The 60948-nt window shown below is 44.7% G+C and overlaps 1 protein-coding gene across 1 annotated transcript; it reads left to right on the top strand.

Moving 5' to 3' along the window:
* Positions 1–292: 292 nt before the first annotated feature.
* LOC309855914 (uncharacterized protein) lies at positions 293–52191 on the top strand (the record flags this gene model as incomplete). Its single annotated transcript, XM_082716523.1, has 7 exons — positions 293–333; positions 809–1265; positions 30881–31058; positions 36426–36453; positions 36569–36629; positions 44280–44339; positions 51999–52191. 6 exons carry the CDS (start codon positions 293–295, stop codon positions 44325–44327), a joined length of 813 nt encoding a protein of 270 aa, XP_082572649.1. The 3' UTR covers positions 44328–44339; positions 51999–52191.
* Between the last annotated feature and the right edge of the window lie 8757 nt (positions 52192–60948).

Here is a 60948-nt window from a genome sequence, read left to right as displayed (position 1 = left end):
TTGAAGCGAAACTGAGTCACCACCTTACCCCAGGAATGAACCGGCAAGGCGGGCTGCTTATTAGAGCAAGGCTCCAGGAAGCCAGATAGCCCTTGTGCTTGCAAGAGCTCAAGGCACAGCCGGCTGTGGAGCACGGAAGTAGCAGCAGCCACAGCAGCCCCGCGGGAATCGTGACCCTCGGGCCAGGCGCCTACCTGGAATTTCCGCAGCGCCTGGTTCAGAACCACCGGGGCGGACAGCTCCCCGCCGCCGCTGGCGCCGACAGCGGAAGGGGACCAAGAGCGCGGGCTTCATGCTCCGTGAGCCGGCTCGGGTGGCGGGAAGACTGGCTGCGTACCCCCCAACCCCCGACACCCACTCGGTTCCTCCCTCCCCCCTGCGGGGCCGCGCGGGGCCTGCGGGAGGCCGTCCCGGGCCACACGTCCCGCAGGCGAGGAAGCCACCGGCCGCCCTCCCCCTTGCCGCCGCCGCCGCTGCTCTCCTCGCCCCGCTCGGCGGAGGGGTGTGGGGCCTGCCCCGCGCGGGCCCCGGCCCGGCCTGCTCCCCATTGGCGGGCGAGCCGGAGGTGCGAGGAGGCGGGGTCCGTCTCTGGCTGCTTGCGCCCGGGAAGGTCGGCCAGGGAGCGCGGGGTGCCGCGGGAGGGCGCGCGGGGACAGCGGGCGCCGAGGAGACGCATCGGCGGCGGTAGCGGCGGCTCCTGGGCCCGGCCGCAGCCCTTGCCTCCCGCCCGCGCGCCCTGCGTCCCGCCGGGGCCTGCAGCCTGCGGCGCCCGAGCTCCCAGGGCGCTTCCTCGGGCGCTGGGCCCGAGGCGACCAAGACGGCGGGGCGGCGGGCACTGTGCTGCGGGCTGCGCTGGTGGGGGGCGGCGGTCCGCGGCGCGGGTCGGGCCCGGCGCGTGCGGCTGGGAGGCGCTGAGGGGGTGGGCGCGCGGGAGGCGGCCGGGGCCATGGCCGAGGTCGGCGGGAGCGCGCGGAGGAGGGCGCCCGAGCTGCTCGAGGCGGCCCGCGCGCGCTAGGAGAGCCTGCACATCTGGGACGACGTGTTGGGCGAGTCCAGCCCGGACAGCGGCGGGAACCCCTTCTACAGCACGTCCGCCACCTCGCGCTCCTCCTCGGCCGCCTCCTCAGACGACGAACACGAGCGCCCCGGCCCCGCGCCGCCTCCCGGCGCCCCCAAAGCGCAGGAGTCCGACGAGGACGAGGCCAGCGCGGGTTGGAGTGCCACGCTGCGGGACCGCCCGCCCCCGCGCTTCGAGGACACTGGCGGTAAGGCGCGGCCCGCGGGGGCGGGGGCGGCCTGGGGAGGCGTGAGCGCCGGCCCGGGAGAACCCCAGACGCTCCGCAGGCCGGCTGCTCGAGGGCGGCTTTTCGTGTCAGCACACAGATGGGGCCCCGGCAGCGGGGATTTGAAGTGCGAGAATCAATCTGGTTGCGTGGTGGTGGTTGGTGGGGGCCGCTCCGACTTCCCCGCAGATGGAGAGGATGAGGCGGAGGCCCAGCCGGCACCCTGCCGCTGGCAAGGACCCAGAGGGGGGCCTTCCCTCCCTTGCTGGGAGTGTCCAACCCAGTCACACCTGTGGGGTTGCTCCTTAGGGGTGCGTTTGAGTTAGGTTCCTAAAGCCTGATGCAGCCTGTGTGTGTGTGTGTGTGTGTGTGTGTGTGTGTGTGTGTGTGTTGCGGGTGGGGGGTGCGTAAATCGTTTTGTGTGGATAGCCCCAGAGCAGCATTACCCAGGTGCCAGGGGTGGGGCAGCCAGCCTTTGGAGGGAGGCCCAGTGCGAGCCGGGATGTCTTCACTGGCTCGTGTTTTCTCCAGTGAATCTGACCAACTTTGTCCATGCCTTTCAGGATCACTTGCTCAGAGCAGAGAAGAGTGAGAGGACCAGTTAGCAGCGTTACGCTGTCTGCTCTCGCTCCAGAAGACACTTGTGTGTTCTGCTTACCGACATGGTCATGGTCAAGCGCCTGATATCTGGAGGTCGCAGACCTGCTGGCAGTTGTGGCTGCTTGAAGTCCTCCTTTACTGCCTTCTTTTTGGGAAGGTAATTCTGACACGTCTCTGCTTAGCCTGCAGAAGCTCTGCAGCCTCTGCCCTCTGGGAGAGGTGGAGACCAGCCAGCAGTCCCACCTGTCCCCTGATGCTTTCTGTTCCTTGCTCGACAGCCTACTGTGGCAGGCCCTTGTTTCTGCACACCATTTTCTTGTGTTGAAGAGTGTGCAACCAGTGTTGTGGAGGACCAGGGAGTGGCCATACTGGACCCAATGCCGCTCTCCCTGTGGCTCTCCATGATTGTTGTTCAACCATAGGAGGGCAGGCCAAAGGGAACCCTGGCTGGTGCCTGGGCTTAGATCTGGACCTTGTGCCACAGCCTGCTGGTAGGCTGATTGGGTTGGCTGGACTCTCTCAGCAGGGAGTGGTCGGCAGACCTTCCACGGACAGGCTGCAGTGTGGACACCCTGAGCTACAGCTGGGCTCGTAGGGTGCAAGTCAACTGTGCTGAGTTTTGGAACGGGTGAATTTAACATATTCTCATTTAGGCTTCAGTTCAGAGTTTCGGAATTTTGAAAGTCACATCACCCTGCATAATCCTTTTAAACCCCATACATTTCCCAGAATGTCATAAGGGTTTCCAGCCCCAGATGGCTGTTTTCCATTCAATTAGCTCTTTAAGAATTGTATGTACCCAGAACTCTGGTTTGGCAGACTTGATGCTGTGAGTGCTGTGATCCAGTTTTTGATCTTGGAACAAGAGAGACATGCCCTCTTGTTTCCCTCCCTTTCTAGGGGAATCGTGTTAGCTTAAGCCTGGTTATGACTAAGAGCCATGAGTGTTGGTCTGAGAAGGATGAGCGCACCTAAATACATTTTCAAGCAATATTATGTTTCTCAGTAACCTATACTTGGGAGAAATTCTGCATCAGAGCAATTTAATCTAGCCACTACGGCACTTAATTGGTCATGAAGTTCAAGATCATTTGTCATTTAGCATCAGGTTCAAATTTTGCTTCCTTTGGATGTGCACTGAGCTCACATCTGGACCTGAGAATCACAGGCAGGCAGGTGCTTTAACCAAAGACATTTAGTGGTTATTGGATGGTATTTATATCCAATTTTGTTTTCCAGTTTTTTGTGGAAGCTTGCTTTTAAAATACAGCCCTAATGAAGAATTTCCTTTTCTTCTTGAAACAGTCTTTCCCTGTGGGAAATTCGGGGTGGTGGTGTAAGGGTGAGGTGGATGGTTTATTAAGCATGAGTTCAGATGGCCTGGAACAATGGGATATGATTAATGGGGCCTGGAAATAGATGCCGGGCAGAGAAAACCCTTGTGCCCCGCGGTAGGGGGGGGGAGAGATGGACGGGTTTGTTAAGAGTGAGAGCTGCACCCTGGCCAGTCTGAGAGCAGAGAGGCTCAGGCTCTGAGGTTTATTAAAGTGTCAAATATAACCCCACTTTCAAGGAAGGCAGCTTGGGCTTGTGTTCCATCTTTGTTCCCTGGTTCACTGACAGACGTCAGCGGGCCAGTGGAGTAGGAAAGGTTGGCAAATAGGACGGTGGCATTTGGATCTGTGATCAACCCTCGAATAGGAAAATCTGTAGCAGAAATGGCTGTTGCTGCTAGAAGCAGATGAGGAAAGCAAAGGACTTAGGGAACAGGTTTCCTGCCTGCCTTCTGCTGCAAAAGCATCTGTGTGTGTGTGTGTGTGTGTAGATAAGTGAATGTGTAATAAGTGAATGTGTATGTGTGCATAGGTGTCTTACACATAAATATGTATTGCTTGTGCTGGCTTGGGCTGGTTGGGGATTTTGGTTTTGGTTTTAAATTAGAGATCACAGGTGCTGTCTGGGAGTCCCGCTGATGCCCTAGAGTCCCTGCACCAGAGAGAGGCATCGGCACTGGGCACCCCTGAGCTTGGATCTGCATCTGGAGTGCAGTAGGGAGGCACCTGGTGCCCAGCCGAGGGGAGGAGGGCAGGGAGGCAGAGGTGTTTCTGTGGTTCAGGTTGAGACTAGTCCGTGAACAGCTCTTCTCGTCTTCCAGTCTTCCCAGATTCTTCCTTCTGTTCTGTCCACGCATTTAGCTTCCTGGATCAGGCGCTCCAGAAGTGCAGCCAGCAGATAGGAGTGGAGGTACCCTCTCCCTCTCCTGCTTCCCTCTCCTCCCTGGGTTCTGGTTGTGCCTGGAGATATGGGCCCCCTTGAGGTGATTTAAATACAAAGACCAGGGGCACCTGGGTGGCTCGGTGGGTTAGGGCCTCTGCCTTTGGCTCGGGTCATGGTCCCAGGGTCCTGGGATCGAGCCCCACATCGGGCTCTCTGCTCAGCGGGGACCCTGCTTCCTCCTCTCTCTCTCTCTCTCTCTCTCGGCCTGCTTCTCTGCCTGCTTGTGATCTCTGTCAAATAAATAAATAAAATCAAGAAAAAATAAATAAATACAAAGACCATGCTTGCCCGGCTGCCTCTTAAACCCTGTCTGAAGGGAGGGTCAGCCTGGAAGCTGGAGATGTGTGCTGGGACCCCAGGGTCCAGAACCTTCTCCTGATCAGACTTACAGCTCTCCCTCTAAAATAACCCCCTCAAGCTGTCAGCCTCACCTGCCCACTGTGTAAATAACTGACACAGCAGGCGGGCTCACTCCTTGGAAGCAGCAAGAAATTCAGGACCCGCTGCTTTCTGGGCTTCTGCCCTTTTTATTTCTCATTCTGAGCAATCTTGTGACTCGTTCCCTCTAAGGAGGCAAAGGAACAGGCAGATTCCCAGATGCTCAGGGGCCCCTCTGTGTTTGGCTTTGTCGGTGGTTCCTTTGCCGTGGCTGGTTGGATTCTGAGCTGTTTGCTTTTTCTTTTAGAGGGACATCCTAAGAGTGTTTTCTCTGTGTACCATGTCAGCAACCCTCGGTAATCATTCAGCAGGGAGGTGTGACCTTGAGAAGCTGAAGACGACCGTAGAGCTTTGGAAATTAACACGGTTAAATGTTTTATCTTAGGGTTTGTTGTTTGTTTACTCGGCTTAAAGTCTTTTTTAACTGAGAAGTAAGAGGAGAAACATCTTAAAGCTAGAGTTAAATGTATACGCTCGTAATGGGTTTGTGAGCTGAGGTACCTGGACCCTCGTCATTGGTGTCCAGAGTGAGCCCTTGCTCCCAGCTTTAGCTGGCATTCGGTGGCTCTGGGAGGAACTGGGCATCTGGGCGAGCGACAGGGTATGCCTTATGCAGTGCTCCCTAATAGTCAGCCACGTACCCCTACCACACAGAATTCAGAGAAGGGAGCTTCCTGGAGGGAGGTGGTGTTCAGGCTGTGGGCATGAGGGTGACCACAACTGGCGGGCCCCAGTCATAGCGTTCCGTTTCATAACCACGCCAAACCTTTGCGAGTACTCTGAGAGAGCCGCAATCACCTCCACTTCGCAGAGAAACATGGTTTTGTCTGAGGCAATGAGATTACCTGGGGAAGTGGTAGCCTTCTCTCGAGAGAGACTTGATTAATCAGGGAAGGTCGTGCCTTTTTAGTTTTTTTTTTTTTTTTCTTTACAGCATCTGAAAACTTTTGCTGTCAGAAATACTTTTGTATTTTTACAGGGAATTGCTTGTAACTTTTTCTCATGGCGTACGCAGTTCAGTGAGGACTAATGCGTGTATGGATTTGGATTTGTGTAACCAATCTGCACAGTCGGATAAGAGACAGGAAATCTGGAATGTTATCTCTTTATTTAATCTGTCTCAGCCACTGTGATGAACATTTATAGAGCGCTTCTGCAGGCAGCAGGGCTCTGAATCCATGGGGAATCTAGGGGTTGTGTGGGGTCTGGTACTCAGTTTTATTTTATTGATTTTATTTTTTTAAAAAGATTTTATTTATTTTATTTGACAGATAGAGATCACAAGTAGGCAGAGAGGCAGGCAGAAAGAGGGACGAGGAAGCAGACTCCCTGCTGAGCAGAGAGCCCGATGCGGGGCTCGATCCCAGGACCCTGGGATCATGACCTGAGCCAAAGGCAGAGGCTTTAACCCACTGAACCACCCAGGCGCCCCTCGTACTCAGTTTTAGAGTTGAAAAATCACCTTTATTTTTAAGAAGTGTGATTGTGTATTTTTTCTTATTAATAACTAATATATGTACATTTTAGGGAAAAATGATAAAATTTTAAGAAATCCCATAACCCCTCATGACCTTAGCTAATCATAGTTAATCATATTGAGTATATTCTTCATATATCTTAGGTGTCACCTTGTTGGGTGACCTGCTCTTTAATTGTAATTAATATATTGTAGTCGTTTTCCATTTACATTTTTAAATGTCGATTTTAATGAGTCCGTGGTATCACACAGTTTCCTCTGGGTCGGTGTTGTTGCTGCCTCCCTCTTGTATTTGTTCTGCTGTGATAAATATTCTTGAAACCTAAGTCTGTGTGCACATCTGTAGCACAATCCTTAGCAGAAAATGACCGAAGCAGAATTGAATCAAGGACCCACTGTAAGGTTTTTGGTGTCTGTGGTGAAATAGGTCTCCAGAAACATATCTACAATGCTCCTGCTGGCTGTGCACCAAAATCCTTAGAAAGTCATGCTCGGAGGACCTGCTCCAGTGTGTGATTCCTGCCCGCTGGGGCTCTTAGAGGACCGTTGCCTTTGGTAAAGCTTGCTGAGGTGTAATACACACACACAGCACGTGAGTCCTAGCATGCGACATGCTGTGTGTAACTACTACCCAGATGAGGATCAGGAATGTTCTGAGCACACCAGAGGTTCCGTCCTGCTCCTTCCCAGTCAGTCACTCCCTGCCCCCTGCTTCTCTTCCATCACCAGCGATCAAGTTTGCCTGTTACCTTGCTCTGGTGGTTTGGTTCCTCAGGACACCTGTGGATTCCTTCTTGTTGTCGCGTATGTGGCATCTTAAATTTCGTTACCGTGTGTTGTCTTCCATCACGTAGGTACTGTAGTCGGTTATCCATTCTCCCGTTAATGGTCTTTTACATGGCGTCCAGTTTGGGGCTTCTGAGGATAAGCTGCTTCAGACATTCTTGTGGTTTTGACGGACAGATACATTTCCCTTGAGCATGTAAACCTAGGAAAAGGTTTGCCAGGTCCTAGATTAGATGCGGGTCTCCCCCTCTGCACTGTCGACCTCGTGGACTGGGTGATGTTTTGCTGAGGCCTGTCTTGTGCATGGCCAGATGTTGGCCGCCTCCATTCGGCCTCTCCCCACCAAATGCCCAGTGCCACCCTTTCCTCCAATTACATCAACCAAACGTTTCTCCAGGCATTGCCATATGTCCCCTGGGGAGCCAAATCACCTGCAGCTGAGAAAAACTGCTTAATTTTTTTTTAATTTATTCAAAATTTATTTTTTGAAAAGATTTTATTTATTTATTTCAGAGGGCGGGGAGAGGCAGAGGGAGAGGGAGAAGCCAACTCCCTGTTGAGTAGGGAGCCCGGCGCAGGGCTGGATTCCAGGACCTTAGGATCATGACCTGAGCCGAAGGCAGATGCTTCACCGACTGAGCCCCCTGGTGCTCTGAGAACCCCTGCTTCAGTACATGCTGCCACACTGTGTTCCAGTTCATCCAGCTGCCAGCGATGTGCAGGACATGCCATGTGTTAATTCAGCAACATATTGAACCCTGCTGGGATAAAATGATAAGTGAGACCTATCTCCTGGGGTCCAACAGGAGAGACAAAGTAAAGACAAGGAGAAAGAGCCTCTGGGAAGCAGTGAGATCAACGTTAACAGGGATTTATATGGAATTCTGGGGAGGGTCACCTGGTCCAGCGGGGTTGGGGAGGAGGTGGTCCCTCTGATGGAGGTGGCCCCCTGAGCTGCTTCTGGAAGCAGAGATAATGATTACTCAGGTGAAGAGGAAGGAACAGGGCATCTCCAACTCAGGCAAAGGCCAGGAGGAGAGAGAAGGTATGCCACTCTGCCCAGGGGTGGACCCACCCTTTTCCTATCTTGAGCATCCCGACCCGAGACCTTATTTACAAAAATGTCCTGAAACGCAACATGATGTCATTGTTACCACAGCACAAGTAACTGTAGCTGGGATCCAAGGTCCCATGTTCAGGTGCAGGTACAGATTTTTCCAGCATTTCCTGGCGCCCATGGGGAGGGGAATGTGGTCGGCTCGGTGAGATCTACGAACTTAGGATGGAATCTCTGGAGAAGCCCTGAGCTCTGCCCTCGAAAGAAAGAAGAGGGAAAGGGAAAAACAACTTATGTTGGCGGAAAGAGGCACGGTGTTGTCTCGGGGTGGGAGGGATGTCATACTAAAAGGATAACAGGCTCCGAAAACACCCTATACTGTGACGATGATGTTCCTCCCTGACTGGCACGTGGTGCAGAGAGCCCCTCTCCCCTTTTTGAGTTTCAGAAAAAACTTATTACAAAAGTAGGAACCCCGGGCCATAGTTAGCTGTGTGTTTAATAAGCCACTTTACTAAAAAGTTTCGAACTGCAAATCTTTACACTCTCACTGCGACAGACTCACTCCTTGGCCAGGATATTGGAAACTTCATCTGCTTCCATTTCCAGCTTCTAGGCTCGTGGACACCCCCACCCCATCCCCATTTCTTCTGTGGAAGAGGAGCAATCTTTTACAAATATAGGCTAATCTGATGATTCCCCGCTTAAACCTTCATGTAGCTTTCGGCTGAAACCAAAGGGAATTCCAAAGTCCTTCGCAAGGCCTCCAATGCCGACAGCTGCTCCGCAGCCTTCCTTTCCAGTGTCCCCTTAGTCCCCTGTCCTGCCGTCTGCACATAATCTATTCATTTCCGCCTTCATACCTATGGGGCCCATACCTGGAATGTTCTTCATGGCAGGCTCTGCTTGTTAGTTTGGTCTTGATTCAGATGTCACTGCCTTACCCCATCCCTCTTTGCTGCCACATTTGCTAATATGTTTCCCTTGTGGGATGAGATGCTGGATGTCTTGGTCACAGTTAGGACACGGTGAGTCCTCTGTGTTTGTTGAATAAAGGAACTAACAGAAGACCAGATGAACACACAGCTAGATTGTTAAAAATGAGGATGGAATCAGCACCAATGGAGAAATGTCTAAACGTTTTCTACATCCCAAATAGTGGAAGAGAAGTTGGACCACTCTTGAGGGAACGGATTCCCTACTAGGAAGGCAGCGAAGCAAGTCTGGGATGTATTTTACAGGTTTTCTGTCCTGCATAGAAAACTGAACTTGGCCTCGGAGGAACTCTACAACCTTGGGCTTCTGCGGCCTGTCCACTTCCTAAGAGCTAGAGACCCCAAGACAGGAGCCTATTAGAAATCTGAAGGGAAGCCAGCCTCTTGTACCCTTTTATCTGTTTAACAAGTTCTTTTGTGTCCTGTACTATGTGCAGATAGTGTTCTAAGAACTTCGTTTTTTTTTTAAGATTTTATTTATATATTTGAGAGAGAGAGGGCAGGAAGCGAAGAGGGAGGGAGAGGGACATGCAGACTCCTCGCTGAGCAAGGAGCCTGACACGGCCCTATCCCAGGACCCTGAGATCGTGACCTGAGCTGAAGTCAGATGCTTACCCACTGAGCCACCCAGGCTCTAAACACTTTGTAACGTGTGTGCTTCTCAAAACAATCTTGTGAGGTATTATTATCCTCATTTTTAGTATAAGGAAACTGAGTCACCGATTGGTCAAGTGATCTTGGGTAAAAGAGTTCCTTTGATTAGGGCTCTAGGAAACCCCATCCTTACAGCGTGAATGTGGAACACAGTATATCTGGTCAGATCTGCTAATTAATGGTATTTCCCTTGTGAGGGGCCCTTGAAGGCCAGTGTCATTCTCCAGATCTGTCTGACCTGCTGCCTCTCTTCCTGGTGGCGGCACCTCGTTACTCAGCACCCTTTGTAGTGAGACGGGGCAGCTGCCTGATTCAGGGCGGTGGAAAATGAGCCCAAGGGTTGGCTCCACTCTCAGGCCTGGCCGTGGGAGGCCCCTCGGAGCCACATGTCAGGGGAGTTGGCAGGCAAAAGGACCTCGTATCGAAATCACCATTTGGAGAAAAGCTGCTCCCGCATCAGCCACAGCTCTCAGGGATTAAAGGCTTGTAGACCAGAAATGAACTTCTTCCCCAGTTGGTTCATGGTACGTTTGGTGGGGGGTGTTAGAGGAGCCGGGTTTGCAGACACAGACGCTGAAGAAAAGTGGATTCCTTGGGTGAAGTGGATTCAGAGCAGTAGGGCTCACGCGGCATTGCTGCGTGGGGACTCCTGAGGGGCTACGAGGGAAGACAACCCAGAGGATAAAAATCGATTTCCTGTCTCCTTGCTGCGACATTCCCACGGTGATTTGGGGAACGGCCAGGGAAGGGTGCCGGGAAGCCACGTGCATCCGGCGCTCTGGAGATGGGTGCTGAACGGCACGTCGGTGGTTTGAGGCTGTAGACGGTTTGGAAGGGGCTAGGGGGTCAGTTTATGGCTGGAGAGGACCTGGGGCAGGAGGCCTGGGCTGTGCGTGGGCTCACCCTGTGACTTTGCACCAAGGGGCTCCTTCCCAGGGTTCTGAGGGTAAGGAAAGATGTGCGGGGAAGCCCAGAGCTGCTGGCTCATTCTGGGGAGCTTTATCTTTGTTCCTTTAAACTCCCTCTGTCCCGTGTGGCCAAAATGCACATGATGGCTTTTGTGCTACTTAGGAGATTTTCAGACCTTTGCAGCAACCAGGAACCTTAAAGAGGGCAAACCCAGGGTACCTATATGAGGCAGGGGAAAGCAGGCGCTGTCTTTGAAGTTGGGAGTGGGAGGGCCCCAGGGCCCCCACCCCACCCCAGGGTGCTTCCACACCCCATCCCGCTTCCTGGCAGCCCCTCAGTTCCTCATTCTCTAATGTGAAGGGCCTTTGGCTGGGACCTGGGTCAGGAGGGGAGAGAGGCCTCTGAGAGGCACCCAGTCCTTTTCTGAGATGGTGAAGAGGACACTGATAAGTCAATGAGATTCTGGTGTTTCAAAGCCACCCAAAAGTGTCTATGGCAAAGTGATTAAAAATTGAATTTTTGGGGGGCTTCCTGGGTGCCTCAGTTGGTTAAGCATCTGCCTTCGGTTCAGGTCATGGTCTCAGGGTCCTGAGATCGAGCCCCAAATCGGGCTTCCTGCTCAGTGGGAGAGTCTGCTTGTCCCTCTGCTTATGTGCTCTGTCTCAACAAATCACAATTTTTTTTTAATTTTAAAGATTATTATTTTATTATTTTGGATGGAACTGGAATGGGAGGACACCTGTTTCCTTCTTTAGGAAACTGTTACAAAAAGAAGATCATGGATTGGGAGAGAGGATGATTTTGTAGGAAGAAAAAATGTAAATAAGTGTAATTGTCTAAAAGTGGTGACAGTCTTGCTTGTAGATGTTCCTCCTGCATTTTGGGAAGTTGGAGAATCCGTAATACTTTCAATTAAAGTTTTCCTGAGAATCCCCAGCTGATTTGGGGGGTGGGGGGCATTGTCCTTTGTGAAGATTTTGAGCTTCTGTGAGTGAGCAGAACTCCACTCCAGAGTGACATAAAAAGCAATCTGCACCTCCTTCCTGATTTGTCTGTAATGAAACTTGCTTTCCTCAGGTCCCAGCATTCGAGGCAGATAAATATGTTCCTTTTCGTTGGCTCTTACTCATACTTCAGCAAGATTTCCCATGTGCTTTCCTTGGCTGGCTGGGAAACTGGACCACAATTTATGGCATCTTAGGGGACAGGCATGTAGAATTCCAGTGGGATCCTGGAACAGAACCTAATTGGAAATTAGAGACCATTGTGGTGCAAAGCTTTTCTTTGAGATCGAAAGAGGTGCATGTTATGCAAATATTAGCAAGTGTAAGTTCACACTGTCTATTGAAAATTTATAGACTCATTATGGTCAAGAAGGCTGGAAGATAAGTAGATTTTGAGAAAGATGCAGGTAAATTCAGGGAGGTGGAAAATTACCCCAGGGAAAGTAGAATGGCTAAAGAGTATGGCCCAAACTTTTTAAAAAGATTTTATTCATTTATTTGACACACAGAGAGCCAGAAAGCACAAGTGGGGGGGAATGGCAGAGGGAGAAGGAGAAGCAGGCTCCCTGCTGAGTAGGGAGGCAAAGGTGTGGGACTCAATCCCAGGACCCTGGGATCATGACCTGAGCTGAAGGCAGACACTTAACCGACTGAGCCACCCAGGCGCTCCCTGGCTCCAACTTCCAAAGATGGTGTATGAGATACCTTTGGTGGGAAGGAATGAAGATCAGCAACTGTCCTTGATTCTGCTTCTCAGGAAGGCATTGTGATGTGGTGCCCAGGACTTTGGAGACAGACACCCGCTTGGTGCCCTCCGGCTCTGCCGCTAAAGCAACACCTTCCAGAGGGCAGCTGCAGGCACCGGGTGGCATCACACAGGGTCAGACCCGGGAGGCACTCAGCCATGTACCCCTTCCACCATCCTGCTGGGGTTAAAAAAAATTACCTATATATAAAATAAAAATGAACCAGAATAGTGGGAATGAATAAAAAATAAAAGTTTTCCTATGAAGTAGTGGTGGTTCTCTTGTAGTACTTTTTTTTTTCTCTCTCTTTTTTTTTCTTTCTTGGTTTGTTTTCTGGGGAAGGGGCCTGCCTTGTGGGTTTTCAGTCAATGATGTTCCCTGACTTAAGTCCTCCCACCCCCCTCAAGGGGGTGGGCTCTGAGGAAACTTTTTTTTTTTTTCAGGCTTTTGTTCTCTGGCGGTTTTTTGTTTGTTCACTTTTTTTTTCTCACTTTGACCGCTTTTGATGGTTTTTGTAGTTTTAGAGGAAAACAAACCACACCCTGATCTCCCTCTCAGAGAGAAGCGTCAGTCTGGCTGCAGAGCCCAAAGAAGTTCCCCCTTGGCCGCTGGCAGAGCAGGTTCCAAGTCTCTGTCCCTGGGGATGGAGGATCTTTTGCTTGTACCCAAAACCTCGGCAGCAGCAGCTTTGGGCACCTCCAGACCGCTAGAGAGGTTCCAAGCAGCAATCGCACACTGAGATTTTTCCGCTGGCCCCGGGCTGGGAGTGCCTGGTCTTTCTGGGTCTAAGAGTGCCCACCTTGCACGCACCAATTTCAGGGAAGGCAGAGGTTCGCGCGTGGGTCTCAGGCTCTGAGAACAGGGCACAGGTGGGAGATGACCAGGCTGGGCCTTCACGGACCTCTCTGGGGGGAGAGTTTGGTGCAGGCTCTGAAACAAGGGCGTGTATCAAAGGGCACCGGCTGGGCCTCTATACCTCTCTCAGGGGAGTATCTCAGGCTCTATAGCAGGACTCTCGCATTCTGCAACCTGGTGTGGCTCCCATACCCTCACAGGAAACGGACCCCATGCATTCTCGGGTGCGCTGGCAGCTTAGGGACCAAGAGCTGGTTTCTCCACCGCACTCTCTCTGCCTCAGCGCCAGGGAGGCTGTCCTGGGACCGAGGACTTAAGCCCCTGTCCCTAGCCGCCCCGATTCCCACAATTTCCCCCAAGATCCTTTGCTCTTTTGGAGTGCTTTCAACCAGTCTCCGAGTTAATGCTGGTCCCCAGACGCAGGGCACTCTCGCTCATATTGGGGTATTACTTTCCAACTGGTCACCTCTGGTAGCTCCCTCCCCCTTTTGTTTATCTTCTGATCAGTTCGCAGTTCCCACTCCGCTTTACCTGCCCACTGGCATCTTCTCCCCCTGTAGAGATCCAGACGTGTATAATTCTGATCTCAGGCTGATTTCATGGGTGATTGGAGTTCATGGGTGATTGGTAGGTAATCAGCTCATTTTGGGGTACAAGTTGAAAAGACACCTCCTCCTACTTCCGCGCCATTTTGTCCCCCCTCTTAACTTTTTTTTTTAAATTTTATTTGACAGCACAAGTAGAGGGAGAGGATGAAAGAGAAGCAGGATCTGCACTGAGCAGGGAGCCAGATGCAGGGCTGGATCCCAGGACCCTGGACAGATGCTGCACTGAGGGAGCCACCCAGACACCCTTTTAGACCTAGGATACAGGTAAGAGAAGCAAGCCAGGGGTTCCTTGGCCCAACACTAATGACCATGGCTCAGACAAATCCATCTTCCACTGCAGGCTTCCAGATACTCTGCGAAGGAGACATTCCCCTTCCTGTCCCTGAATGTTCTGCCAGTTCAAGGCAGATCTATGTTTCTGAGGGTTCCTCTTTGGTCATTCTGTCAGGGACAGCCAAGAGGGCTCCAAGCCTTGTGTGGACCCCAGGCCTGGGGATCCCAGCCCTGAACTCTTTCCTCTGCCCTTGATGACCCCAGAATAGATCAATTCAGCAACTGTCAATCCATGCCAGGCCAGGGAACAAACACAGCAGTACACAAGATCAACTCGCTTTGGCCCCAGGTGCCTGGATCCCCCAAGGAGGGCTTCACCTGGTCTCTGAAGGGGATTCTGGGGGTTCCAAGATGGCCACGGGTGGAGCCCACCAGGTAGAGAGGCCCCTGGAGAGTGTCCACTGGCGCTGAGCAGACGGAAGATCCCCTCAGACCTTCCCTTGCGGCTCTACTGTGCCCTGGGGAGAGAAAAGGGCCGGCCACACCACACCAGAGCTGCAGCGGGCCTAGCCTGGAGCTCAAGCAGCGGCAGGGAGGCGGGGACTGGGCGGGGAACTGGGGTCCCTGCGTCAGCAGAAGAGCAGCGGGAGCCGACAGGGGGCGCAGCCAGCCCCCTCACTGGACAGGACAGAACAGGAGGCTGGGCGAGGGTGCGGGGGCCCGCAGAGGCGTGCACCGCTGTTTGCCGCCCCCCACCTGCCACACCGCGCCTGCACCTGCCTGCCCCACCCACCACCTTCTGCGGGCCCAACAAACTCACTGAGCAAGTAGCGCCTCCTGGGGAGGCAGGGGTTCTGGGCTGGCCAGGCAGGGCGCCAGGGATTGCATCAGAGTCCCGCTGACTCAGGTACTGAGGGGCTGGGGAGGGGTAGGGGCGCTAGGGAGAGAGGGAGGCTGGGGCCCTCCTGCCCGCTGCCACCTGCTGCTTTGTCCCCGGGAGCGGGAGGGGGGCCTGGCGGACAGGTTCCTGGTGGCCTGGTGCTCCTATGCCCCACAGCCCTTGCCCCACAGCCCTCGCTCCACTTCTCGGTATCCAGGGAACCCGTGGGGCCCTACTGACATCAAGGGCCCAGCACCACTGGGCTCGTCTGAGCCCCGGAGAGACGCCTGTGCTGACAGGCTTCTTTTCCAGAACTTGATGGAAAATTTTGGCCCTCAGAATCGCCAGGCTCCCCAGCCCAAGAGGAGCTGGCTCTGCCCGCTCAGCCTGGGCCCCACTGGGCCCCCTCCACCTCAAGTGCCTTTTACCCAGGAGCCCCAGGATACCATTCCTTTCTGGCCCATGGACCCCTTCCCCCAACCCCCACCCCCACACCTCTACTTTGGGGCTGCGACCACCCTGGGATCAATTCCATCTCCGGCCCCCTACCCCACAGGTCCTTGTCCACCTCCAGGCCTGACTCCTGGCCCCTCTCACCTCTGGAGTCACTGAAACCCTTCCAATAGGGGGCCATTGGCATCTGCGATCCCAGACTCCCGGGACTCCCCTCCACCTTGGAGCTCCCTACCCTGTTTCCTCTAGGAACTGCTGTGCCTAGAGCACAGAAACCCCACATTCTCAAGCCAGCTGTCTTCGGGCCAGGGACTCAGATATCCTCAGGGACCCTCCTTTCCGGGGCACATACTCCTCTCTGTGCAGGAGAGACCAGAGAGAGCAGGCTTGGGGATCCTTCACTCCAGCTGGATGGAGGGGCAGAAGCTGGGGTGCGTGTTAGTGGGTGCTCACAGGTGGCCTCCCTGGGTAAGGAGCTTCCAGGAGGAAACTTCAGGGCGAGGCCATGATGTGGAAGCCTCAGGAAGCACTGGCTGCACAGACTCCAGGTTCCTGGCTTGGGCAGTGGGCATTTAGTGGCCAGAGCCCTACAGGGCCAACCCCGTCCAAACCCACCCCACCCTGGCCGGCTTTTTTGTCTTGAATTTGCACAGCAACCTTTTCTCCAGTATGAAATTGAAAGCTTTGCTTTGGAAAGTTTTGTATCCAGGAGGCTCCTGGGCATGCACTTACTTTATTTCTGGAGGCTAGTTGAGGAGAGTGGAGTCTTTGGGACCTTAACAGCAGGTCTCCTGATCCTTCCTGACTTCTTTTTTTTTTTTAAGATTTATTTATTTGAGAGAGAGAGAGAGAGAGAGAGAGATAAAGAGCATACCACAGAACACATGCAGGCACAAGTTAATGGGCCAGGTGAATGGACCTGTGCCAAAACAAAGAGTCAGATGCTCAACCAGCTGCAACCACCACCCCCCGCCCCCCTTTTACAGATGGGTTACATCTACACACTGTTAGGTGCTTTGCCTGGACCTGGCTAGTCTTACAGCAGTCTTAGAACACCATCTCTTGCCCCGTGTCTCTGGTCAGTACCAACCCATGCCTCAAGTGTGGGAATGACTTCTTCCTGGCTCCTTTTTTTTTTTTAAGATTTTTTATTTTAATTTATTTATTTGACAGAGAGAGATCACAAGTAGGCAGAGAGGCAGGCAGAGAGAGAGAGAGGAGGAAGCAGGCTCCCGCTGAGCAGAGAGCCCGATGCGGGACTCGATCCCAGGACCCTGAGATCATGACCTGAGCGGAAGGCAGCAGCTTAACCCACTGAGCCACCCAGGTGCCCTTCCTGACTCCTCCTTAGCTCCCTGTCCAGCCTGCATTGCCCACCCCCCTCCAGGCTGTCCTAGTTGTATATATTGGATCCCTGTAGATTGTGGGCACCATCAGATCCTCCCCTTTCATGGCCAGCACAACAAATCAACCAGGAACATGAGGGTAATAAGATGAAGTAAAGAACTCGAGAAGCAAAGAGATGTGGGGCAGGAGGAGCACTGAGGAGGATGTCCAACAGTGCTAAGTTTATTCAAAGCATTAAGGCCATATACATAGTGACATTACATCTGTGTCTAGTTAAGCAACCATGGTTCCTCATGATGCCAAATGGCTGATACCAGTAAAAATACAGCAAACCTGAAAGTAATTTTTGGGCTGTACTAAGGCAGCAAGGGCCAGCAACGAACTTTTTAGCCCAACCGAATTGTTCTCATTTGTTTAGCAAGCATGTGGGAAGTCACGTAGGCGAGCGCACTACACATAGCACAGACCCTTTCCCAGTGCTACTCAACTTTTCCCATCCTAAACCTTTTGTTAGGTTATTTGGACTTTAAAGGAGGCACAAGTCAGGGTCTGGTTTGGTTCTCGTCTCAAGCCTTATTGCAGCCTCCCACACTCACCAAAATGAGAACATGGCTCAGGGTTATGGAGTGAATATACCCTTTAGGAAACATTAAAGGATGTAGCATAACTGGTCCGGGGTCACCCAGCCTGTGAGAGGCATGGGTGAGATTCAGACTGCACTGGGTCCCACAGCCATTTTCAGCTCACCTTAGTGTCCAACCTGGTCCCAGAAGGTTCCTGCTCAGGACTTTGCATTGTGCTGAGCTGGGCTTGCTTCCTGCCTGTGAAGCCATTTTCACAGTGTGTCCCCAGCCCACCCTCTCACATTGAGCATCAGTGCTGCCTTGGCTGGCCTCTGTTGATCGTGCCGTTCCTCTCCATCCCTCTGTCACCCCTTCGGCCCACTGTCCTACTGCCCTCTGTCCAGTGGGCCAAGTTCTGAGTTTCTTGCCTGCACTTCCTCTTAACTGTGCTCTGTTGAAATCCTCTCTAACAGGGAGGACCTGCTTATCAGAGCAGCTTGATTTGGAATCCGTCTCCCCTGGGGGTCAGAGCTTCTGACCATCATGTCCCCAGCCTCAGCACTGGGGATGCCTGCCCAGCCTATTCTGGGTGCTCGTGGAGCTCTGGGATCTTGGAGAAGATTTGCCATGAAAATAAGCATTTATACATAATACGGAAGAGAAGATTTGAGGAAAATGAGTGGGTGTCATCTAGTAATGTTTGTGTTAGGATGGTTTTGAAATTTCTGGGCCCTGAGTTACCAAGAATCCTAGGTTGCCCAGCTGGAAGGACCTCAGATAGATCAGCTGGGCTCCTCACCCCATTTGACAGATGGGAAGTTGAGGCCCAGAGCTTAGTGCCACAGAGCAGGAGTGAGGAGAGATGTTAGTGACAGGAAGAAACCATAGGGTAAGCACAAAGTGGCTGAGCCTGGGCTTTGTTTATGCAAATGAGTTGCTAAAACAGTGGGCCTGAGGCTGCTGACCCTATCTAGTGCCCAGCAAGAAGTAACACCAGCCCACACCTTCTGAGGCTTAACTCATGCCTGGAATGATTCTCAGTGTTTTATTTGTGGGCACCTGGGTGGCTCAGTTGTTCAGCTGAGGTTATGCTCCCAGGGTGCTGGGATCTAAACCTCACCAGGCTTCCTGCTCAGTGGGAAGCCTGCTTCTCCCTTTCACACTCTCCCTGTGTGTGTTTCCTCTCACCCTGTCTCTCTCTCTGTCAAATAAATAATAAAATCTTAAAACAACAACAACAACACCAAAATGCTTTATTTGCCTTAGGAGATAGGGTCTGTTATGGCTACCATTTTAATGCATGGAAATATGGGCACAGGGGAGCTAAAGGAGTCCAAGGTCACACAGCTTGCAAGTGGAGGAGCCAAGATTTGAACCCTGGGCAGCCTGCCTCCAGAACCTGCATTATTTTTTCCCCTTGTGTATGTCATTTTTAAAAACCTTTCCCTGAATTCTAACAGAGATGTATAAACATTGTTAAGCATGTAGTTTATTGATCATCACAAAGCTTAGGTTCTGAAGCATTGCAGCAAGCTGGGGTGGGCTTTGATGTCAGACCTGGTTGGAATCCAGTTTCTGGTGCTGCATGACCATAGGTGACTTACTCAGCCTCAATTTCTGCCCTGAGTTTGGCAGTCTTGTGATGAGTAGAGCATGTGACAGTGTCTAGCGGGTTTGGTGCCTGGCGAGTGTTTAATAAATGGTTTTCTCTTCTCAATAATGAAGATTCTAAGTTGTGTTGGTTTTGTTAAGCGGTCCAAATACCTTCCTCATCGGTCAGTTGCCTGTCAGTTGCCTTGTAGGTACTTGTGATGAGTCACTTTGGTAAGTCACTATATATAGCTGAAACATTTGGGGGTAGTGGGGGGACAGCCCCCTGCCCCCACTGCCCCTGCATTGAAAGTCTGTAATTTAAAATGTTCCACCTGTGCCTTTTTTTTTTTAAACATAACCACTTTGGGACAGTGAAAGCTGTATGTCTTCTCCTTAGGGTTGTGACGGAGCCTTTGGGGACCTGCAACAGCTTACTTCCAGTTTCTGTCTGGCATGCTGATGGGCCAGAACTTATTTTAACAACATTCCATCACAATCCAGGCACCTGGAAGGAGGAATATGTTGAACTTCTTGGAAATTATTTTTTGGAACTGTTTTTATCCTGAGGAATAACCCATTTAAAAATTGAATGACCTTTATGGTTGACTTTTCCACTCTACATAATGCAAACTGAAAAACTCGTTGTTTTCAGCTGCTTCTGCAGCAGTGGGAAGAGCAAGCCTGTGGGAGTCCTCCCCAGGTTGGCCCCAGCACAGAGCTGCATCATTCTACACACCCCTCATGCCTTGTCTCCTTGTCTGTGAGGTGGTAATGATGGTGCAGGGAGCTCCGGGGGTTGTCGTGAAGGTTACAGAGATGGGGGGGTGTATACTTTGAACAGTGTGCCCCACATAAAATGCAGATCTTGTGAGCAGAGGCAGCTGCTCACATTAATTGTTGATGCCAAGGCACTGGAGTTCCACAACAGCCTATACCTTTCTTTCCTGGGTCCTTTTTGTCTCAGCCACCACCTTAGAGAAAGTGACTCAGCAAGGCTGGTGCTTGTGGAGCCCTCTACAAAGCCAGCTAATTCACACGGGCGATGCCCTGGAGATAAGGGGGTTTTCCGGGGTGGTAGGACCCCATTTCAGAGGCTTAACTAGCCGGTTTCTCCTAACTGGTCCTGTCCTCCAGGGTCAAGATGAAGGCCTGCCAGGAGACTGGTGGTCTCACCAGAGTTTTCCACTGGAAGCATGAAGGACCCCATGGGGCCTCGTGCAGAATGACATGGGTGTTGGAGGGAGAACAGGGGGGACATCGCCTGTACCATCATGGGCAGGTCACTATATCTGGCTCAAGCCGGCTTTCTTCCCATCTGGGAAATGGCAGAAGACCATGCTTTTTCACAGGAGGGATGAGGGTTTAGGGAGGTATTTGATGACTGTGTTGGGGCTGCATGAGTAGCAGAGTTGACGGAGGGGCCTTGGAGTCACAGACTTGGGTTCAGGCCCCTGCTGCTGCCACATAAAAGTAGATCGCTTGGGTAAGCCATGGACCTCAGTGTCCTCCTCTGTGCACTGGGGATAATACCTAGCATGTAGGTCTGTGAGGGGTACAAAATAGAAGGCCATATTAGGAGCTTAGAGCAGAGCCTGGTACTCACTAGACTGTAGTTTTATGGTGATACTCTGGCATCACTGGTGTTGCAGACCTGGTCCCACCCTCTGGAAGCTTTGGCTGTGTGACAGATGGCTTATGAGGCTGTGGCTGACAGAAAGAAGCGGTATCTGTCTTTTCTTAAGATTAAGGGTACAGAGGGGTGCCTGGTGGCTCAGTCGTTGAAGCATCCAACTCTTGGTTTCAGCTAAGGTCATGATATCAGGGTGGTGGGATTGAGCCCTGAGGTGTGCTCTGCTCTCAGTGTAGAATCTGCTGGAGGTTCTATCTCCCTGTATTTGTGTGTGTGTGCTCTCTCTGTATCTCTGTCTCTGTCTCTCTCTCCCTAAAATAAATGAATCTGTAAAAATAAATAAATACATACATGCATAAGTTAATTAATTATGGGTACAGAAATCAGTGATGGAGCTGGGCTGATGGGACGCTTGGCAGCAAAGACAGGTGCACCCTGCTTGAAGGCTCAGGGGTAGCTGCGGTGTCGCCAGTGGTGATGGGGGTGTGAGGAAGTTGCCTTGTGCAGCATCCAGAGAAGAACTTAGATGGGGAGGGTTCCAGGGAGTAAATGCCCATGGGTAGGAAGCATCTTCAGGCAGATGAATGTCAGAGGGTGTCCTCATGGATGGGGAGGCGCCCTTTCTCCCTGAAGCTGCCCACGAGTGGAGGTGTGCCTGCTGGGGACATAACTAAATCATTGGGGTTTAGCCTCCTAAGCTGTTAATTTATGAAGATGTGGCCAAGACCTTGTCTCACTTCTTTTTAAAGAGAAGTAAATTAAACTGTTGTTTGGGATGGTGTTGTCTTCCAAAGGCTCATTCAGAGTCAGTGGCAGAGCTGCTGTGGGCTTTCCAACTTGTCTTGAAAGCCTGGTCCAGGCAGGGTGAGGGATATTCCCATCTCTTGGGGTCTCTTGCCCTCTCTGCTTATGGCAGAACGTGGTTTGGTGACTGGTAAATAAACAGGCATCTTGTGCAGATCCTTCAGCTCTTCGTGTGGCTGCAGTAGAGGAAATTCCCATTCACTGGGCACAGACTGTGGCTGGACGGGCAGTGTGGCAGGGCTCTCACTGAGCATTCTCCTTTCACGTAATCCCCGACCAGACATGAGTTTTGTGGTGTTGCCACTTTCCTGTTGGCGAGGAGGGAAGTTGAGGCCCAGGAAAGTTACACTTTCTCGCTGTGGTAAGCGGCAGAGCCATGTCAGCCGGTCCAGGCCCTGGCTTTCAGGTCTGTTTGTTGTGAGCATTTCCTCTTGTGTTTCCAGCTTTTCGCCTGTTTGACCTATCAAACTATTGATGGTGTATTGATAATTCTAATACTCTCGACATTGGGAGAGATTAGCTCTTCACTTTGTGCTAGAAATGTTTCTTGCTGTATTTTTCTTTTAATTAAAAAAAAGTCAAAGTCCCACGTTTCTGCCCATTTGAATCTCCCTGAGTCTCCCTGTTGTGAAGTGGTTGGGTTTGGGGATTTCTAGGGCAGGGGCCCTGACATAGTTGGTGGTGGCTTTGCCTGGAGGAGCCCATGGCTCAGGACTTAGAGTGGGGACTGGAGCAGTGTGAACTGTGGCCTGAAAATGTGTTCGTGTGTGCTGAGGTGGTGCCCAGATTCTTTTAAAGAATGAACTGAGGTTTTGATCAGTAGGTTAGAGAAACACTTGATAGAATAACAGTGATAATTTTGTTTTTGTATTCAATCCTAATTTTGTGTTTTTGTTTTCATGTAGTACAGTGTGCTCTATGTTCTAAGAAAAAATTGGCAATCAATTCATACAGTATCATGATTTAATAATCCTTCCTCACTCACCAGGTCATATTTCAGGTTTTTATATGTAGTTTTTATATCTGTAGTTCTGTTTCTGAATTCTGCATTTTGATTCATTCCTTCATTTTTAAATTTCTTATTTTAAAGATTTTATTTATTTGAGAGAGAGAGAGAGAGAGAATGAGCTAGGAGCCGGGGCAGAGGGAGAAGGAAAGGGAGACTCCTTACTGAGCAGGGAGCCTGATGTGGGTCTCAGATCCCAGGTCTCTGAGATCAGGACCTGACCCAAAGGCAGATGCTTAACAGACTGAGCTACCCAGGTGCCCCCACATTCCTTCATATTTTTATTTTTACTCCAGTGCTGCACTGTTTTGCTGGTTGCTTCAGTTTCTGGGAGGGAGGGAGATGACCCCCTCCCCTGTTCTTCTAACAAGTTTGCTTTTGCTGCATTGACTGGAGAAGGGCCAGGCTTCCTGAAGATGAGTAGGATGATTCAGTGACACCCAAAAGGCAGTGGCTATCATTGTTCCCACTGTGCTTCAACAACTTCACCCACTGACTCTTTGATGATGGCAGCCACCAGCAAATCTACTGCAGAGGACTGCTGCCTTGGGATGCTTTTCTTGTGGTGCTGGACTTCATTCCCCCTGGCAGCCAGTACAGCTAGGATTAGAACCTAGGAAAAGTCCCATTCAAACCCAAGAAAGTGGGGTGCCTGGGTGGCTTAATCAATGGTCTGCCTTTGGCTCAGTTCATGGTCTTAGGGTCCTGAGATCAAACCCTGCACTAGTGTCCATGCTGGTTGTGGAGCCTACTTAAAATCAAACAAACAGAAATCAGCCCAAGAAAGTACCATCTTTTGTGTTGTTCTATACTGTGGATCAGATTTTATTTTTCTTTTCTTTTTTTCTTTCTTCTTTCTTTTTAAAGATTATTTGTCAGTGAGAGAGCACAAGCAGGGGGAGCAACAGGCAGAGGGAGAGGCAGACTCCTGGTTGGGTAAGGAGTCTGATGCCGGACTTGATCCCAGAACCCTGTGATCGTGACCTGAGTCATGTTAGGCTGCTGCCTAACAGACTGAACCAACCAGGCATCCCCCAGGATCAGACTTCAATAATCCTACCAGATTTCTTTAGCTTTGACATTTTAAAGGACAATGAAAGCTAGCTAAACCTACACCAGGATTCTGCATCTGCTGGGGCTGTGCTGTCCGGGCCTATGTGCCTCCTGTTCTTCTAACCCCATCAATTCCACCCATGTTTTAGCCAGATAACTGTAGGCAGGTGTGTGTGTGTCACTGAAAGCTTTGACTCATCATTCATATCTTTATTGTAAGCTTATAATCTTTATTTTTTTCTTTTTTTGGGGTAAGATTTTATTGATTTGCTTGTTTATGAGAATGAATGGGGAGCAGAGGCAGAGGGAGAAGCAGACTCCCTGCTGAGCAGGAAGTCTGACATAGGGCAAGATCCCAGGATTATGACCTGAGCCCAATGCAGATGCTTAACCGACTGAGCCACCCAGGTGCCTCTTTATTTTTCCTTTATTGATTATCTGCCTTTCTGAGGCAGCATTCTACCTGGGTTTTCATAACTCCACACTAAGGTATTCTTCCACTAGTGTGGCCTGTTTTGAGGTAATTCCTATACATTCTGGCTATGCTGCTAAATGATGCTATGATCTTGGACTCTTTTTTTTTTTAACCTCTCTGAGCCTTGGTTTCCTCTGTGCTAATAGGGATAATATACCCTCTCTTGCAGATGTGTGGAGGACCATGGCTGACTTGGATGCAGTTGGGGTCATCTCACAGCACATGGAATACACAATTGATCTTGCTTCCTGTCTTGATAACGACATCTTGGTTTTCATGCTGTCTTAGAACAAGTAGAACTTGACTTACATGTAAGTTGTGAATTCATGTACTTTTGACAGAGGTGTTATTTTAGTTTAGTTTAGTTTAAAGCAGGCTCCACACCCAGTGCAGAGCCCAGTGTGGAACTCAAACTCACCACCATGAGATCAAGACCCGAGCTGAGATCAAGAGTTGGCTGCTCAACCAGCCTAGTCACCCAGGCATCCCTTCTGTTTATCATTTTTCAAAAATGTGACAAGTAACACTTTCTCTGCCTGGACCTGTCCTCACACCTGCTATGCTGGCCTGGGGGTCAGACGTGTAACTAGTGTGGTGCTGGTGATGATGAGCAAGACAATTGTTAAGTCTTTTTACCAAATTGCTGTTGTCCTATTATTTCCTTTTTTTTTAAAAGATTTTATTTTATATCGTGGTGATATATGCTAAAACTGTTGCTTTTTGTCCTACATTAAAACTTGAATATGTAGCGCATTTTTCAAGGATTCATCCCCTGGAGATACAGTATTTGTTTTTCTCTGTCTGACTTATTTTGCTTAGCACAATACCCTCTAGGTACATTCATACTGTTGTAAATATCAGGATCTCATCATTTTTGATGGCTGAGTAATATACCATTGTGTTTATGTACCACTTCGTCTTCTGTTGCCGGACACTTGGGCTGCTTCCATATCTCGGCTATGGAAAAAAAAAAAATGCTGCAGTAGGCTTAGGTGTGCCTCTGTGCTTTCAGAATGTTGAGTCTGATGTGTCAACTGCCACAACAGTCGTGGCAACTCAGGAAGTGAGCCAGGTCCAGGAGGTAAGAGGAGGAGTGCAGCTTTAGGCAATCTGAGTTGAGGTGTCTGTGGGACCCGCAGGTGTAGGTTCTGGTTGGACAGTCAAAATGTAGGGATGGGTGCTTGGGGGAAGAGAGATGCAATCATGCTGTTGCTAAGGGATATATTCCTTGTAGAGAGAGTGACAGTTAAGGATTTAGGGTAATTCCTTCTTTTATTGGGCAGATAAAGGGGAAGAATAAAGGAGTAGTGGATGGAAGGGGAGGGACGTGGCTTTGATGCCAGGAAGGCATTTTTGCACAGATGTGTAGAGAAGAGAGATTTCAAGGAATGAAATGTCAGCAGTGTTCGCTGATGTGAAATGTTGCAAAGCAGCTTGATTAGGGGGTGGGGGTAGATCGAGAAGGTTGTCACTGAGTACTGAAAGAAAATGGAGGGTGAGTAGTGGAGTCCTAAGCCAGACAGAGAGATAGAGTGACTGGGCGTGAGACCATGGAGGTCACACACAAAATAGCCTTTTAGAAAGTTTGATGGTAAAGACACAGACGATCATAACTCCAGACATAGCTTGGACAAGGGTGGGTTTTACAGGCTGTGTTTACCTATTTGCAGGTTGACTGAAGGGAGATGACAGATGGTGCATGGTGCGGGGTGTTGTGGGTTGAGATGGGATCAGGTATACAGAAAAGCACACAGAGAGGAGTGTATGGATGCCCTGACTGCTTCTGTAGAACGCGAGGCCAACATTAGGCATGGAGGGCATGGAACGTGGCTCAAGGAGATGTGCAGTCTCAGATACAGACCACATGGCTCAGAGTCTTACAGGGCTCTCCTTGCCTCTGCGTGGCCCTTCTCACAGGGTTTAAGTTTTGAACAGTCCTTTTGTTGCTCTGGGTTTGGGGTGTGACTGGAGAGACAGAGCAGAGAGCAAGGGCTGAGGAAAGACCAAGAGGGCAGGAACTCACAGAGGGGAGTCTACTACCCTCTCTGCCTTCCCTGGTATGGGCTCTCTCCTGATCTGGATGGATGGATGACCTGCCATTACATTTTTTTAAAATGCATCTGGCTTTACCCTGCCAGAAAGAACACATGTTTATTGAAGAATAGTGGGAAACCCCAAAGAAACTGAAGGAAGAAAATAAGCACTCAGCTGAAGACAACCATTCAAAAGTTCTGGCACCTTTTCCTCCCAACTTTCACTGAAGTTGAACAGATAAATGTATATATATGAAGTGGTTTCTGGGAAAGACCAAAAAAAAAAAAAAAAAAAAGATACCAACAACAAGAAAACAAAAAAGAGAAAAAAGCAGAAGAAAACGGTGTTTATTTTCTTCCTGAGGCTGCCCTTCCTCCGTACTGCTACTTGGTTTTACTACCTGCTTTTCTCCCTGGGCTTTCTTGACAAAACATGATTCCACTACTTTTACCTTCTTCAAAGTGTTTGACAGAGTCGTTTGCTTTCAACATGGAGTTTGAGCAAAATGGACTATTGTTTTAAAATATTCTATCATGTGTGCTGTAATATCTCATCCTGGACATGATACAAATGCTATGATAAAAAGAGGAGATGCTTTTAAAGTGATCACCAGAGTTGTGAAATTCATTGGCATGATCCTTCTTTTTTTTTTTTTAAGATTTTATTTATTTATTTGACAGACAGAGATCACAAGTAGGCAGAGAGGCAGGCAGAGAGAGGAGGAAGCAGGCTCCCTGCAGAGCAGAAAGCCCAATGCAGGGCTTGATCCCAGGACCCTGGGATCATGACCTGAGCTGAAGGCAGAGGCTTAACCCACTGAGCCACCCAGGCGCCCCAACATGATCCTTATTTTGAGGGTCATAATTCGTTTAATTTTTTTCTGCTCCAGCTTAACCTTCGCAGTCTTCAGTTGTTATGTGCATTAGACACAGTATTAGCAGTAGTGGCAGTAAAAATACTCCTGTCACCCTTTACAGGTACCATTTTACTAGCATCATTACCACTGTAGCAGCTTTAAACCCTGTTTCTACCCTGTTCATTCCTTTAAATGCCTTTTCTCTCTGGCTTTCCTTAAAACCTTTTTCTTAGTTTTTGGTGTTCTATAGCTTTACCACAAAATGTCTAATTGAAGATTTCTCATCTTGCTTGGTATCTGTGCATTTCCTGTATTTCTGGATTTATCATTTCCGTAATATCCTCAGCTGTTTTCTTCTGAAATGTTGACTCTGTCCTTCTGCTGTACTTCCCAGGATTCTTATTTAAACCTCCCGTCTGTTGTTCGTGTCTCTCAAGCTGGCGTTCATCCTCTTCTCCTGCCTTCTTGTGTTGCATTCTGGGGAATGTCTTCACTTCTTGGTGCAGTGTTGTGAAGTCCTTCATTCGGGGCTCATCTACTGCCCCACCATTCTGGTGTGTTTTCTGTTGTGTTTTACGTCTCAGTGATTTTTGGTCCCTGTTTAACTTCCTTCAGTTCCATGTTCACACTTGGCCTGTTGCTTTTGATAGGCTCTTGATCCTTCTTCATTTTTAAACCTCTTTTGTGTTCTTAAACAATTAACATGTAATATTTTCTATTCTGTATCTGATCATTCCAGTGTCTAAAGTCTTCATTTTCCCTCAGTCTTCTGTCTCTCACAGTGGCCTCATTTCTTGCATGCTCTGTGAAGGGATTTTGAGACCAGATTTATTGGAACATAGATGTAATCTCTTTTAATTCTGTTTTTGTTTGTTTGTTTGCTTTTTCCTGGAGGGTTTGTCTTTCCTTTGCCAGGAGGCTGGGAGTGTTCTTGGTTGGGATCACTTTGGTTCCATTTGAGGGTCCTGGTTTATTAAGAAAATCTCAGGTTCAGTTCCCCCAACTTACCATGTGGTGGGAACGGGGTCTGGAGGGCACAGGCCTGTAGAGATCCTGCAGTGAAAATGGCATTTGTTCTCTGGCACCCTGATTTGTTTCTCTTGAGCTTGTTGCTTACAGATCAGGTTTTGGCTCACTTGTTTCTGCCACCTCCCTTCTTCCTGCTTCCTTTCCTACCATTTTCTAAGTCCTTTGTTAGTTTTCTGATGTCCTCTAAAGCCCAGAAATGTTTTGTGAATTCCATTTGCCATCACTAATTGCAAGTCTCATCCTGCAGCAGGAAGGCCAGAGCCAGACTCTGTAATGCTCTACCTCCCACAGAGGAGATTTTAATACCCTCTCCTTGTGTTCAGAAATTCTAGATTGGAGATGGAGTTATGGATACATTACCATCTACAGAGGATTAGTTGCCTATATAATAGAACAAGTATGCATTATTCTAATCTTCCTAAAACTTCCATTTTGCATAATAAATATGAATGAATAAGGAACCCGCATTACTTTAGTTTATGCAGACGTTCTCTTTCTGTCTCTGGCTTTAGATGGTAGGTTGACATTTGTATGGTTCATTCTGAAAATTGGGTAACTTCATTCTTATTTTCTACATGTTGGTGCCATATAAAGTGATGATTTATGGAGATTCAGAGGTAAATATTTATCAACATATAAATAATTGGGAAGGCTTCCTTTACAAAAGGTAGAAATATTAAGACCTGTTTAATCACAGAAGGGATATCCTGTAAAGCTAGCCCATAAATAAAAAGTGGATCAGAAGAAAGCAAAGGGAGGAGAGAATTTGGAAGGAGCACGTGTAGGGACACCTGCCTATCCCTGTAAGTCAGGGGCAATCCGGAAGGGAAACATTGTTAAAGGAGGCAGTAGTGTTTAGATGTAATGAGCTACTGGAAACCTCACAGTGTTCTGGTGAAGCAAATGGTGTGCAATCAAGTCCGCCAGCCCAGTTGAAGTTGTGGCTTCAGGCAGCAAGCGAGCAGGCCTTTCTGTCTGCCTTTATCTCCAGTGGGAGCGACTTGTCCTCCTTGAAGTCAGCCTCCAGACATCTTTTCCTGTCGCTACACATCTGTGCATCACTGAGAATTTCTGCGGTTGCTGCTTCATGGAGATGTTTGTTAGTTTGGGTTTTGTTTGTTTTGTTTTGTTTTGTTTTTTACCGAGGTTCACTTGCTAACTTTTCTCTTCTCTTAAAAATATATTTAATCTAGGGGTGCCTGGGTGGCTCAGTGGGTTAAAGCCTCTGCCTTCGGCTCGGGTCGAAGGCATGATCCCAGGGTCCTGGGATTGAGCCCCACATCAGGCTCTCTGCTCAGCAGGGAGCCTGCTTCCCTTCCTCTCTCTCTGCCTGCCTCTCTGCCTATTTGTGATCTCTGTCTGCCAAATAAATAAATAAAATCTTTAAAAAATATATGTGTTTAATCTAGGGGCACCTGGGTGGCTAAGTGGGTGGGTTAAGCCTGTCTCTTCAGCTCAGGTTATGATCTCAGGGTCCTGGGATTGAGTCCTGCATTGGCAGGGAGCCCTCTTCCTCCTCCTCTCTCTCTCTCTCTCTCTCTCTCTGCCTCTCTGCCTCTCTGCCTCTCTGCCTACTTGTGATCTCTCTCTGTCAAATAAATAAGTAAGTAAATAAATCTTTTAAAAATATATATATAATCTCTTCCAGGAAGAGATTATGCTGAGTGAAATAAGTCAAGCAGAGAGAGTCAATTATCATATGGTTTCACTTATTTGTGGAGCATTACAAATAGCATGGCGGACAAGGGGAGATGGAGAGAAGGGAGTTGAGGGAAACTGGAAGGGGAGGTGAACAATGACAGGCTATGGACTCTGAAAAATAATCTGAGGGTTTTGAAGGGGTAGGGGGTGGGAGGTTGGGGGAACCAGGTGGTGGGTATTAGAGAGGGCACGGATTGCATGGAGCACTGGATGTGGTGCAAAAACAACGAATACTGTTACACTGAAAAAAAAAAATATATGTATATATATATATATATATATTTCATCTATCATTACCATGTATTTCAAATGGTAGTGGGGGATGATGGTGTGGGACCCCATGAAGTGAATTTACACTGCCATCTTAACCACAATATAAGTGTCGTATACAGCCGTCCTGTGTCCCCTTTCCTTCTGAAATGGATTCTCTCTTCCCAGCTGTTATCAATAGAAGACAGGGGTCTTTGCTCTTGTAGGTGACTTGTCCAAGATCGCACAGCTTTCTAGGTTTAACCTTTGGTCTGATTGTAGGACCCATTTTCTTTAACTCAGTGCCATGCAACCTACCATGTAGGAGTCTCAATACTTTCCTGCTTTTGAAGCTGTACTCCACAGGCCACGTCTACCAGTGCATATCTATTCTTGTCTAGTTCACTCATTTATTGCACACATTTACTGGATGCCAGCTATGTGTTTCAGGCACCTTTCTAGGTGCTGGAGATATGGCAGTGGGCAAGTCAGACACAACCCCCTGCCCTCATTGAGCATGTTCCATTTCCTACTACTGGAAGCATCCACCAGGAACAATGGACTTATGCCAGAAGTCCAGCAATGATATGAGTTCCAGAAATTTCTGAATGGTTCTTTGTGGAAGTGATGATTTGGCGGCAGCCCTCAAGGTAGCTATCTGCACAGGCACAAAAAAAAGGAGGGCTGGTGTAGAAATGCCTGGTGAATGGGCTTCAAGGTCAAATAACTGAGCCAGGTCTTTAAGGTCTTATTTAGCTCTGAGATTTTTCAAGAACTTTCCATGATACATATGCATATTATAGAAAAAACCCTATTCAAAGCACACTGTAAATTTGGAGGACGATTGTCTTTGCATTATTTTTGTGATTAAATGACAGTTGATGATACAGGCACTGTTGTAAGTCACTTATCCCTGTGCCAGCACTTTGTGGTAAATTATTTTATTTTTCAGAGGTAGAGACTGATGCAAAGGGAGAAGTTTGGTGGTTCTCCACTGGCCACAGCTAAGCTAGCAAAAAGAAAAAAGCAGAGCCTGCATTGGAACCAGGCACTGTGGCTCCAGACCCCAACTCTTCACCCTTGGGCTTCTTGCAGCACGCCTGCTTCCTTGTCACTAAGAACTTGGTGCAGGAGTTTAACAGTACCTTTAACTTCTAGTTTTTCTTTCTCAGAACTGAATCTGCATTGCAGTGCATCTCTGCATAAACATGTGTTTAATTTTGTCACCTTTAATTTTGTGTTTAGGTAAGATCTGAAGGAGTCAATCTCTTTCTTCTGTGGCTTCAAGCACTTCAGACAAACTTTGCAGAAGAGCAGGTGCTGATTTTTGCTTGCCTCGTGCCTGGTTTCCCAGCGATCATGTCATCCAGAGGGACCTGCATGGTGGAGACACTCATCAGTCCTAGCCCTGATGTGGCAGTTGGTGAGGAACATTTTAGCCAGCCTTACAGGTTGAAATGACTCTGGAAGTTCTCTTGAGGGATTCCTCAGCTTGTCATGATCCTGAATAGAACCCTTTATTTTGTAGATGGGTTTGGAGGAGGAATTATCCCCTGCTCTTGTTCACAGTAATGTCTTACAGACATTAGAATAGAAAGAATCAGAGCCCTTTTTATATGCAATGAGGACAGGAGACATTTACTGAAGTGGTGGAAACAGGAATGGAAACAGATGTTGGAAACAGCGGGAAGTGGAGACACATCATGTATCTGGAGTGTTTTCTTGGCTGTAAATGAAATTTAAATCTGCCATCCAAAACTACTGTTTATTGTCCTCAGCATGATTGTTTCACGAGTGGACATTCATCTGCTCACCCAGCTGTGTATTTTCGTGCTGCATTCATGGAAAGACAGTAGCTGCTTCCTGGGAAAGTCATGGCAACCATCTGTGTCCCATGAGTTTTTAAGGAACTTGCCAGTTAGGGCCAATGATTGATTAATGCACATCACTTTATTGCCCAAAGACAGGTATTTGATCCTTAGGCTGACCAAAGCAGAATTTGGCAGAGAGAAAAATAGTTTAGAGGGAGAGGTGGCTTCATGGGACTTTGTACCATATTTCCAACCCCTTGATGCTCGCTGGCCTGGAGTGTAGTGTGAGCAGGTTCCAAAGGAGGGGCAGATGTATTTTAATGAAGGCCATTTTTTAAAAACCCTTTGAATGTTGGTGAAAGAACTCCTTTTTTTCCCCACTCTGGAGCAAAGATATATCTACAAGAATCACTCCACTCTTGCCGGCCATATCAGGGGAAAGGATCGCTGAGGACCAAACATGCCTTTTCCTTCCAGTACTATTGAACTGTATGGTTATTCAGGTAAAAGCAAAATCTTGGATAATTCAGGAATGGTCTTCCTCTTGATAGGAAAGAGGAAACATTGCTTATTTTCTCCCAGCTCATCCATATTTTGTATGTTTGCTTGTTTGTTTTGTTTGTTTGTTTTTTGAGTTGACTCTTTATGATATTTCACTAGAACTTGAATATGTGCTATATCACATCAGCAAAGACCTGGCATACATAATATTTTGTGTGAGAGTGTATGTCAAGGAAACATTTCAGTTCTCCCATCTGCTTTCATATTACCATATTCACACAGAACACTTCACTTCTAACACTGAGGCTGAGGCTGTGGATTTTTCCCTCACCAGGCAACTCTGCAACACCAGCTGGGTGTCCTGTAGTTTCACTCAGCTTTGACACTATTTGCCTTGATATGGCATCTGATCCCACAGGTTAAGGTCTCAGTCCCGTGAGACTGTTCCATCACATTCAGGTGCCAGTCACAAGTAGGAAGGGCCCAGGTTACCCACAACTTCTCTACAACTTGGCTACAGATCAGAGGTTCCTTCAACTCCTCCTCCAGTTCAACTGAGTGGTTCACAGAACTCTGGAAAACATTTGTTTTCATTTACAATTTATGAAAGGTATGATAAAGGATACAGATGAACAGTCAGATGCAGAGACACAAAGGGCACAGTCTGGGAGGGTCCCAAGCACAGGAATGTCTATTCCTGTGGAGCTGGGTTTCATCTCCCTCCTGGTACCTGGATATGTTTACTTACCTGGAAGTTTCCTGAAACCCCTGCTATGAGAATTTTTTTTTAAAAGATTTTATTTATTTATCAGAGAGAGAGAGGGGGAGATAGCGAGCACAGGCAGACAGAATGGCAGGCAGAGGCAGAGGGAGAAGCAGGCTCCCTGCTGAGCAAGGAGCCCGATGTGGGACTTGATCCCAGGACACTAGGATCATGACCTGAGCCGAAGGCAGCTGCTTAACCAACTGAGCCACCCAGGCGTCCCTGCTATGAGGATTTTTATGAAGGCTTCCTTACATAGATGTGCTCTTCTTTTAGCCCCCTCCCCTCTCTGGGGGAATGTAGGGGTTGGGGTGGGGGTGCCAAAGATTCTAAATTCTAATCATGGTGTTGTCTTCCTGGTGATGTGTCCCCACTGAGGAGCCATCTGGGAGCCCACCCAGAGTTGTGTTATTAGAACAAAATATTAAACTCAAAATGGATGAAAGACCTCAATGTAAGATAGGAATGGTTGCCAGTTTTCTTAAGGTGATTCTTTCTCTCTGCTATCCCTCAAGATTCTGTCCTTGCCTCCCTTCCTGACTGCACTGTCCTATTGGGCAATCTTGCCTATTGGGCAGGTGGAATGGACAAGTAGGGTCAAAATGCACAGCTTCTAGAAGACAAAGGGATACTCCAGTCTGCTCTCAGGACTTTGGAGTCTTTGTGTTTTTGGTGCTGGCGAAAGGAAATGAGAGAGGAGAGCAGACAAGAAAGAATGCTAAGTCATTAGAAAAAACTGGTGGGATAAAATACAGGCATGATGAGTAGAATGAGTTTAAAAACATGATACCATTGGGTGATTTTTTTTAATACTCAGTAAGAATATTTTTAACAAAGTAAACCATTTAGTTTTGAAATATTCATTCTTAGCATCATTTGAGTTTTAATATAGGATTACATTACATGATTGTCAACATTATTTGTTACCAAGACTTTTTTTTTTAAATTTCGGATAGGAATTTTAATAAGATAGCATTTTATTTCAGTAGACATTTAAGTTAAAATTTAAATGTACATATGTTCTTTCCCACATATTATCCAAAGACTACAAGTTAGAGTGGAAGAATAAGGATAATCAAGATACTTGTTTTAAAGTTCTTTTTACACTGTTTTGAAAATATTGTCTTCCTCGTTTATTTCCATCATTTACCATGTTAGCAAAATCTACAGACTTGTACTTGGTAAGTACTGATTGGGCTGGGTATAGAGGATGTCCACAGGGAAGCTGCCATTCTCTTTCAAAGTGACCTTTGTTTATTTTTAAGCAAGATAGTCACTTTATTCTTATATTTAATGGTAACTTTATTGTAAGAGGTTTAAAGTTTCCTAATAAATGATTTTACCTATTTGTACAAACTATTTATTTGTACCTCAGGAAGACTGTGGCTCCTAAAATAATTCAACATATGTCATGATTCTTCTTGGTATAATTATATTTAAAATTATGTTTTAAAATTTTAATTTTTAATTGAAACTGTTTATTGAAGGCAATGTTTATTTTCTCATGCAAAGATGTTGAAATAAACATTCTTGTTGAAATCTTCTCTTAAAGGTTTTGAGGTATGGTGACCCCAGACCCCAGATCTTGCCCAGTGGTGAGGCAGACCATCCCGGGCCATGCAACTGCCCAGAGTAGCCCTTCTTTATATCCTGGATCTTTCATCCACTAGGTGCTACTTACAGCTTCTTATGGAGGGGCCAATATTTGGGCAACTGTGCAACCTAAGGGCAGTAAGCTCCAGAAAGGAAGGAAACATGAGGGAATTTCTAGTTTCACTGCTCAGGGTTTTTTGGGTTTTTGTTTGTTTGTTTGTTTGTTTTCCCCTATGAAAAATGAAGGCTCACAGGACAGAAGTATCCCTTTGATTGGTGCTGGGGTGGGGAAGCAAATTTTCTTCTCCCTATTATTGGAAAGCAGGCAAAATTAGTTAAAGTGAATAATCAGAAACAATTTGGGAGGGAAAGAGATCACAACAGGCATTAATCCATGTGGTGAATGTGGACTACTAATTCAGTTGTCTTTGGGCGTTTACTTACATACACACAAATGTGCATGCTTGGATCAGGGGAAAACAGCAGAAACTTGATGCCTTTTGAAATATGTGGAAGTACTAACCTTTAGAGGTACCGGGCTGTGTATTTGTTAGCTATCTGCATATGGGTATTTTTTTCAGAACTTGTTTCTGATTTGATAAATAGTCTATATTCACTGTGGAAAACATAGTATACTTTAATATATTGAAATTAAAGTTCTTTATTGAGAACTTGTCTGCCTCATGCAAGTGCCTCCAGGTATATAAAAGGTGGGAGGTCTGGGTACCAGGTGATGGGTATTATAGAGGGCATGGATTGCATGGAGCACTGGGTGTGGTACAAAAACAATGAATACTGTTATGCTGAAAATAAAAAAAAAGAAAGTCAGTAAGAGAGCCGGACATACAACAAGTAGCAGTAGCTCAAGGCCAATACCATGTAACTTTTTGTATTGATTATGAAATTTAAAGAAGGAGAAAGGGACTTTTTTTTATTATTGTATTTCTTTTCAGTGTTCCAGAAGTCATTGTTTATGCACCACACCCAGTGCTTCATGCAATACGTGCCCTCCATAATACCCATCACCAGGCACACCCAACCCCCTACCTGCCTCCCTTCTAAAGCCTTAAGTTTGCTTCTCACAGTCCACAGTCTCTCATGGTTTGTCTCCCCCACCAATTTCCCTCAACTCCCTTCTCCCCTCCATCTCCCAATGTCCTCTGTGTTACTCCTTATGCTCCAGAAGTAAGAAACCATATGATAATTGACTCTGGTGACTTATTTCACTCAGCATAATCTCTTCCAGTCCAGTTCATGTTGATACAAAAGTTGGGTATTCATTCTTTCTAATGGAGGCATAATAATCCATATTGTATATGGACCACATCTTTATCCATTCATCCATTGAAGGGCATCTTGGTTCTTTCCACACTTTAGTGACTTTGGCCATTGTTGCTATGAACATTGGTGTACAGATGGCCCTTCTTTTCACTACATCTGTATCTTCTTGGTATATACCGAGTGCAGTTGCAGGGTCATAGGGCAGCTCCATTTTAATTTTTTTGAGGAATTTGCACAGTTTCCCAATGTGGCTGCACCAGGAAAGGGACTTGTTATTAATTCTGTGGAGCTGGTCAAGTCTGATACTCAAAGATGAATTCTTTCAGACATAAAGTAGTTTATACTGATTCTATTCTTCAGATTCATCTACAAGGAAAAGGCTATAAAACTAAAGTCCCATGGATTGATTAGGGTAGTATTGGATGTTAAAGTACCTGAAATGATGAAGAATGTCTGTACATTCTTCTAGATTTGTTTCAGTCCTAAAATATTAAATTAGTTATAATGTATGTGAAAATATCCTTACTATTAGAATTGCTTATCCTTTCTCAATTTTTTTAGTGGCTTAGTACTTAGTACTTCCACTGCTGTATGCCATAGCTGTAATAAGCAAGCAGTAACAGGAGCCACCATCCCACCTTTGTCAGGTCACAAGGCAGAATCAGAAACAAGTCTACCAAAAAATGTCATCCCTAATAATTTCTGGTGCTTTAATTTTAAAGTTTTAGTTGATATTCATCCAATCAAATATATAGCTGAGGTATATGTTTGTGAGAAATTGAACTGTTTAGGGTGGTGGGTTACACTCACTCCCCTAATCATGTATTCTGTTTCCTTCCAGACATCCCCCATTTGAGACCAGCGCCAGTGTATGTACATTACTACAACTCAAAACAATGAAAACATTTATAGTATAAAAATTCCATACATGGCAATTCACATTGTTTTTATTAAATGGATTATAAATTTCTTTTTGGAAAAAAGGTATCTAGCTATAATCCAAAACACTCAAAATCGAGTTGCTGTACTGCCCCAAATCATACAGGTATGTCATTCCTCTTTTTCTTATATTTTACATAGGTAAAAATACAGTAACACATACCAAAGTAATTGACTCATAGGGGTTTTGGTTCCTAAAGAATGCTGGTTCTAGGAATTATGTTTATGGGTGGGCTCTCTGTTGCTGAGGTGTCAGAGGGACTTCTGAGGTAGCACTTGCCATGCTCTGCTGACATTGCCATGACAAGGTGATCTTGGGGGCCAGGGAGATGTTCTGAGAACATGGTGTTATGTGCAGTCTCCTGGACCCTCTCATTTTCCTTCCTTTGCTCAAGAACCAGTGACATCAGAGCATAAGACCAGGGGCCTGTGTTGCCTTCACCCATCCCAAGCACCAGGCAGGCCCTCAAGAATCATGTAGGTGGGCTGTGGGAAGGACCTATTCGACTGCCAAGTGCCTTTTGGCATCTCAGGGGGAGGAGTGGAAGAGCATCTCAGGATTTTGAGGTGCCATGATGGAATGCCTGGAAGAAAAGGCAGACTCTCTTTCGAAGGCTTTCAGTGAAGACCTCTTTCTGTGTGGGGCCCATGGTATACCTTCCCTCTCTTGTGGTCCTCGGTCATAGAGAAATGGGCTTTCCCAGCAGGTTGAGTTGCTTAGAGACTTTGTGCTGTATAGAGAAGGACAACTTGGGGAGGTTTGAGAGGAGCTGCTTCATGGCAGGGGCCTGCTTTTATGCACAAAGCATGGTCCCCTTAGAGCAGGTTCGCTGATGCCCCAGAGTTCCCAAAAGTGTGACTAGGCCTGAGCTGCAAGAGTTCACACACCTGAGTGGCAGGTAGCATCTTGGTGGAGGAGCACCAAACTGAGGTTCAGAGCACGTGTCCTCATTGATTAAGAACTGACTACAGAGCTAGAGAAACTTATTTTCAAGAAGTCTGAGGGGGATACAATTACAGTAAAGAGCAGCAAAATACTTACTGAAGATTTTGAAAGGGAGCTTTGGGGTGCGTGGATGGCTCAGTTGGTTAAATGTCTGCCAGAGATCAAACCCTGTGGTGGGGGGTGGGCAGTCCCTGCTAAGTGGGGAGTCTGCTTCTCCCTCTCCCTTTCCCTCTGCCACTCACCCTGTCTGTGCTCACTTTCTCTCTGTCTCTCTGTGTCAAATAAATTTTATAAATCTTTTAAAACATAAAAATACAAGAAAGATTTGAAACTTAAATTCACTAGTTGTAACATGTAATAGGAACCCTGTAAACAGTAATGATCACTGCTGAGAACAAAATTGATTTTTTTAAAGATTTTATTTATTTGGCAGAGAGAGATCCCAAGTAGGCAGAAAGGCAAGCAGAGAGAGAGGAGGAAGCAGGCTCCCCACCGAGCAGTGACTCGATCCCAGGACCCTGAGATCATAACCTGAGCTGAAGGCAGTGGCTTAACCCACTGAGCTACCCAGGTGCCCCACAAAATTGATTTTCCAAAGGAATATCCCAGAACACTGAGGAAAATTTCAAAGAGATGGAAATGAGAAATTAATAAGTAAGATCTGAGGTCAGGTCCAAATCTACCTTGCAAGTATCCTGAGGACAAAAGGAGAAAATAACAGAAGTTATAACTGAACTAATGCAGCATTTACTTGAGCTGAAAAACAGTCATGCATTCAGTTCATAAAGCCTTTAAGTCCCAGGGAGAATTAGCTGAACAGACTCAAACCAAAATAGACATAAACCTATTTGACTTTCAGGGACTAAGAAAATATTGTCAGAGTTCCAAACAGAAACCACCAGTTCCTTCTAGAAAATAAGACAGAGTATCATTGAATATTGACTTTAAGCTCTATCCCTCAGAGCTGAAAGAACTCTCTTTCTTAGAACTCTTGCTTCCTATCACATATGTAAGCAGATGTCAGGATTGATTAACATTGTAAATTGGTTTAAGTTCTAACTCTACAAACAAAATGATAAAGAATTTGGAGACAATCTAGGGGCATGTAAAAATTTGGGAAGTGGTAGACTACCTTAGGTAGAGATAAGACCCACAGACCATAGAAGAAATGACATGCCACTTTATTTTAAAAATTTGAAAAAGATTTGTATATCAAAAAAGAGTAAAGCTGCATGTGGGCAACAGGTTGTGAAAAGCATCTGTAACATCAGCTGTTCAAGGAGTTCATGTCTCTGATGTGCCTACAAATTGAGAAGAAGACAAACAGTCCAATTGAAAAACAGACCAAATGAGAGGAAGGAGAAGTTCATGGAAAAGGAAACAGAAATGACCCTGGATTTCATAGTGAGCCAGGGAACACCATTAGTTCTGGACCATGTTGAGACACCTTTATTCACTCACCCTGTAGACAAAAACTAAAAATAATCAGGTAGACAAAAATTTGCATGAAATCATATATAAGAAACTCAGCCCCACTCTTTGATAAATTTTACAGTCTATCTTGTGTGATTGTTAAGTCAATTCAAAACAATCTGTTTAGAGACTCTGACACTGTTCCCTACTTGGTTACAAATTTTCAGGGAACCATCACTGTATTTATTGAGAATAAGTTCCTCATTCTTGAAAAATACATTTGAGTGATGAAAAATAGCAAGAATAGCGGAATAACCACAAGTTCAAGGTTCTAGTTTTCCTCCCGCCCTTAGTTGGAAAGGAAACTTTTCACTCATGTGAGTCATCTACTTTTATTATCTGGCTTTCTTAGTTTCCGTAAAGTCTGACCTCCTGAATCAGTTTGGATGGTTGTTTCATCCTAACTCAAACTGTCTTAAAGATTAAAAAAAAAAACAAAAAAAAAACAAAACAAAAAAAAAAACCTTCAATCTCATGAAGAAGCAGCTCATGGCAGGGCTTGCAGAGAATGTGTTTTATTCACACTGTCTCCATGATTTTCTCCATTTTTCCCTACTCTGCCCTTTCCCTCTGGCCAGTTTGTCTTCCACCCCCTGCTGACTGTGTGATGGCTGCCCGCAGTGGGGGCACTGCTTTCCTTGTTCACATTCAGAGACAACCCAGATATTTCTGTAAAGCCCTTCCCGTTTGTGTGTGTGGGACAACCTAGGTTACTGTCTCTCATAGAACAGTAAGAAGGCACTGACTGTCGTGCAGCTGGCTGTGTGAATGGCCCAGGAGGAACATGACTGGCTTCCATGACAGAACCCTTCCCTGTCGTGTGGATGGGGCCAGCTTCCTGTGAGTCACCTGGGCTTCAGTGGAGGAGGCACACAGTGCTCTGGGGTTCAGGGAGGAGGAGGGAGGAAGGATGCTGGCAGTCAACTCTCCAGACCCAGTACTACCACACCCTGAAGATAGTCCTACCTAGAAATGGTCCCTGCCATTGTACAGACTCAATATGTCTCAGTGAGTTCTTCTAGTAGTTTTTTAGTGCCACTGTAGCAAATGACAAATTCTCAGTGGCTTGAAACAACACAAATTGATTATCTTGCAGTTCTGGAGGTCAGAAGTTCAAAAATTAGTCTCAGTGTGGTAAAATCAGGGTGTTAACAGCCTGTGTTCCTTCTGGAGGCTCTAGAGGAGAATCCACTTTGTTGCCTTGTCCTGCTTCTAAAGCTGCCTGCATTCCCTGACTTGTGGCCCTTCATTGCACCACCTTTTATCCCTCTGTTTCCAACTTCACATTGCCTTCTGATTCTAATCCTCCTGTCTCCTTATGGATCCTCATGATTACATTGGGACCACCGAGGTAATCCAGGATAATCTCTCCCCCCCCTCACACCTTAATTTAATCATGCTTGCTAAATCCCATTTGCCAGGTAAGGTAAAGTACTCAGAGCTTTTTGGGCTCAGGGTATGGTCATCTTTGGGGCAGTCGCTATTCAGCTGATCAGTTGCCTCCTGTACTCCCTTTTATGCCTCACACCTCATCTCACATGTGTCTGCTGTGTTCCTCTCTTCATCTGCATTGCAAATGAGAAATGCAGCAATTTAAACCATTGAATATTTGATTTTGGAGATAGTTGCGGGAATAAAAGCACATAATTTTATTTGTGTCCTAAAAGTTTTTGTTTGGAATTTTAAATTTTATCTAATTGTCCCTAGGTAAATTAAATATGATTCAATCAGTTAATCTAAAAAATCTTTTCAAGAGTATACCTCTGTTGTAAAGGCCCTTCAAAACAGTATTTTGAGTGCTGTTTCCAAATGAAGTTTACACTTTCACCCTTATCACTGTATTAAAGGTCATGTTTGAGGTTTTTTTTTGTGTGTGTGTGTTTTTTTCCAAAGTGAACTTGCTTCTCTATCTAAAACTAATACCTCTAACAGTATTTTTCACCAGGGAGGAGAGGAATTAGTGTATCTTCTAGACTAAGTTTTCTTTCCACGTGAAGAATCTGTTAGGACTAATATTCATGTGAGAAGGAAAAGACAGTAGCTCTTACACCCCATATACTATGTTGACAACAACAGTATAAGCCTGACCAAAGCTGTACATCTTGGTGCATCATTTCAGCTGAAACGTGTTCAGTGAAGTATGATTTATTCCTTAGTAATTCATTTTTGTGTGAGATAAAAGTACATCAACAGAAATTAGGGAAAGCAGAGTGGTAATTTTAAAATTTCATCAGTGACTGTTTTTTACCAGTTCTATAAGCACATTAATTGATATTAAAACACATAAAAGCTCATTTGGGAATGAAAAAGAAAGTTTGAGGTGGTATTGATTTTTTTAATGATATTTGTCTTTATGTGTATGATTACGCTTAGTTACACTTTGAGTCTGAATGTGCCCTTCAACAATAATCCATGGGCTCTGGGTTTCCTGAAGTTGTATGTCATGGGGTGAACAGTTAGAAAAAGTGAATCCCACAAATTGACAACCCTATGGGGGTTTATATATTACACAAACACATTTGTTTGTTGACTGCCACTCCAGTACTTTCTGTGTCCTAGAGCTCTACCCATGTGGTGCAGGCTGCCCCCATCTGTGCTGGAGAATCATAATGGGGCATTCAGTGGCCTTAGGCATCCCCACAGAGCTGCAGTTGCATCCTCTCATTTCCCACCTAGTTTGTGGGCATCCCCCTTTAGCTTGACCCTGACAGTGGACAGGTCTCAGTATGAGCTGTCTGTGGAAAGAAACAAGATGTTGGGGGGGCAGCGGTAGTTGTTGATGGGAGGTTTTAAGTGTCAGGTTGTATCTTGAAGTTTCCTGAACCCTGGCAGTGCAGGCCTGGGCCAACCTGGTATGTCTGTTTCACCGACCAAATCCTCCTCATGTGCCCAAGAAGTGAAACCATATTTGCATTTGCCACCAGAATCAACTAATACTAAATAATAGTTGAGAATTCCAGCTTGATTATAGTGAGTGGAAAATGGACCTCTCTCTGGTTAATTCTTACATATGATTTTACTGTTCATCTTCATAAAAAGGATAAGAAATGAGGAAACATGGATTATCAGTTTGTTTTCACTCTCATGACTCACTGCAGTTATAATTTTCAAAATACCAAGATGTTTTTTGAAAGTAGTTTCTTTCTTTCTTTTTTTTTTTTTTTTGTGGAGGGAGTAGGGACTAAGACTAAGGAAAGCATTGTTCTATCAAGAGAAGTCGTTTTCAATTTATGGTATGATGGGAAATCCATCTCATATGTCCTATTTGGATAACAGAGCTCACTTTTAATTTTTTTAAACTTCCTTTGATTTTTTAATTGAAATATAGCTGACCCACAATGTTGCATTAGTTTCAGATATAAAACACAAGATTTGACAAGTCTGTATGTTATGCTGCGTTTGCCGTACTGTACCACCAACCATATTCCCTATGCTGTGCCTTTCGTCCTGCAACTTATTAATTTTGTAACTGGAAGCCTGTTATCTCCCACTGTATTTCACGCATTTTGCCTGTCCACCCGCTGCCTCCTCTTTGGAAATGATCAATTTGTTCTCTGTAGTTATGGGTCTCTTTCTGTTTTTCTGTGTGTTCAGAGAACTTTTTAAGATAACTTGGTGCCTTTAAACATATTCCTTGATTTACATTATTTTGGATACGTATTTGCCATGTTACCCAATTAGTTATGTAATGACTTCAAAATTTGGGGGCTTAAAACAACCCTTTTGTCATATTACATATGTTTTGGGGGTCAGAAATTAGGGCAGGATCTCATGGGGCAATTTTTATGCTTAATACGGCATTAACTGAGGTCAATGGGTGGTGGCCTTCAACAGGCGGCTGCTTGGTCTAGAGGATTCAGGATGACTTTATGCACATGCCTGTGACTTTGATGGGTACAGTTGGGAGATGAGGCTCAGCTGGCCCTCCACTTCCGTGCAGTCTTTGTAACAAGGTTGTTGGACTTCTTTCCTGTCCACTCAGAGCTCCAATAGCAAATGTTCCAAGAGAGGGGTTCCTTTTGGATTTGGGCCTGAAACTGACACGTTTCTTCCACTCTCTTCCACTGTTTAACACAGTCACATAGCCCATGTGAATCAAAGGGAATGGGGAGTCATAGGATTTGTGATCATTTTTTAACGTGCTACATATGTTCATATGTGCATTTTTTCCCGTTTCTCTGACCTGTGGGAAAATGGAAGTTATTGATCAAAGAGTCACAGGTTATCAAGCTGTACGAGAGACTTCAGACTTAATCCAACCTCCATACTTTATAGATTAAAGAATATATATGTAGGTGCACATGTACATCTCCATATCAGTTATTATATATACACTTGTATATCACTAAAAATGGTATCTGTGGATCAGCCAATTCTTCTATTTTCATAGGAATTAAAAGGACTCGTCATTCCCTGGCAAATCTGAAGAAAGAAGTGAGAGCAAGAGTAAGGGAGAAAGAGAGTGCCCCCAGCCGGGGGCACCTGGGCGCCACCCTCACCTCCTCCCTGGACTGACCTGTGCCCCCCCCTCAATAGGCACACTCAGAGGGCGCTGGAAGCGCTCAAGGAGGTTTGCCCCAAGGCTCCCTGGGCTCAGCTGCTCCCTGCTGCTCCCTGCCACGGCAGCACTGAGGGCGGGGGAGGGGGGGGGCGAAGGCGGCATCCGCTGAGGGACCCCGGCCCTGGCAGGGCGGGCAGCACCTCGGGCACCTCCCACTCGCCCTGGGGCCTGTCACTTCTCTCCCCACCCCTCCCACTCTCAACCATTGTTCCCTTCTGTGAAGGGTTTTCATACTTGGTTTTAGAGCAAGAGTACAATTGAGTGTGAGGGGGGAAGGGCAGGACCAAAAGAGAGACCCAGTGGACTCTGCCCTGAGCCCAGAGCTTGCCTCAGGGCTCAATCTCAAGAGCCTGAGATCACCACCTGAGCCAGAACCAAAGAGTTGGGCGCTTCACTGAGGGTGCCACCCAGGTGCCCCTCAGCTGTTGTGGACCAATTTCTGGAGAGGGGTGCCTGCATGGCTCTGTTAGTTCAGCAACTTACTTGGGCTCAGGTCATGACCCCGGTCTTGCAAGATCTCCCGCTTCGGGCTCCCAGCTCCTTGGGGAGTCGGCTTCTCCCATTGACCTTCTCCTCTCTCATGCTCTCTCTCACTCATTCTCTCACAAAGAAAGAAAGAAAAGCTTTCCAAAAAATGTCTTTAGCCTTCTTTTATGGGCTTTAATATGGTTGATCTCAATGAGTTTTCTCGTCGGATGCAGACAACTTGAGGATAGCCATGTGTTTCTAAAAAGGTCCTTTTGTGTTCTGAAATGTCTTCTTTGTTCATTTATCAGGTGTCTTTCCATTGTCTCTTCTCAAGACCTAGGAAAAGCAGCCTTTGAGGATTCGTTTGGGTAAGGTCTAGTCCTTTTCATCATTTTTCTTTCCACAAAATCTATAGTGGCCTCTGCATCCTTCTAAGTAGAGTTTATTTTTCACTGCCCTATTGAGGTCTTTTCTTTCAATAGAATTTGAGTCGTTCACTCTGAAGGTCATTGTTGAAATGTTGAATTTGAAGTCTACTACCTCGCTAGGCGTATTTTCTTTTTCCTGTCTATTCCTTCTTCCCTTTCCCTTTAGAACTGCCTTCCTTTCGATGACCTGAGTCCTTTGGAGGCTAATCTCTGCCTTCTTTGATTGGCTGTCACAGGGGCAGTCAGAGATTAGTAGGTATTTCTGACCCTTTTTACAGTTGTTATCCTTTTCTTTAGGGAAGCTCTAGAGTCAGCTTTTTCGGAGGAATCATTTCATCCCGCTCCTAACTCATGCTCCTTACCGGGTCTCTACTGAATATTGTGACTTAGCCAGAAGAACACTTCCCTCTGGCTGGTAGGAACTCCAATGACCTCTAGCCTTGTAGGAGTCTTGGCAACCATCTGGTTCCGTTGCCTTGACTCTTTGTCAGAACCCTGGAGTGAAAGACCCACAGATCCCCTTACCCAAGAATCCAACACTGCCACTGGATGCAAACAGCAAGAGGTTTATTGTCACGCAGGTACCGGCGGGTGGTCGGCAGCTCCAGCTAACCGAGCACACCGAGCACACCGAGCACACCGAGCACACCGACCGGAGAGAAGCAGGGTCTTTTATAGGAAGGTACAAACAAGTTTTGGGTGGGGCGCAACTGATTGGTGGACAGTTTGAACTTTTGAAAAAGGCATACTTGGTGTTAGTGGATTGGCCCTGGAAGACCCCCCTCGCGCGAAGAGAAAGGCGGGAAGGGGAAACAAAGAGGGGAAGTTTGACCTTATTACTCAGCAGAAAGACATCCTGTCTGTGTGACCATGCAGCCCCCTTGCCTACGTGACCATGCCCCGGCTATTAGGAGAGGGTATCTTGTTCAAACAGGAGTCAAGTGTCATGCCCTAAAAGCCAAGCGGGTTACAGAAAGGCAAAAGAGCAGTTACATTGAATTCAACCCTGGGGGAAGGGTCTTTTCATTGCAAGGGGAGGAGGGGTACTTTTACACAACAAAAGAGCAGTCAATTAGTTAACGACGGGGGGGGGGGTCTTTCATTCCCCCCTTTTTCTTGATCATGGATAGAATCTTATATCCATTTGCCCTTTTCTTGCACTAAGTGGGGTACAAGGCACCAGCTTTTGCTTTCTCCTCAGCCAGCCTCCTGCTTCTTTATTTCCCCCTGAACAATCTTGACCCTGAAATCTTTAAGGGGGTTGAAGGTGGAAGGTCTCATCTTCTATAACTTCTTCGTGCTGAATAGGGGCGTAGAGCTGTCCCTACCTGGTCAGGTCAATATTGATCAGGGTAGGAACATAAGGGAGTTACAAAGGTGGAGGCAGCTGAATCCAGCGCTGACAGTGAAGAGGTGTCCTCGCGCACGAGAAGGATCGTCTGCTGTGGTGTAGTCATTGTAGCAATGGAGTCTCGGCACCACGGCACCAAGTAGGAAAACATGGAACAAGGGAACATATTAAAGTTAATAAGGCGATAAGAATAAGAAGCCCGAAAAGGAGATTTGGCCATAGCCCTCCTCCAAGCCAGGAACTTAACCAATCACTAAAAAAAGAGAGAGAGGGACCTTGTAGAGCCTTAATCTGGGCATAAATATCCTTTATTAGTCCTGTGATATTTTTGTGATAGTCTGGGATGTACACACAACATTCTGTCTTGATATTGCATGTGTGCCACCCTGGGCTGTTCTCAGGACATCTAAGGCCATCCTATTTTGTAGGACTGCCCTGCGTATCTGTGACACTTCGGTATTAAGTAGGGAGATGCCATTTAGTGAATCATTGAGTGCCTTTGCAGTATATTTATTAAGGGCTTCTACATGCCACATGACATCCTCTAGTCCCGCAGATCGAACAAAAATGGATGCTAAGTGATCATACCATTTAAAAACAGATCGTGTCCATCTTTGTTTCAAGTTGGAGAGATTAGCTGGAGTTGTAATGGTTTTAGTAATGCGCCCATGAATCCAGGCAAATCCTAAAGTACAGCGACCTATCCATCCTGGAGGAAGCCAGGGCCACAGGTTGGTTCCACATATCCACTGGGTTCCATTTGGAGCTGGCTATCTGAGGACAGGTCGCCTTGCCCAGTCAGTAGCAAACCAGTCAGTAGTCTGGAGTACTATTATCTGGGAACACATTTCTAGTGGTAGCCATCCCAGATATCGTGCGTTATTTGCCCAAGTATTACTCGTATGATTTCTTTGTTCCCAGCATAAAACTGCCTTTTGACTGAGCTGTCCAATCGTGGGTGTAAGCCACAGATACGTATCTCAGATTTGATATATGCCATCCTTAGTATAGCGATAAGGAGGGTTTTGGAACTTAGGCCCATATTTGATTGGGGAGTTATGGCTTGATAGCAATCCCCTTTCCTTCCAAATAGCTCCATGGGCATGTAGTACCAGGAAAGCATATTTGGAGTCAGTATAAATGTTAATTCTTAGGCTTTGGCAATTGCAAAGTGCTAGTGAGCACTATGGCATACCTAGCTTATCTTTATTCTTTCTATGAAAACTACTGTCATCAGAAAACCAACTGCCATTCATATTTTTAACAGGGGCATCTTAAATCTGGACAGAGTAAGCAAGATCAATAACCTTTTTTGCTCTATAGAGAAAGAAGTACAGTGGTCAGGTTCAGGCATACAGGTAACTAGGTTTAAAGTTTGACAAGTTTTATTTCTGGCATATCTGTTAGTGTAGCCCAGTATTTAATAAGTCGGCCTCTATCATTCATTGGTGGCCTTTGGCTTCTAAGACAAATCTGGACCTGATGTGACATCATTACAGTCAAGGACTGTCCCATAGTGAGCTTTGAGGCTCTTTTATAGGAGAGCTGTTCCATGCTTAGCTAAAGCATCTGTTTGCAATTGCACCTCAACAGAGGTGACTTCTAGGATAAATATGACTAAGGGATAAAACCAATAAGACCTTTGAGTGGTCCAGCCTTAACAATATCCTGATTACAGAGGATCACTGGCAAGTGAGAAAACTTGTCAAGAGATAAGGGGAGTCCGCCATGCATCATCCAATCCACTCATAAAGAAAGTGGGGTCATCCATTATCTCCACAAGTCCATAGTTAATCCTATGGAGTGTGGTATGGTGGCTTTTAGGCAATTTCATTATCCCAGCCACACATAAGGTATTAGTTAAGTTATATAATTGTTGGGGAATCAATCCCATTTTTTCCAGTTGTTTAATCATGTGCCGTGGGGTCTGCTAATATCCCCACAAAATAATAAGATCGACTAAAGAAGCTATTGTGCAACTTCTCTGAAGTTTACCTCAAATTGTTTAGCTTAGGTAAACAAACATTTAAAGACAATCAAATCTAGAATTTAACATCCATAAAGGTGTGTTACTAAAACAATTTTTCTCTCTAAAATAACCCTCATTTCCAGAGATAGCCAAATCAGGACTAATTCACTTGTGAAACAAGTCCAATTTTAACAAACTTGGCCTAATTATTTACATAAGCTCAGCAAGAACAGTGACTGTGATCAATAGATCTTTTAGAATCCGCTTTGCTGGAACTTCTTATAAGGAATCTCTAGGTTGAACTTTTATCAGCCTCTCCAGGCCAGAAGCCAAGCCCTGTACTTACCATCAGGCATGCCTGCAATGCCTTTGGGCGAATTCCTCTTCCCGAGACTGCACCTACCAAGGAGTGACATTCTTTACTCACCTGGTGGGGCTGCTGGGAACTCTGTAAGCAAGGTATCAGGCCAACAGTCCCAAGGGGCTTTATGGCTCCAGGTTTCGTAAAGTCAACCTTAGTTCCTTAAAGCTGTCTGGTCATATCTGAGTCTTTTCAAATATGACATCCCAGTCAAAGCCTTGGAAAAATCCTGTTACAAGGAGAACAGATTCTTATTGAACTTATGCAAATGACTGATTGCCATAGAAGAATGCTTCAGGCACTCTTCAGAAACAAACAGGTTGGATACCTTCCCCTTTTGGGCATCTCTGGCTAATGGGAGGTGATCAGTCTCCCCTTTCACTCTTTACAGATTAGAGTGAGTTTCTATGGTTACAGGCAATGGAGGATGGTAACAGGGTGTTTTCACAGTCTCTCAAGGTTGGGCTGTTTCCTTAATCTCTCAAGGCCAAATGGCCCTTATACTTGGAAGTATAATCTATGTGGAGGCAGGTCAGGAGAGTGCTAAATTACCTTGGAGGCTGTTTTTCTTTCTTTTTTAGTCTGTCCTGACCATGTCTAAAATTTCCTTTGTGAAGATTTCCGTTCACAAACCTTCTACAACTTTCCTTTGCATTCAGGTTTTGTCCCAAGCCATTTCCTTCCAAACAACCATCTCATTTAGGACAAAATTACCTTCCTTAAATCTTTCTTACATATCTCCTACTTTCCTACATACAGAGTTTCCTTTTATTTCCATCAGTCTTAGTTACACTAAGCAGAACTTTGTATTCTTAGAAACACCTTTAGTTATTAACCAATTGTGAACTGTTACAACAGAATTCTTCAGGTGGCAATTTATGAATCAGTTAAGTAGAAAACAAGCTTACCAGCAGATTTAAATACTCTTAGTTTCTTTGCAGTGAGAAGTCAAAAGCACAAACCTACATCCAATAATTAACGACTTAGCATTTTATCCTGTTTGGTTAAGACCTAGATGTCCGCAATTTAATTCCATTTGTCATCCAAGCAAAACTTAAACTTTCAGGTTACCAAAGACTTTGAAAGCTACTTAAGCAATTACCCATTCGAACTTTGAGATAGACAATTAACCATCAGTTTAGTCATTTCTTTGCTAACAAATTTTAATAAATAACATGAGCTTATTTGACCTTCAGTAAACTTCAAAGTTTTACATTTACTGCTGATAACTTCAAAGACACATCTTATCTTAATTAAACCAACAAACTTAACTTAGTTCCAACACTGATTTACGTTCCACCTGGACCCACTCCACTTTGAATGTTTACCTGAGACATACGTGGGAAGATCTGGAGTGGGGAGGTGTTAGGTCCAGGGGGTGTTGTTCTTGCTCCTTGACAGTGAAAAGAGAAGGAGCTGTGGTGCATGATCTAGAGGCCAGTCATGCAGGCTGCACACACGTTGGTACAGAAACACGTAAGGGGGAAACAGAAGAAACAAAGCGCCGCCAGGAGGCAGAGAAAGGATTCCCAGTTTTGGAGCTCCTAAGCCCCAACAGAGGAGCAGACGCCATGCTTTCCCACCAGCAAGGGGGGAGGGGTTAGGCAGTCCAAGTCAGGCCAGAGAACACAGGGAAACTTCCCCGAAACAAAGAGAGTTTCGGCAGCTGCTTGGGAATATTCCTTATGGTCTCTGTCTCGAGTTAGACCAACCCCAGTTGGCTCCAGTTAACCTTAATCAAGGGAAACACAAAGGGTGACGAGAAAAGCACACAAGACACACAAGACAATTAACAAAAAGGTCGCTGCGCGGTTTCGGTATACTACCGAAAGCAAGGTTTCCACCGGCCCAGAGGAGCCTCGAGATCTCCCTGCGGTGGACAAATTCCGTCCAGGGCCGAGGGGTTCTTCCGGAACGGACAAACGGATATAACCCTCGGACAAATGAGGGGCCCCGAAAAATCGGGCCCCTCGACACCCTGGAGCGTCCTCCAGGGTCGGCAGGGGAGAAGTCCGAGCTCGTCAGCTCCTTCTCAAGCTGCCTACAAATATAATCCAACAACGCACGCTGTTGTACAGTCCTATTCTGCTACCCGCAGAACAGGCAGAACAGAGGCCTCACAAGACGAGGACGCGAGAAAGGAGACAAAGACATAGTTATTAAAAGTTAAATGCTGGCCAGCTTACCTCCCGGTGGGAGTCAGTTGGATCCATGGGCAGGAGTCCGATGATCTCGGTGGAACCTCCAAATGAAAGACCCGCGGATCTCCTTACCCAAGAATCCAACACTGCCACTGGATGCAAACAGCAAGAGGTTTATTGTCACGCAGGTACCGGCGGGTGGTCGGCAGCTCCAGCTAACCGAGCACACCGAGCACACCGAGCACACCGACCGGAGAGAAGCAGGGTCTTTTATAGGAAGGTACAAACAAGTTTTGGGTGGGGCGCAACTGATTGGTGGACAGTTTGAACTTTTGAAAAAGGCATACTTGGTGTTAGTGGATTGGCCCTGGAAGACCCCCCTTGCGCGAAGAGAAAGGCGGGAAGGGGAAACAAAGAGGGGAAGTTTGACCTTATTACTCAGCAGAAAGACATCCTGTCTGTGTGACCATGCAGCCCCCTTGCCTACGTGACCATGCCCCGGCTATTAGGAGAGGGTATCTTGTTCAAACAGGAGTCAAGTGTCATGCCCTAAAAGCCAAGCGGGTTACAGAAAGGCAAAAGAGCAGTTACATTGAATTCAACCCTGGGGGAAGGGTCTTTTCATTGCAAGGGGAGGAGGGGTACTTTTACACAACAAAAGAGCAGTCAATTAGTTAACGACAGGGGGGGGTCTTTCAGGAGCATTTTCTAAGACACACACTGCTTCCTGTGGACCAAGGACTCAAGAGGACTCCAGTGTGTATTTTCAATAGCTTGTTTTCTACTTGAATTCTGTCTCTCTAGAACCCATGGCATTTTCATCACTCCGGCCTTCCTGAATTCCAATCTCTCTTTCCTCACACCAGGGAAACTCCCATCTTATCCTTGGAATCTCCTCCCTACCCTCACCATCCAGAATTCCTCCAGGTGAAAAGCCGAGTGAATCCTGGGGCTCAGTTTATTTTTTTTTATTTTTTTGCTTGTTTTTCTTTTCACAGGGTTCACAAATGTGCGTTCATTTTCAATGTTTTAAAGAGTTAGATATATAGATATATATAGAGAGAGATAGATATAGACATATCTATATCTATATAGATAGATACTTTTTTTCTTTTCAATTCCCCATGGGCTTCTGGTTGGTTACTTTTCCTCTCACAGGGTTTGTATTAGTTTTCTAGGGGTGCTGTTACAAGATACCACAAGCCTAGAGGCTGAAACAACAAAGTGGACAGAATTTGAGTCGTTCACTCTGAAGGTCATTGCAAATATTAAATTTGAAGTCTACTACCTCGCTAGGCGTATTTTCTTTTTCCTGTCTATTCCTTCTTCCCTTTCCCTTTTGAACTGCCTTCCTTTTTATAACATGAGTCCTTTGGAGGCTACTGTCTGCCTTCTTTTATTGGCTGTCACATGGGCAGTGAGAGATTAGTAGGTAATTCTGACCCTTTTTACAACTAACTAACTCTGGCTCCTTACCCGGTCTCTACAGAATATTCTGACTTAGCCAGAGGAACTCTTCCCTCTGGCTGGTTGTTACTCCAATGACCTCTAGCCTTGTAGGAGTTTTGGCAACCATCTGGTTCCATTGCCTTGACTCTTTGTTAGTACCTGAAGTATTTTCTTAGACACACACTGCTTCCTATGGAGCAAGGACTGAAGAGGACACCAGTGTGTATTTTTCCAAGAGTTTGATTTCTACTTGACTTATTTTTCCCTTGAACCCATGGCCTTTTCATCACTCCAGCCTTCCTGAATCCCAATCTCTCTTTACTCACAGCAGGGAGACTTCCATCTTTTCCTTGGAATCTCCTCCCTATGCGCACCATTCAGAACTATTCCAGGTGAAAATTCGAGTGAATCCTGGGGCTCAGTTTTTGTTTGTTTGTTTGCTTGCTTTCCTTTTCACACGGTTTTCAAGTGTCCGTTCATTTTCAATGTTTTAAAGAGTAATTTATGTAGATATAGATATAGACATAAATTATAAATATAGACATATCTATATATATAGATAAATTTTTTTCTCTTTTCCAATTCCTAATGGGCTTCTGATTGGTTACTTTTCCTCTAACAGGGTTGTATTAGTTTTCTAGGGGTGCTATTACAAGATACCACAAGCCTAGAGGTTGAAACAACAGAAGTGGACAGTATCACAGTTCTAGAGGCTACAGTGCTTGTAGACCATGCTCCTTTTGGAGGTATTATGGGAGGATCTGTTCCAGGCCCCTTTCCCAGCTTGATGTATTTGGACTTTGGACTTCTTCACATGGCCCTCTCCCTCAGTGCATATCTGTGTATCCACAGTCTCCCTTAGAAGGACACAAGTCCTCCTGAATTAGGGGCCCAGGCTATTCAAATATGATCTCATTCACGGTAGTTACATCTCCACGGACCCTATTTCCAAATAAGGTCACAAACCCAGGTGCTGGGGTTTAGGACTGGGATAGTATATATGCATACACACACAAACACACACACACACGTCTGTGTGTATGTCTCTCTCTCTATATATTTATATTTACATTTATATTTATATGTACATATACTTTTGATTTTTTTTTTTTTGCCTAATAAAACATTTTTGTTCAGAAACTCAGTCTTCCTTCCTTTCAATAGAATATGATTCGCGGGGCACCTGGGTGGCTCAGTGGGTTAAAGCCTCTGCCTTCAGCTCAGGTCATGATCCCAGGGTCCTGAGATCGAGCCCTGCATCGGGCTCTCTGCTCAGTGGGGAGCCTGCTTCCTCCTCTCTCTCTCTGCCTGCCTCTCTGCCTACTTGTGATCTCTGCCTGTCAAATAAATAAATAAAATCTTAAAAAAAAAGAATATGATTCGTATGCTTTTGGTGCCTCCTGAACAATTTGAACACCTCTACCTCCTCAATTTCCATGAAAGTTATTTTTACCTAAAGTCGTCTGCCATTTATTTTTAAAAACAGTTGGCATCTTTTTGCAGTTTAGAGTGTTTTTGGTTTGAGTATATGTTTATAGGCTGATGAAGGTGACTTTCGTCCTACTCTTTCGTTCTGAATTTGTTCCTTTTTGGGAAAGTAAATTTTCTACTCTTTAAAAACAAGGACCTAGAAAAGCGAAATGGTTCTTTTTTGTGAGTCTGCATTCCATTTTCTCATTTTGCATGTGCTTTATGTGACCACAGTTTTGGGGGCTGACAGCATTTATCAGCATTTAAAAGAAAAAAATGAAATGAAATTTAAATTAAATTAAATATATTTAAATTTAAAATTTAGAAAACAAATTAAAATTTAAAATTAAAAATGTAAATTAAATTCATTGGAAGGGGACGTGAAACATGAGAGACTAAGGACTCTGAAAATCAATCTGAGGGATTTGTAGGGGTGAGGGGTGGGAGGTTGGGGGAACCAGGTGGTGGGTATTAGAGAGGGCACATATTGCATGGAGCACTGGGTGAGGTGTAAAAACAAGGAATACTGTTATGCTGAAAATAAAAATTTAAAAAACAAACAGAAAAATTGAAAAAAACTTAAATAAATACTTTTAAAGAAAAAATGTATTTTAAAAAAGGGATCTATGACTTTCTTTTTTTTTTCTTGTTACTGTCAATGACATGAAGACAAAGTCAGCCTAACCTAGCCCTGTCAGCTATTAGCATGATCACTTATTTCAATGTGGAGTTAATTTAAAATGAACACTCTGGGAGAAATAAACTATATAAATCAAATATATAAGCATTATTCTAAAGTTTTGGACTTTGCTTCAAGAGAGTTGGCATATCTTTAGTTTCACTGTGAGAGCAATAATCAGTCACTGGGGTATCTAGTAGGATATGTAAACTGGAAGCAAACTGAAATGAATGCTAATATATACCTCCATATACATGTATGCATTGTTTATACGGTATAAACATATATTAAATCCCATGGCTTTGGAAGAAAGTTCTGAACAGCTCTAATATAAAATGATAGAGAATATTGCAAAATAGAATATGTAGACTTTCAAATTGGAATTCAAAGTTTTGTGACAATTGTCAATATTTGCCAAACTTTTCAGTAGGTTCTTTGATGCCTTTATTTGGGTATCAGAAAATCTTTTCCCATATGGAAGCTTTACACATATTCCTAAGCCATATGGAATAGACACTTTGACTTATATGCAAAAGATTTGTGGTCTTTGCAGAGTCATTACAATTTCTCTTGTGGTACAGATGAAGCCATAAATAAATATATTTATATTTATTTATAAATAAGTATATTTATATATATATACTTTATACTTTATTTATACTTATAAATAAGTATATTTATAAATATACACATATTACATAAATTGTCTCATATGTTTTTGAGTATCTTACTTGTTCTTACTCATTAGAGGTAAATCACTGCATAGGCCCATACTTAAAGGAAGTAGGTTTCATCAAATATAATATTTTTCTTCTCTTTGTACCCTCATCCAATTCCAGTAAGTACTTTACTTACACTAAATCCCGTCAACTTAACCTGTACTGGTTATTCTTGTAAAAAAGAAATGTTAAAGAGTCTCGAAAACATGGTATTTTTTCCTTCTAAAGTTTTGTCTCTTTTTTAATGTAAGCTAAAAAGAAAAGATAATCATTCTGTTAGAAACTTAGCCAACTGCATCTTCAGGTCTTCCTCTGTTATAACATATATTTTTAGTATGTTCTTCATACTAAATCTCTAATAGTATTCATTTCACAGGCTTTTGTGCTCAGAAAGGAAAATAAAGGAGACCTTGAGATTATAATAGCATTGACTAGTATTAAATGTGAGAATTTGATACCCAAAAAGGATAGCATTTGTTCAAGTTTACTTTGGGTTTTAAAAATTAATATTTATTTATTTGAGTAATAAATTCATAAACATAATTCATTCTTATATTTTTAAGTTCAACAGGCAAAATTTATTACTCCATTTATAACTCAAAAAATATTAACAATCACTTCTCAGGAGACTGAGATTACTTTATAAACACATTAAAAAATTAGCTTAGTGCACCTGAGCGGCTCAGTCAGTTAAGCATCTGAGTCTGGTATTGGCTCAGGTTGTGATCTCAGGGCTGTAAGAAAGCCCCAAGGTGGGTACTTCACCCAGCATGTCTGCCTGTACCTCTCCCTTTGCCTCTGCCCCTCCCCCTTGCTCTCAGGAACATGCACGCACACACACTGTCTCTTTCCCTCTCAAATAAATATATAAAATCTTTTTAAAAATTTTTAAATGTTACTTTAGATTTCTTTAAATATTTTTAATTGCATCTATATCTATTTGGATAATTGTCCAAATATTTAAAATCTTTCATATATTTAACTCTTCTATACATAATAAATTAAACTTATAGACATGGACATCAAGTTCTCTTAAATATTCCAATATTATGCATAATCTTTTGACCTTTGACTTTAAAACCACAAGACTAAAATGATTATGTAGGCTACACATTTTGAATTAGAATCCTTATCTAATGTTATTTTTAATGAGTGATGGTTGACATGAAGACTAATAACCAATAACCTTCCAGATTCATGGTAAGAATGTGCTTTGAAGATAGGTCGGGCCATGTGATTTGTTCTGGCCAATAAAATAAGAGCAGAAGCAACATGTGTTGCTTTGATGCCAGAAAACTTCAAGAGGCAGTGCTATATTGTCTTCCCCCAGAAACATTGATCAGCATTGCTCCAGATCGTGGTGACTCTGTCAGTGTCAGTCCCTGGTATTTTCCTGTCCTTCCTTTTGTAACAACACGGGTGGAAACTGAGGGCATCATGCCAAGTGAAATTAGTCAGAAAAGAAAAATATCATGTGTTCTCTCTTATATTTGGAATCTGAAAAAGGCTTTCTACTTAGAGAGTAGAATGGTGGTTGCAAAGAGTTAGGTGCTGAGGAATATGGAGAGATGTTGGTCAAAGGGTACAAACTTTCAGGTAAAAGATGAATAGGTTCTGAGGATATAGCCACCCAGGCACCCCTAGAATAATTACTGTTTTAAAGACTGATAATACCAAGTGAAAATATGGATCTACAGGAAATCTCAAACATTACTGATGGGAATATAAAATAATGTTATTGCTTTTGAAAAAAAAATATACTTTAAGTTACATGTAACACCTACACATGACCAAGTATTTCCAAAAAAAATAAATAAATAAAACTATATTTCCACCCAACATCTTCTATTTGAATTTTTAAAGAACTTTATTCAGAATAGCCCAAACTAAAAACAACCCATGTGTTCATTAAATAGTTAATGGATTAACACATTGTGGCATATTCACACAACAAAATACTACTCAATAGTAAAAGAATATGAACATAAGGGAATAATCTCTTATATATACAACATTGCAAATTAATTTTAAAGCATTATGCTAAGTAAAAGAAGCCAGGTACAAACACCAGATGTTATATGATTCCATAAACTACAGTGTAATGTGTAAAGAAAAGCAATTATCTAAGGTCACTGAAGACTGAGCAAAGCAGACATATGTCACAGGTAATTCAACACTTGTTAGAAGAGAAAAATCCTAGGTAAGCTTCCTAGTTTCACCACTCAGAGCCTGAGGACAGACAGCACCAACATTAGTGCAATGTTGTGCAACCACAATACGGATGTGATAAAACTTTTTTAATAGACTGATGGACCAAGAAGAGCAGAGTCTGAGACAACTACACAGCTGAAAAATTAAGAGGGTGCAGAGTAGAGTGAGGGCAGGATTTCTAAAAAGAGAGATAAGGTAGAAACATCACATTATGCCTAAATATTTGGCGAACTTGCCATGCATCACATGGAAAAAAAAATGTAGTTTGAGTTCTGTCAAACTGCACAGTCAAAAACAACAACAACATTCTTTGAAAGTATATAACCTAATCCAGAATCTCTACAATGTATAATTCATACCCAGAACACAAATCCAAATTACACAAATTCCAATGAAATGGAAAAATGCCACACTCAAAGAAAAAAACAATCAGCAAAGACAAAAGTAGAGATGGATCAAGATGTTGGCATCAGAACAAATTTTAAACAAGCTACTATAATTATCTTCATGCATATGGAAATACATTGATGATGAATAAAAAGACAAATTTCAGCAAAGGAATAGAAGCTATAAGAATAAAAAAGAAATTAAAAAGTGGAAAAAACAATCTGAAATAAAAATTTCACCTGACAGGATTAACAACATATCAAGGATAAAGTAAATGAACTTTAAGACAGATAAATAATAAATTAGATAAGAGAGAATTAAATGCAAAAAATGAACAGACTCAGAAAAAGTGCAACAATTGAAGATGGCCTAACATATATGCAGTGATTCTACCAGGAGAGGAAAAAAAAAATAAAGGGACAGAATAAATGGATGAAGAAATGTGGCTTGTTTCTCAAATTTGGTGAAAAACATAAATGTACAAATTCAAGCTCATTAGAACATAAGCATAGTAAATGCAAGGAAAATAACATATACACACATACAGTCAAATGTATGCTTCATTTGAAAGTTTTGAAAGCAGCCAGAGAAAAACAACATATTAAACAACCTACAGAAGAACAAAATTTACTTGAGATCAGTCAAGGTAACTCTTCAATCTCCACGATGTAAGGCAGAGATGTCAGAAATAGTAGAAATCTTGTAGATATTTACTGAAGAGATAAGATATTTATTGAGATGTCCAAATGAGGCTATTAATTACTTCAGTTGGTGTAGGTAGTGGGAAAATCACAATATTTGGGGGTAGAAGAGCTCAGTTAAGGTTCACATTGACCATCAAGTAGCTGAGATTCTGAACAAGTTCCTTAGACTCTCTAACTCTCTAAGTCTAATCTGCTTATATTTAAAATTGAAATAATTGCTCCACAAGGTCCTTGTGAAGATGACCTAAGACAATCCACATGAAGAGGTGCCTGGGTGGCTCACTCTGTTAAAGTGGCTGCATTCAGCTCAGGTGGGATTTCAGGGTCCTGAGACCAAGCCCAGAATTTGGATCCCTGCCAGTGGGGAGTTGACTTGTCCTTCTCCCTCTGCCCCTACCCCTTCTCCATCCCACTTGTGTGCCCACACTCTCTCCCTCTCTTTCCCTCTCAAATAAACAAATGAAATCTTGAAAAAAAAGATGATCCATGTGAAAATGTCTGTTTTTAACATATACAAATTATAATATTTAGTTGAATCCAAATGATGTTTCATGTTTGAGTATTTCTTACAAAGATACACGGTTTAATTTCTGCAGAAAGGCCATAATTTTGGTACCATTTTCTGTATCAGTGGTTTATGGACTAAAAATAATTGTCCAATATAAAGGCAAATTACCTGTTGACATCTGCAAAATAACTTAAATCTTTAAAATCTTGTCCATATGTCCTCTCACTTCCCAGCATGGTGACAGAATTTTTAATTAATGCTTCTAGTTATTGATTTTCTACAACTGACCATTCTCCAATATTTTCTTACATGGACTTTTAAAAATAATTCTTATATTAAGATTTCTAGGGGTGCCTGGGTGGCTCAGTGGGTTAAAGCCTCTGCCTTCGGCTCAGGTCATGGTCCCAGAGTCCTGGTATCGAGCCCCACATCAGGCTTTCTGCTCGGCAGGGAGCCTGCTTCCTCCTCTCTCTCTCTGCCTGCCTCTCTGCCTACTTGTAATCTCTGCCTGTTAAATAAATAAATAAAATCTTTAAAAAAAAGATTTCTAATAAATTGAAATTAATTTTCCTTAAAATTATTTGAGAATTTTATTTTGCATTTGCCATTTATTCCATCTCATTAAACATCACTATCTAATATCCACCTCCAAATAGCTACTAGCATTTTTAACATTTATACCACAATAAACTTTGATGGTTTAATAGTTGTCAAAGTATACTGCAATGTTAGCTATACTGCTATTGCATATAAAATCAGGACTTGGTAAAGCATACCAAATATACACAAATGTACATTTTTTATCCAGTAAGATTCAATTTATCTGAGGTAGACTGTTTTATATAGAAGTATCTCGAACAAATAGGAATATGTTTTCTTCTTTTATAGATTAATACTTCCAAAAAGAGATCGCTTATTTGACAAAGTTTCTGAAACAAACTATGACCTCCTACAAAACTGAAGTGGTTGAAAAGACAAAATATTACTAAATCACCAACAATACTATGTTTTTATTCGCTGGAATCTGGAGATTAAGGAAAAAATACTCTACTCTAAGCCATGTTAGGTTGGAATTATTATCCTAATACTGTGAAGAAAATTTTCATTAAGTCATGGATTTTTATGTGTGAAGTACAAGCAGAGAATTATCTTTAGGAAATGGGAGAAAATTGCAACTACTTTTCAAATGTAACCTTGACATTTTGAAAAATGCAGTCATGGATCTGTCCCCATGGGGACAAATATTTTACCCTTCATTTCTGCACCAAAATTCAGCACATCATAGCCAGATCTGATCTAATGTCCATGATCTGTCTTAGGGGGGTTATATGCTTATAAAGATATGTCCCAATGAACAGCAAAGATTCACTGAATGTTTCTGTTCCCCACCATTTCAATTGATACTGACAGTCATCCTTTTTTTTAGCCTCAGGTTTTTCAAGATAAAAATCAGTTTTTATGCAGTAAAATAGATGATTCAGTCAAAAGAAAAAGTTTTTGAGAACTTCAAAACAACCACATTCCTTGGGACTAAGAATTAGACCCTATGGTTCCATTCTCCCAGTAGGACACACTTACAGAAATCAACATTGCTTACAAACATCCAGAGTTTGCCTTCATTTAATCCCTTATTAATGATAAATGGAAGGAAGGTTTAGAGTCACTAAAATCCACTGCCACGTAGGTCATTGTTTTCTTTTTTTCTCCTCTTTGCATTGATATAATCTATACAAAAGTGCTTTACCTGGTACCTGAAATAAATTAGTTATCCAATAATGTGTTCATTGTGGTCTTTTCATTGTTTTGTTTCATTCATTTTTCCCTTTACACCTTGAAAAGATTAAGAAATTTTAATCAATACAGTCAAACAGCAGACATCCTGTTTATTATCTGCAGACCTTTCTAAATCTCTAGAACAAAAACAAAACTTTTTAATGAATCTCATCATTGGCAAGTTCTTACTGGTAATTTCATACGTGTGAGTCATTAAAATTTTGCCTCTGTGTATGCTGAGGAATAGGAGAACTTTGATTTTTGTCACTTTGCCAATGTGCTCGACTTAAGCATGATCTCTTCTTATATTTCAATGTTGCTGTCTATCATGGGGTCTGAGGACCTGGCCTTTGAAAGCACTATAGTACTTGCTTCCAATGCAAACACAGTAATTTCACTTCAACACCATATCACAATATATCTAAACAGCAAAATCACATAGTTAACCCAATATAACTCAATAGCTTATTCATTTCATGGTTTTATTTTTTCTTAATTGCTTTATATTTGTACTGTCCACATGGAATTTTGCTTTTATGTACCTCCATTTCCATAGTAGGCATATCAAACATTATGAACACAGTTCACTTACAAAGGCAAAAACTTTATGATAATTCATTTCATGCATTACTGTTTTTAAACTAATTGATTGTCCTTATGGAAAATTTTAACACATAAAATTACGTAGTGCCTTTGTTTGTTTACTTACTTGCCATCTCTCTTCTACACTAGAATATCAAGTTTAGGAGGGCAGGAACTGTATTTCTTTGCTGCTATATCCTCATTGAATACAGTACCTAGCACACATCAGATGTACAATAAAGATT

The sequence above is a fragment of the Mustela nivalis genome (genome assembly GCF_964662115.1).
Source record: "Mustela nivalis genome assembly, chromosome: X".
NCBI lineage: Eukaryota > Metazoa > Chordata > Mammalia > Carnivora > Mustelidae > Mustela > Mustela nivalis.
This window is presented reverse-complemented; position numbering and strand designations above follow the sequence as displayed.